Here is a 72,089-nt window from a genome sequence, read left to right as displayed (position 1 = left end):
ATTGGTACAGAAGAAGGATGGGACCTGGAGGCTCTATATTGACTATCAGGCGCTAAACAAGATCATTGTCCGGAATAGGTACCCAATCCCATGGATTAATGACCTTATGGACCAGCTCAAGGGCGCCAAATATTTTAGCAAGATTTACTTGAATTCAGGTTATCACCAGGTGCCTATCGAACCCTCCGATGTGTGGAAGACTGCCTTCAAGTCTAAGGCGGGCCTTTTCGAATGGTTGGTCATGCAATTCATATTGATGAACATCCTTGCAACCTTCATGAGACTGATGGACAAAATTTTATGACCCTTCACCAATGCATTTGTGGTGGTGTATTTAGATGACATCTTGATCTTCAATCAAAGTTGGGAAGAGCACCTCCACCATATTTAACAGGTCCTTCAAACCCTGCACCACCACAAGCTGTGTGCTAACTTGGATAAATGCACCTTTGGCCTGACCCAGGTTCAATATCTGGGGTACATCATTGATGAGAAGGGTGTACATGTGGACCCATCCAAGATACAAGCCATTCATGATTGGCTAGCCCTAACCACTCTAACAGAGCTCTGCAGCTTTTTGGGTCTTGCCAATTTCTATCGTAGGTTCGTGTTGGGGTTCTCTCATATCACTTGGCCTTTAAGTCAAGTCACCAAGGGTGGAGCTAAGGAAAAGTTTTTTTTGTCGGAAACCCAACAATAAACATTCTCTGAGTTGAATAATCGCCTCTGCTCTGCACCGGTGATCACATTACCAAACCTGCAACAACCTTTTGAGATTGAGTCAAATGCCTCTGAATATGCTATTGGTGCGGTTCTTGCTCAGCATGGGCATCCAATGGCTTATCATAGTGAGGCACTTTCAAACACAGTCTGAGAGTACCCAACTTACGAAAAATAAATGTATTCTATTGTGCAGGCATGCTGTCAATGGAAGAATTACATTCTAGGGAAGGAAACGGTCATCCACATAGACCACTGAACTCTACAGTTCATACAGTCACAAGGGAAGTTGCAAAATGATCTCCATAAAAAATGGTCCACCTATTTGCAACATTTCCATTTGAACATTAAGTATAAGAATGGTAGCATCAATAATGTTTCTGATTTCTTCAGCCAACCACCAGTCATGGTGCTAATCACTATGATTAACTCCTGTGGGCATGAGACACCGGGGTGGCTCCATATTTACAAGAGCAATCCACAATTCAGCAGTATATACTAGACGCTCATGGAAGGGAAGCAAGTTTCGAATTTTCACCTTCAGGATGCACTGTTGTGCCACCTGGGACGCATCTGTGTTCCTTCAAGTGAGCATGGCAAGATGATTTTGGAGGCGCACTACAGTCGGGTCCCTGGACACTTCGGAGTGGGGAAAATAGTGGCAACATTGCAGAAGTATTTTTATTGGTCGAAACTTCATCAGGATGTTAAGAAGTACATTAGATCCTTCACCGCCTGCACCATTGTCAAACCAACCATAAAGAAGCAAGGCTTATATACTCCTCTACCTACTCCTAGCCAGCCTTGGGAATCTATCTCCATTGATTACATTTCCGGCCTTCCTTCTACTAAGCACGATAACGATTGCATTTTCGTGGCCATCGACAGATTCTCTAAGATGGCCATCATGGTGGCCTGCAAGAAGAGTATCACAGCAAAGGCCACTGCTAAGATCTTCTTTGAGCGAGTATTAGTACACTTTGGGATCCCACAATTCATTTTCTTAGATCAGGATAGCATAATATTGAGTGCATTTTGGTCAAGTCTCTGGTCGATGCTGGATACAAAACTTACTAAGTCCACAACTTTCCATCCCGGAACTGATGGCCAAATAGAGGTTGTCAACAGGATGATCGTACAAATTCTGTGCATGTACAACTCGAAGTATCTAGGTATGTGTGATGAAAGTTTCCCCTATGTCCAACATAGCTATAACAGAGCTCTCCATAACTCAACAGGCCACAACCCCTTTTAGGTAGGGTTGGGATTTCAACCATTATGCGCCATTGATGTGGCCATACCATTTGCAGCCACTTAGGTAGATTCGGCTCACGTTCAGTCCAAATCTGAAAGGGCTAACAACTTCATTGAGCGCATTCAACACATTCGCCAGTAAGTCCATGATATATTGGACAAATCCAATGCTAAGTACAAGCAGCGCCATGATCAACATCGAGTGTCACACAAGTTCCATGTGGGCGACAAAGTTTGGCTACATTTGTAGAAGGAGCGCCTTGCTAGACCCCACTGCAAGCTTCATCCACTCCAATATGGGCCATACACCATCACCAAGGTGTTCGATGATAATTCCTTCGAGCTCAGCATCCCACTGTTCCTTGGTCTACACCCAGTGTTCATTGTAGATCGCCTTCAACCATACTTTCCACCATTGTTGGACACATCTGACATTGCAGAACAACTCACACCAACAGAGCTCAACCCTAACTATATGGAACAGACCACAACTTATCAGATCATGGACACACAAATCAATAACACTTGCCAACATAGGATACAACTATATCAAGTTGTCAAAGCAGGCCAACTCCTTCACCAGAGCAAGTGGTTCACCAAGGACCAGGTTCAAAAGAAATTTCCCCACCTCATGGAGGCTCTGCACGCAATGGGGACCATTTCTTTCTAAGGGGCAAGGAATTATCTAGGTGGATATTGGTGGCCACCCACCTATTTTACCTATACCCCCGGTGAGTTTCATTTGTTTCCTTGTTCATTTCAGCATTTATTATTTTTAGTAGTTTTTTCAGTCCTGAACTTCCGGAGCAGTTTTGAACCCCTAAACGACATTTTTTGGGGTCTGCAATAGTCCAATTGGTATGGTCATGGGCATGTGGTGAAACTTGTAGTGCTCAAAGATACCTTTCCAACAAGGTATCGTACACGACAAACAAAGATAATATGACCAAGTTATGACCCTAGGAAGTTGGCCACCCAACTAACCCCAATGGGGCCCACAAACTCTTGGTGTTACATCTCCTAGGGTTAGGGTTTTGGTTGTTTAGGCTTGTCTCATGTTTTCCAATAATAAATATGCCCTTGAGCCTCATTGTAACAAAGTTCAAAGGCATGTAGCCACCACATCTCTTCTCAGAGATAAGCTACCATCACCCGAGCTACCTTATTTCCATTTTGTTTGTAAGCATAGTTCAATATTTTTCTATTAATGAAATGAAGTGTTTTTCTACTGCATCTCTGTGTTTATGATTATATCTGTAAGTTGTTGCGTTCCTGTTTAATTTCGGATCAAACTAGGACAACAAGTTTACCAGTCTCGACAAGAAGTATGCTTTATTGTTTATAAGAGAAAAGTATTATATAGAAGATTCCATGAGGGCTAATGTATTGCTAGATGGGTGTGATGAGGAATATAAAAAACAACTCGAAGAGTTTCTATAGGAATACACAAGTGTGTTCCAAGAGCCTAAAGGGTTAGCACCAAAGAGGGAAGTGGAGCACAAGATCTAGTTGTTATTGGAATCTCCATTGCCAAACATTGGGCTATATAGGCAGTCCATTATAGAGGTGGGCAAGGTGAAGAAGAAACTGCAATAGCTACTAGAAGAGGGTGTCATTTGATCAAGTAACTAACGATGTGGGTCACCCATCATCATTGTGCCAAATAAGTATGAGACTTAACAAAGTGTTAAACAAAATTACGCTCAAGAAAAGGTACGCCCTTCCTAGGATAGATGATCTATTGGATCAATTGCAACAAGCCAAGTACTTCACCAAGCTGGATTTAAAGTCAAGATATCATTAGGTTTGAGATAAAGAAGAAGATACCTAGAAGACCACCTCTGAAACTAGGCAAGGTTTATATGAGTGGTTAGTCATTTCGTTTGGCATATGTAATGCACCGACTACATTCATGAGGCTAATGAATGATATACTTCACCCTTTTATAGATTCATTTTTTATTGTTTATTTGGATGATATATTGGTATACAATGCCACTTGGGAGGAGCACGCCTTTGATTTGATGTAGGTACTAAAGACATTGAAGAAGCACCAACTGGTGGAAAATCTAAAGAAGTGTAAGTTTGCACAACATTTTTTAGTGTATTTGAATGTGATAGGTGGAGGAGAGATGGAGATAGATCTTGCCAAGATGGAGGCCAACATGAAGTGGCTGATGCCTACTAATGTTTCTGAGTTCAAGAGTTCCTCTGGGGAATTATAGTACTTGAGGAAATTCATAGCCTTTTTTTCAACAATAGTAACACCACTCCATGCCATAATAATGAGTGGAAAGAGTTTCCAATGGGGAAAGGGTCAAAAAAAGGTGTTTGAGGAGCTAAAGAAGAAAATCAGTCAAGCACCAATTCTAGCATTACCAAACTTGCAATATCCCTTTGAAGTGAAGACATATGCAAGTGGGTATGCTATAGGAGTGGTCTTGATGTAGGGAGGAAGCCTAGTATGCTATCAGTCTGAAGTATTTCATGAGGTAGTTCTCAACTTCCCCACCTATGACAAGGAGATATATACCCTATTGAAAGATGTGAATAAGTGGAAACACTACTTAATTGGAAAGGAGATAGTAATCCACACATATCACTAGCCACTACAGTACCTTCAAACCCAAAGTAAGCTACAATAGACTAAGCATTACAAGTGGATGGGTTTTCTATAGTAGTTTCATTTAGTGATTAAGTACAAGAAGGGAAGCACAAACAAGTTGGCCAATATTCTTTTAATGTCACTCACATTAAATACCATGGCTTTGGTAACTCTATTTCACAAGGATACATTCACCCATGATGCATAAAAAGAGGTATATATAGAGTATGAGGACTTCAAGGAGGTGTTTCATTAGTTGCAAAACAAAAGTCGCGTGCACGATGGTGAAAACATAATTAACCACCATCTCTAGAATGAGTTACTCTATAAGCGATATAAGTTATGTGTTCTTAAAGGTGAGTGTCTGTAGTTGATCAAAGAGGCTCACACCTCCAAAGTTGTAGGGAATTTCAATGTAGGGAAGATGGTGGCTAACTTGCAAAGGTATGTGTAATGGCCTAGGATGCAAGAAGAGGTAGCTATGTTCATAAGAGCATGCATACTTTGTTGTAGCAATAAGACTTGTAATAGGAAATAGGGTTTATATCATCCCTCTCCTGCAACCACACATAATTGAGAAAACATTTCCATGGATTTTGTGGGGGGTTAACCAACAACTAGGAAAGGACATGACTACCTGCTCATGGTAGTTGAGATGTTCAACAAGATGTGTATTCTAATGCCATGTAGAAAGACCATTGGTGGGTAAGAAGCATCAAACTTATTCTTGGGATAGGTCTAGGTGCAATTTCCAATACCAAGGAGCATCATTTTAGACAGGGGCACAAGATTTCTTAGTGCATTTTGGACTACAATGTGGGAGATGATGGACACAAAGTTGAAGATGTATACAACATTTCATTGACAGACAAATGGGAAAGCAGAAGTAGTCAATAGGACTTTGGTGTGAATTTTGAGGGGTTATAATAAGAATCATCCAAAGACTGGCATGAAAATCTAGTATATATACAACACTAACATAGTAGTCCACACTTATACCAGTAAGTCCACATTTGAAACTTGTTTTGGATATTTTCCACCTTCACCTTTGGATATTGCATTTGGATAATGAGGAGGGGTGAGAGAGGATCTTATAGGGGATGCCTTAAGGGTAGAGATATTTGTTGAGAAGATCAAGAAAATCCATATACAGGTACAAGAGACATTGTAAAAGTCATAGTAAAAATACAAGACTAGGCATGATCAAGATGGAACAAAGAAGTCATTTAGATTGGGAAACAAAGTATGGTTACAATTGAACAAGGAGAGGCTATGGGGTCCTAGTAATAAAATCAAGGCTCGGTTAGAGAGAAGACATATATACTCAGTCTACTCCCATACATGTGCATTTACTCAATGTTGACTATAGAAATTTTGAAACTCTACGAGCCTTCTATGCTAGATAAAGAAGAGGAACATGTCCTAAATTCTATAGAGGATTTGGAAATAGATTCTTAGGAAGAGTTGAAAAAGGATTTATTTTTTCAAAATAGGTCCAGGACTAGAAGATATAGGTAGCATGACCTTTGGCAGGTTTGGTTAATAGAACAACTTCCAAGAAAGGATAAATGGTACACTAGGGAGAAGCTAGAGGATACTTTTCCTTACCTCATTCAGTAAAATATTTTGGGGAAAAAATTCTTCCCAAAACGAGGAGCTATGATATGGATTAGATCAATATAATTTTTTCATCCATCTTGATGCTTTTAGAGTGGAAAATTTGGAGGAATCAACTTGTTATTTTTACCAATGATCCCATTTTGGAAATTTTGGGTGAAAAAATTAGGAGCTATTTCAAGGCCTTAATGATACCTTTTTTGTAGTCTTAACCTAGATTCCATAATCTAGACATCGATACCTTTCCAACAATGCAATAATCACCTCAATCGAAGTTCATATGAGAAATTTATTCCCTCACATGTTTACCCTGTCGAAATTTCTCACCATAATTTAAGTGGATGCAATTTCAACCCCCATTACTCATGGAAAATGAGTTATCCATGTGATAACTATGAACAATACTATAGAAGGGTTGATTTGTAACTTATATTTAGGGTTCAATGGGTGAAATTTAACCCCTATTTTTCTATCAGGTTGTGTTATAACCAAGACACTAGGAAGAAAATGGGTCCCATTCTATTCGATTGCATTTTGGTCCATAGATGGGTGGAGTAGCTGAGAGTGGCTAGAGAGAGAGAAAATAAAGAGGGTTTGTGCACTGTATCAAACCACGGGCCACAAGTCTCACTACTTTGTATTTGCATTTATTTCCATTCAAAGAAAGAGAGACCAAAGTAACCTCACCTTCCAGCTGGGTTTTCTCCTGTAAGGGTTTTCTAGATCATTTCTTATGTTATTATGGTTGTAAGTGATTGTATTTTTCTATTTCTACATTTTATATATTACATGCATGAAAACAAAAACTTAATAAATCGAGAAGGCTAAGTAAAATAACTCTCATATTATAATTTTGATAAGATTCGTTGTGATGAATTGTCCAATGGAACACCCGTGGAAGTTTACAGATCAACAAACCATTTTCATATAATCCATAATATTATGTAATTCAAAATATTGCTCTACTTGGTGCACCAAGGTAAATACTTTTGTTTGATTAAGCTTCTTTAGTTCAACGTTGGGAAGGTTCACTCCTTGAGGAAACCATCCATGAGTAGCACCACAGTTGCGGTTAAATCAACTTGAGAAATTATTATTATTAACAATTTGGTCAACTTTAATATTACTTTTATTTTCATGAGTTCCTTTAGTCACAATATTAACTTTAAGGAGCCTCCCATTTATAACTTCTATAATATTTTGTTCCCTTACATCTATCTTTTATACCAACTATTTCATATTCTTATCCACTTCTTCCTTTTTTTATCCATGTCCCTTTTAACTGTTTCTTGCATCTGTGACAAATCAAACTTCATAGTATACTTATTTCTTTAACTTGACTCTCTAACTTCGGTAATTGGTAATTTGTGTCTTCCACTTCTTCATAAGTCATTGGTGAGCTTTCTAGATGATTAAGTGGTGAAGTATCTTTTGAAGCACCTCTAGGTGCCATGTGAGTGAATAATAATGCTCATTTATTTCTCTTTATCACAAATTTTGAATTACTAACAATAGATCTTTCAATCAAAAGTTATGACAATTGTAAGTTACTTATTGTCAAAACCCTAAATATGGAATTTTAGGCTATAGTACTCTGATATGTTTTCTTTGTAATTCCACGGGTCTAACCAAAATTTGATGTGTTAAGTGAAAGTTATGGTAACATTCTCAGAACTTGTTAATTTTGACCTCTTCCAAAAAGCAAACTTGTAAAGTGTGCCATATGTTCATTTTTTCAAAATTGATTAAATTTTTTTACTTGAGGTACTTTGATATGCCTCTTAGACCTCTAAAAATTTCACAATCTAAAGTTTTTAGAGAAAAAAATATAGTGAAAATTCCAAGATCACTCATTTGAAATTGATTTTAGGGTCATCCACAAACCCTAATGTCCACAAGGTTTATCTATGAAAGTATGGTGAACTAGGATCTAAAATTTTGACTAGATGTACCCTAATATAGTTCCTTAGTATGACCAAAATTTCACAGTCTACAACTTCTTCTAAAAAAATAATAGTGAAAATGCCAACATTACTTGTTTTAAACTGATATTAGGACCATTCACAGACTTTAACTTGCACAAGTTATATCTCTAAATGTATAGTTGATCTCTTCTAAAAATTCTCAAGATTTCACCATCTGAAGCTTCCCAGAAAAAGACTTATAGTGAAAATTCCACGACGAGTAGTTTGAAGCAACAAAACCTAAGGTTTTTATGCTTTGATACTAGAGTTATGAACCACTCACCTTAAAATTGAGAATAAGTCCATAATTACAATCCACTTTTAGGGGGAAACCTCCTTTTACAATGAATTCAATAAAGAAGACGAGTTAAGATGATCCTAAGGCTAAATTTTCTTGGTATATAATAATATTATATATACATATATATATATATATATATATATAGATACATATATATATATGTATATATATATATATATATGTATGTATATATATGTATATATATATATATATATATATATATATATATCGAGAGAGAGATATATATATATATATATATATATAATATATATATATATAGATACATATATATATATGTATATATATATATATATGATGTATATATATGTATATATATATATATATATATATATATATATATCGAGAGAGAGAGAGAGAGAGAGAGAGAGAGATTACAATGAAAGAGTACGATGAAAGGTTCTCGCTAACCTCTTAATATAACAAATAAACTAATAATAAATGCTTATTAGGGCCTTAATGTAGGGGCACACGAGCCTTATCAGATATGTGGTTTTGTTATCCTTTTAACTTAACATGTAGATTAAACCAAAAATTTACATGGCAGGCACATATGATCATGCTAATTGTAGGAGCTATAGTACATTCCAAAACTTCTTAATCTCACTGAATACAACCTATGAAATATGTGGTTGATATACTATCATATAGGTATGAAGAAAACATGATAGAGTGAGTTTGGCATGGTATTAATTGTCTAAAGAGAAAGCAAATACTTGGAACAAACTAGACTCCTCGTTGAAGATGAAAGTTTTGGAGCAACCATTATTAAAACATTTGGTGTAGTCTAGGGGGTTAGTTCAATTAGTTGTCACCAATGTTGTTGGGCACTTAACTAGTTCTATGCTAGTACTTGCTTGGTTCAAATCCCCTAGTTTAGATGCACCAATCTATGCCAAGATATTTACTACAAATTCCATCCATGAATGTGGGGAAGCTTTCCTTGGGTTTTTCCATGAGGTTTTCTGTGTAACAAATATAATAAATTGGCATGGAGAGCAAAATATAAAATGTTGTTCTTCCAATACAATGTGTTATTGAGATACAAAAGAACTTTGCTTTGTGTGTGGTTCATCATCAAACATAGCATATGATTGATGAGTAACCAATGGCCCACCTTGGCCATCTATTGTTTTCCTTTTCCTCAATGATAGAATAAGGAACATCATTAGTTAAAAGGAAAGAAGATTGCTCTATTCCAACAAAGTTATATAATGACTTTTACTTTAATGGTCATCATGTAAACACGATAAGGGCCTATGAATGTGGATGAATAACCAAAAAGATAAAAACAATTGTGTGAAAGGAACATAGGTTTCCAAGCAACACGCTATGGAGGTATGCTCTTAATGATTGAGGTTTATAAATATTAATAACTATCGAGAGGGACATGATCCAAATGGCTCTAGAGTAGATGCTAGTGCGAGGGCTTTTAGGGACAATAAAAAATATACATGCACAAACTATCTTAACATTACTATGTATCCCAAGTCATTGAGAGCATTGACCTCAAAAGGAATGAAAAATTACATAGCTCGCATTGCAAAAGGGATAATGACTACATTATTGCAAGGAAGTTCTTGAGTGAATGCAAGGATGACACTAAAGCAAAATAATAATTCACACAATTTTTTAAAAATGCCCAAACAATTATCCATAACTTAAAGAAACCCTAAGAATTTACAAATGGTTTAAAAAGGCAACAAAGGGGTTCTACATACCAAAAAATAAATAAGTAGTGAACATATAAAGGATGATAAACCATGCAACTAATCCTCCAGATTGTATATCAACCAGAAGAAGTTTAAATTGAGAGCACTATAAGTACAAATTGCACAAATTATCTTTGTGTTTCCATATTTATCACAATAAATATAAATTGAAAACTCTACAAGTATAAATTGTAAAAATTATCTTTATATTTTCATACTTACCATATCTTTTATCACTAAATAAACCAATCATCACAAAGTAAAGAAACCAAACAACCAATAACACTAAAATTGAAGAAAGAAATCTCACAATTCCTTTGATAATAACTTCAAAAGATATACTAAAATGCATGTTTTCAGTTATAAAAATCTACCATAAAAATGTATGGAAAAAACAATTAATTAATTAATTAATTAATATTATATATAGATAGATATATATACTCAATTTATTCAAGTTATGTTAAATTTTGTTATTTCACAACATAAAAAAGTTTTTTAATATTCTAATAATGAGAAACTGTAATATATAGGCTTATAGTAATGCATTATTGGCAATTTAATATAAAGCATTCAAAATTGCTCAATTTTTGATGAGCGTTTTACCAATAAACGCATTGGTATGTATTTTGACCAATTTTTTTCATAAAACCAATAATCTAAATATTTTGAAACTGGACAAAAATTCAAGAACAACCTTCGTGATAAAACTCCCATTTATTTAAAAAAAAAATAAAAAAATTACTAAGCTTCATCGATAAAACTCCACTGCAAAAATGAGATATTACAATACCCCTAACCACCTATTTATTTAAAAAAAAAAAAAATTAAAAAGTCCGCTAGGCTTCATCGATAAAATTCCCTTGAAAAAATGAGATATTATAATGTAATTGTTTTTAGTGTGATTTTTTTACTTTCCTTTCCCTGCTAGAATTTAGTGGAAAAATTGATTTGTGTTATTTAAACTAATTTTTTTACTATATAGATTCAGCACCCTGGAAAACCTTTAAGGCACTTCGATTATCCATCAAGCTTAGGATTTCAATAGATTCCTGCCAAATTTTAAATAAATTTGACCATAAAAACTGACATTAAAAGTTTCCAAAAAATCACACTATATACAACTATTATAATAGCCCTAAGCCAGTAAGGAATACCATCATAACCCTCACGTCACGGATCCCACCTAGTCACACATCCCAGGAGGGAATATTCGTAACGGTAGCGAAACCTATCTAAGCCTTGCGTCAGGGTAGACCCCACTTGGCCCCGCGTGTCATGGGTGAATATTCGACTACCGAAGGTCTGCTGCGAAATGGCGGAGGGTCAATGCGCGTCACGCGCTTACATCGTGAAAGACGGGACTTAGGTTCACAGCTACCGGTGCGTTGCCTTCATCGCGAACCATTCTTCCGGTTTCCATGTTTAAAACCTCGTTGGCGTTCTTGCTTTGTACTCATCGCACAACGCAGACCACTCCGATCATTTTTTTGGCGCAGAGAGCGATTAACAATTCGCAATTGCAGTTGCAGATTTCGATTCCCTTAAGCTCTGTCGTGATCCAGCCATGTCGTCCGAGTCGAATCACCAGGTTTGGCCAAGCTTAGCAATCGTTTTTTACATCTTCTGTTTATTTTTGATTGATTGCAGTGCCATGGCTTATGTGTTTTTGGCTTTGCAGAATGAAGATCAGACGCTTAAATACCTGGGATTTTTCCAGGTTTCCGCTCAGAAGGTAACCACCCGCCTCTCTGTTATCTACGATTATGCGAAAGAGAATTCAGGGCCTCTAAAACAGGGGGTGGATGCCATGGAGGGAATTGTGAAGCTTATGGTCGGGCCCGTTTACCGTAAGATCGAGGGAAAGCCCTTCGAAGTTCTGCGTCTCGCCGATAGAAAGGTATGCCGACCTGCCTTTATCAAGACCTGAATTTATTTGCATTTTACAGGGAAATTCTGAAGATACAGGGGTGGATTTGTAATCTTGCTTTACTTCGCCTGATCGGATCATTAAGTTTAATTTGATTGCATTCCTAAACCATAAGTAAAATCTACGGTGTAGTTTGATTTGTGCTTAATTAACCAGAAGAAAAATCTAGGGTTTAGTTTGATTTGTTCTTCATTGAAGCAGAGGAAGGAAAATATAGGGTTTCATTTGATTTATGTGTGTGAAGTAAAATTCAGTGTGTAGTTTGATTTGTCCTTTATTTAAACCAGAAGAAGACGAAATTAGGATTTAGGTTGATTTGTTCTTCATTAGACCACAAGATTAAAAATACAGGGTTTCATTTGATTGAAAAATATAGGGTTTCATTTGATTTGTTGTCTTTAATTCATAGCAGTATGTAATTTTTTTGTTATTTTACTTAAGGTGGATGATGCGATCGTTAAGCTTGACAGTCATGTGCCTCCATCACTCAAATCAAGGACTTGTGAACTCTACGGGGCAGTGAAAAAGGCACCCGGAGCTGCCAGGTCGGTTGTGACTGACATTCGGCAAGTCGGTGTATTGGAAAAGACAAAGGAAGTGGCAACGACTTTGTACGTCAAGTCTGAACCTGCAGCCAAGAACTTCTATAACAAGTATGAGCCTTTTGCAGTAGAATTGTCCCTCTCGGCCTGGTACAAGTTGCGTCAGGTTCCTGTTGTTCCCAAGTTGTGGAGGTGCTTATACCACCGAGTGCTTATTGTGTCGAGAAGTACAATTCTGGTGTTCAGTATTTATCTGATGGGGAGTACTGGGTCGCGGCTTACCTTCCTGTGGTTCCTGTGGAGAAGTTAAAAAATTCAATTCGCAAGGAATTGGGAACGAAGGAAAATGGATCCGAAATTAATGAAGCTGCAGAGATTATTCAGTAGATAACTCTACTGAAGAATGAAACTCTTCTGTTGCGATTACCTTTGTTTCCCACTGACTTGCCCAAATTTTGTGAGAGAATGGATTTGACGGTGATGTAAGCATTTAAATCAGGGTAAGTGATGTAAGCATTTAATCAGGGTAAGGTCTAATGGGTTAGGGTAAGGTCTATTGGGTTGGGGCATGGTTGGAATTTTGATTTTTTTTATTTGTCAGACATTTTTTTTTTATTCATTATGTTTTTATCTTTGACGTCAAAGAACATTATAATTAGCATTTGCACCAGATGTTGCAAAGAAAACGCCATAAGGCATAAAGTGCGGAAATCCATTATCCATGTAGTGTGTGCATTATTCAACAAGGTGGATTTCTCTAAATTTGTTGCAAACATTTATGTTGTTGCATTGCTAATTTATTTAGAATCTACTACTACCTCCTCTTCTTGGAATATTAAATTTCTTATCACCCCATGATGACAATCCCTCTAATTATTGGCATCACAATTTTTTCCACTTTAGTGGCTTTACCTTCAACCTAAAGAAACATGAATTTGAGTCACTCAATTAAAAAGAAATTGCTAAATTGCTATTTATCAGGTTTTGAGTAAAAACAATTAATAACTCATATTTACAACCTTTTAAGTCTTGTATTTATAACTCATATTTATAACCCTTTAAAATGAAACTAACTATCTATATTTTTATTAATAATAAAAAGAATCTTCTTTATAAAACTGACACTCACATGCTACTCCTATATATTTATCTTATATTTAATATTCAGTGTCCATCCATTGAATGACAAGATGAAAGCTCAACTTAATTGCACATTTCTGAACTCCTTTGTGGGAATTCATGTCCCATTAATTTAATGGCAAATTGAAGTTTCAAATACAGTGCACATTTTATACCAAATTCGGAGAGTTCATGAACAAACTTTCAAGGTTTTAATGGATCTAGGTCATTTGTATTTTCTCTCATGTTCTGGGTCGTTTGTATTTTCCCTGATGTTGACTATACTAGCAATTGTCCCAAAAGGTACAAACCTTAATGTCCTTTTAATGATCAAGCCTTATGTGAAAACAATCATATTGATCCACTAGTGTAAATTGATTTGTTACATTTGTCTTGGTCTATAATAGAGGTGTAACAAATATGCATTGAAATCCTAGAATTTTAAGCATATAACCCATTAAAACGTGACTTAAAAGTTTAATTGGTAATTATTTATTCAGTGATTTGTACATTGTTAATTGCAATTTCTCTTGAAAAACAATGTTTATATCAAAATTTTAAAAATTAACACTCACTTCTCTCGTAGTCTGGTGTTTCTTTATTTGATCGTGGTACTCAAGATTGCCTTTCTCCAAAGTATCAAATGTGAAGATGATATCTTATGTGTTTCCGCTTTCTCAGTAGGTTCATGTGATTATTATTATTTTTTGTGTTAATGCTTATGTTTTTTTTATGCCCATCCATTATTTATTATCTAAACATTGATGTTTGAAAATCCGTAAGTGACTAGTGTGGAAATTGCAAGGTATGTTGAGAATTTGGTTATCTAGTAAGCTTAGAGTCATTCTTGAGTCATTATCTTTACCATCTCAGGAAGAAGAAGAAGAAGAAAAGCCTATTGAATTGAAAAAGAACCCTAAAAAGTATTAGGATCCATGGGTCATTTTTTTGCATCATGTAGCAAGATAACACGGCTAATTGATTATGCCACATGAAGAATTAGCCTTTGCCAATATTTAGGCTTATAACTAGGTGATTTTTTCTACTAATATTCTTATACCAATTTACCATGATAATTCTCTTTTAAATTAAAACGTTGTTTGCAGGCTATCGTGGGAGCCGAGCGTTTGCTCCCTGAAAATATACCTTCAAGGTTCCTTAGGTGGATAGCAGAGCTACTATACTTGACATTGGCAGTATCCAGTAGTTTTTCTAGCCCAAAATCTGCTATGTATGGCTCCATGGCAAAGCCCAGAAGGATGTTACTTGGCTTAATATTTGCATGAACAAACTTCCTTTCATGTAAATAAGCTAGGCCTCTGGCTACTCCCTTTGAAATTTTAATCCTGGCCAACCATGGCAGATAAAAGGGAGAGTTTGATGACCATCCTACAAGATTAGAGAGATATAGTGTTAGTCAAAGGATTTGAAAAGGATAGGCCACTAAGAACCTTAGAAGTTGAACAAGATGATCAAGATTAGCATGCAACAAGAGGAGAATAACAATTCAAACCCTACATGATAATGGACTCCCTTTTGCAATGATTACAGAGAACTGGATTTGGTTATCCAGAATGTTGAAATTGAAAAGGAATTAATACTCTTTGATAAGCAAGGAAAGCATTATACTCGACCTCAAGGAACTCAGTGGGCAAAATTATCAATAACTAGTTATAACAAAATACAGAGAACCCAGTGAACAAAATGACAAATATCCAATTTAAATGAACTACAGAGAATGTGGCGATAAAAAAGATAAATATCCATCTTAAAGATAAAAGAGAAATGAAGTAAACTGCAACATATCCTTGAAACAAAACAAAAGGGTTGATATATATTCTAAAGAAGAGAAAACAGGGATAAACTCTGCAGAATCCAGTAATATGGTATAATGGACCTGTTCAATATATAACAGCAGAAACATTCCATAGAAAATGATATAAACACTGCAGCCAATTGTTCTCCAACTAAGTAAGAAGATGTTATGTAGAATAAGATACAAATACAAGCACAAGGTCACTTGTCTTATTTCATGGCCTTCCTAAGAAGGCTTATGAAGGAAGTTGTGTAGCATTCTCATGGTTTTGATAAATTATCATTTGTTGTTGAGATGAATATGTATATATAAATATTCTAACCTGAAAAAGGAGCAGTTTCTTCTTTGTATATGAAAACTATAGCTGAACCAATAAATCTAATTTTCAATATTGATTTGCATCAATTTCTTTTGGTCCAACCAGCAATTAAAATCCATCCCCTGCCACTGCAACAATAATACACCATATATCACCTTCCCATTAAAACTGAGAATGAGCTGCAAGTAAACTGTGAGAACGCGGATGCCTCATAAGCATGGAGTTAAGTTTGATCCCTGAGTTTTGCTACAATCCTCAACTGTAGAAATATTGAAATTTTTAAGAAGACTCTGGAGATTTCATAAGCAGCTGAGTTGACAACAGAGTTTGTCTGAGTCCCAATCATAGAGGTGTCTATATCAGTTATGTCAATGTCTAAGTAGAGCTGTTGAATACAAAATGTGGGTGTAAGTCCTCATCTCTGTCCAACTTATGTCAAAGCAAGGATGCTACATAGGAAGAAAGAATTGGTTAATCGGTTGTGAATGACGGCATTTTTTCTAGAAAATGCAATACCTCCTTCATTGATGGTCTCTTTTGAGGGGAAGAAGAAGCACAATTCGAGGCAATGCGAATCTACATTTTTGACAAAGAAAAATCAATAGAAGTCAAAAACAATTATGGATCCAGAATTGAATCTCAACACAGAGGTGTGCCTTACTGTCTAGCATGTATGAGTGGATATCACAATGAGACTTTTCAGAACATTAGATACCTCAGTGTCAGACAAGGGATGAACAAAGAGGAATCCCAGATAAAATGGAGACTTCTGACTTATTTTAAGTTTGATACATTATAGGTGCTAAATGCTTTTTCTAACCCTAGCGTCGCTTCTGATCCTAAAAGAATTCCACAATGTTCTGATTTTTATTGAGAGCTAGATTGTTATCAACTAACCTTGGTGGCATTTCATATTATAGTGAATTTTCATTTGCTATTATTCCAAATAGTCTGCAGGCTTATTCAGAAGTATCCCACTGGCTTGGTAATTGCTCAAGTCCCTGAAATTGAAGCCATCACCAGTGAGGCTGATTTCTCCATGCCTTTTAGAATGACCGTGTATGAAACTGTAGACCTTGAAAGTCTTTTCTATATTTTCTGAAGGATACAAACACCAGGAATAAGAAAATGAAGGAAAGTGAAAGTTGCAGGTTTTTTTTGGCAGAAGCATCATAGATGTGAACGAAGGTTGTTACATCAAAGAACTAAAGAGCGATTATACAAGATCCCCATCTCTACATAAGCAAGGAGAGCTAGAATATAGAGTTTGGTTCCAACTTCAAGAAATATAACTTTGAAAGTGAAAACGAGAAGTTTAGGAATAGGAATCAACTTTCTGTGAGGTGTCAAATTATTTGGGATTTTTTGAGTTTGTCAGGAAATCTAAAATAGAATTAATTTTCACTACCTATTTCTAATGTCAGACTCCCTCTGCCCAAGTCGAGGTGTGTCCACAGTCAGTGCAATTGCCTTAAAACCAGCCCTCTCCGCTCTTCTAACAAGTTGTGCAACAACATTCCTATTCTTGTAAACCTGCCATCAATGACATCTAAATTTTAACACCACTCATACATCCACATTTTGTAAACCCAACACAATATAACTGATCTTACCATTGGTTTAGGAGCCTATAATACAATTGGATGGATATGAACTCAATTACATCTCAGAAAACATGGGAAGACAATCATATGGGTGGAAATGATAAACTTACATAAAGTTGAAAAAAGCGAATGCCTGGTCCAGTTGAAGCAACCTCTTCAACACTTGATGTAGCCCATGAAGAAAGCGTCTACAACAAATATGTCCAAGCCTCAATTTTTATCAACACAACAAACTATTTCAAAATCCAAAATCATTATAATTTCTTAAATCCTTAATAGCTAGAAGGAAATTAAAACATTCAGAAGATCGATCCCACAAAGAGAAGACCGATGCCCAAACCATTATAGTTCCAGCAGCTCTTGCAGTAGCATACTCTCCTGTAAAAGATGATGGATTCACTTTCAAAAAATATATGCATCAAAATAGGATGTTAACTGTAATACAATAATCTAATGCATACCTTCGGGATGAGCCATCTTTTGCATGGCAGTGGGAGCAATCATAATAGGCATTGATATCTTGAATCCCAACACAGTGGTACTCAAATCCACCTTTGTTACATCAACCAATATACGGGGACGGAACCTGATACATACAACATCAACCAAAATATTTGTAATAATGTCAATTCCCCTGATGCTTGTAATGAAAGAGATGCCATAATGTTCAAAAGTTTGGCCCAAGACAAGGTGACTAAAATTGAAAATTAGAGCTATTCAATGTTTATCTAATCTGATTGCAGTCATAAAGATGGTGAAAAAATAGATACGGGAGCTGAAGGTACATCTTTTTCAAATGACTATGTATTAGCTGAAGGTACAGTAGCTAAATAGGGGAGATTGTGGAATCCATAAGAAACTCATAATATGCAAGCGATTGAAGGGCTATCTTTGTAAAAAAAATAAAAAACAACCATGTAGAAACGAATTGAACGAGATTTCCTGCAGATATACATGAAATGGAAAAAAGAGAACAAGAGAACCCACCATAATAGGCATTTGCCAAGCTTCCATGTGGAATGTAGTCATAAACCAACAACTTTTCCTCTATACCCCAATAGGAAGCTCGGAGGCGAACAATGTTGGGATGTTTAACCCTACCGATTGATTTAGCTTCTACTTCAAAATCCTTGATACTCTGAGACAAACTAAAATGGAAATACATACCCTGATGCCGAGCAACCATTTTGTAACAGATCGCAATTCCTGTAGCCATCCCGCGACAGACTCAAGTCCATAAGTGGACCTGTGACAGTCCAAGGCATCTAGTGGTGATAATCCAAGCCCTTTTAAGGCTGAGCGAGACCTCCTGGAATCATCTCATGGGTCCTGTAGCAGACTGGGTATGTTTTGAGGGTCAGAATATCATTTGCTACCTTATGATTGATATGAAGGGTTTCCTGAAGTCGATTTCCACAGATCTAGGGTCCTGGAATATAGTATCGCCGAACGAGGGCAAGTGCAAGGTCTCCACACGGAGAAGCACCTGGAAGTAGCATAGCGTCGAGCGAGGGCAAGCGTCGATCTGTTGGGTTGCATCGTATACCAGTCTAATCAATTGGATGGGTAAGATTATTTTCATCGTCTAACACTTAAATCAAAGGCTCAGAAATGTACACGTAACCCAAGAGGAAAGTTGATTTCAAAGGGAAATGCCTTACGGCGTAACTATAGATTGAAGTCCAAAGAATAGATCTAAGTTTGTAAAAACCTATCAATCTCAAGCTTTTAATCACTACTCTACAATATAAACATGAGAATAAAACATAGACACTTACCATATGTCAGGATAGGAATGAAATGTTGCAAAATCAAGTCCTCTTATTTGGTTATTGGTGATAAAATTTGTGCCCAAAGAAGCCTGTATTGATCTCTCTTTTGTATTCCTCCATAAAAACCTCCCAAACCAACCTCCAAAAGATGGCTTCCATCAATGGATTTGACATGTCTAGCCATCAACCTCTGATAAATGCTGCTAGGCTCAAATATATTCAGTGGACTATGGAGGTCCATTTAGTCTACCCTATGCTAAGTTGGAAAATTTTGAAGCACAAATATATTCAATGGACTATGGAGGTCCATTGTAATGTTATTAATATACCTCCAAAATAGATCTAACCATATTTTGACATGTTTAGTGGCACTTGATATATTTTAGAAAACTTATTAAAATATACATATTTTAATCCATAATTAAAAATATTTAACAAAAATGGGAATAAAAATTAACGGGAACCTTGTTAACCATTTCACTTGGCACCCTGTTTTTTTTGTATATATCAGTCCATCTATGTTTGCAACCATGGCTAATCACATTGGGAATGTTGAAGAACATAACAGTTATATTAAATACTACTCACTTGGTGATCTCGCCAAACTTAGAATGTGCAGGGGTTTATATTTTGATAGGGGGATGTATTTTGACAGTATATATAAAGGGGGATCTATTTTGCCTAACCAATATGGTAACACCCAGATCTGCCATGGAAGATACCCAAGTAGTGCAACTATTGATCTCCCACACAGTACAGAAAATGAGATCAGCACTCACTTTGGAAGATGCATGTATTATATTTGTATTGTTTCACAATTTTGATGTGATTTATATTTCATTGTTTTCTTATTTATCTCTTCCAATTTTAGACTACCTGGAAAACAATATCAAAGGATGGGTGATGATGCATATCAAGAGTGTTTGGTTGACATCGGCCATGGTAGCCAACATTAAGGTTTTCAGTAAGACATTCTCTATGATTGAAACTGATAGTAATAACATAATGAATTGCCAAAAATAATTGGTAACCAAGAGATCCCGACGCATATCCTTGTCGAGTGCTAAAGCACAATCATACATCAAAAACCTCGTAATTCTTTTGGGCGCTTAACACTTTGCAAGGGTAATGACTTAGATATTGACTTCTATCGAAATAGGAAGTGTATGTAGGAATAATGTATCTAGTTCTGAACATTGAAATTCAGTTCCATCTCGAGATTCTAAATGACCTTAAATGTCTCGATTGAGTTAGCATGAGTTATTATATGATATGCGCTAATTAAATTTGCAGAATTAATCCCTTCAAAGTGTCTTCCCCTTTTAGATCTGGTTAATGGTTTGGAAAATTTTTGGCAAATATTTTTTTTTCTTAATTTTGGAAAGAATTATTTTCACTCTATTGGTCTCCTTTCATTATAGAGTATTAAAAAGTATAATTTAATTATTTTTTTCTTAATTTTGAAAAGAATTATTTTCATTCGAGCATTAAGAAGTATAATTTAATGATTTTTTTCTTAATTTTGAAAAGAATTATTTTGACTCTATTCTCAATCTCTATTGTGACTGTACATATTTATATTATTTTCTATATCCCCTTTGACTATTCGCTTGTTCTATGGATGTATAAACCCCATCAAATCACCAAATCCCACATAGTTATTGCCATATCTCTGTCTTCTCCTATGAAAAAATATGTTGTTGTTTAAGGTGAAGTTCAGAACAGCAGACCCATCAAATTATGAATAATTTAAAAGACCAGCACCAAGAAAAACAATGTAAGATATATTTTATTGTAGATAGGACACATCAAAACCAATGAAAAGCATCAATCCACAGATCGCTTCAATTTTTTGAAAAAAACAAACAAGGAACAACCCCACATTCCAATTGCTAGTCAAAATTTCAGGGATTCAAATAAATGAACTTGTGAGAGAATGTGCAATCAAAGAAGTATTTAGAGTGCCAAACATTTATGTTCACTTTATATATTAAGTCCTCTGTGTTAAGATACCAGAAATGCCAGTTAAACTTCAAATGCAGAGTTAAGAGCAGTAAAAGAATAGGTTTTCAAGGCCAGACCATCCTATATACCATAGCAACATTTTGTTTTCAAGACCAAACCATCCCATATACCATAGCAGAAGGATCTTAAAATTATTTGTGTGCTGAGATATCTCTGTCCATCAACACCAAAATACCAAAATCGACCCCCTGATGGAAAGTACTGGCAAGCTAAACCATAATCACCAACATAGCATTTACCCACCTACAATTATTATCATCATAAAACACTCATGAAACAAGACTATGAAGCAAAGAATATGAGATTACCATGAGGGAAATCACCAACAACGCCACTGATCCCTTGAGGAAGACCACTATGCTAAACCCTCCCAAAGACTACTATGCTAAAATCTTAAGCCAATAATATTATCTGTTAGTTATTCTTGAAAGTATAATGGTCACTGATGTGCATAAAAAGGACAACAGTGAGCATTGAATTTTCAGATTACTACAGAGACCGATTGCAAAGAACCCCTTTGAAGTTTGGACTAAGCACCCACTATTGATCTCCCACACAGTACAGAAAATGAGATTAGCATTGACTTTGGAAGATGCATGTATTATATTCTTACTGTTTCACAATTTTGATGTGATTTACATTTCATTTTTTTCTTATTTGTCTGTTCCAATTTTAGACTACCTGAAAAACAATATCAAAGTATGGGTGATGATGGATATCAAGAGTGTTTTCTTGACATCGGCCACGGTAGCCACCGTTAAGGCTTTCAGGAAGAGATTCTCTATGATTGAAACTGATAGCAATCACAGAATGAATTGCCAAAATTAATTGGTAATCAAGAACTCCCCACACATATCCTTGCAGAGTGCTAAAGCTCAATCATACATCAAAAACCTCATAACTCTTATGGGTGTTTACAATTTTGCAAGGGTAATGGATCAGATATTGACTTCTATCGAAATAGGAAGTGTATGTAGGAATAGTGTATCTAGTTCTGAACATTGAAATTTAGTTCCATCTCGAGATTCTAAGTGCCCTTAAATGTATTGATTCAGTTAGCATGAGTTATTCTGTGATATGCGCTAATTAAATTTGCAGAATTAATCCCTTCAAAGTGTTTTCCCCTTTTAGATATGGTTAATTGTTTGAAAAGAATTATTTTCATTCGAGCATTAAGAAGTATAATTTAATGACGATTTTCACTCTATTCTCAAATCTCTACATTGAGTATACATGTTTATATTATTTTCTATATCCCCTTCGACCATTCGCTTGTTCTGCGTATGTTTAAACCCCATCAAATCACCAAATCCCACATACTTATTGCCATATCTCTGTCTTCTCCTATGAAAAAACATGTTGTTGTTTAAGGTGAAGTTCAGAACAGTAGACCCACCAAATGAATAATTTAAAAGACCAGCACCAATAAAAACAATGTAAGATATATTCTGTTCTAGATAGGACACATCAAAAACAATGAAAAGCATCAATCCACAACTCATTTCAATTTTTTGAAGAAAACAAACAAGGAACAACACCACATTCCAATTGCTGGTCAAAATTTCAGGCATTGAAGTAAATGAACTTGTGAGAGAATGTGCAATCGAAGAAGTATTTAGAGTACCAAACATTTATGTTCACTTTATATATTAAGTCCTCTGTGTTAAGATACCAGAAATTCCAGTTAAACTTCAAATGCAGAGTTAAGAGCAGTAAAGAAAATAGGTTTTCAAGACCAAACCATCCCATATACCATAGCAACATTTTGTTTTCAAGACCAAACCATCCCATATATCATAGCAGAAGGATCTTAACATTATTTTTATGCTAAGATATCTTTTTCCATCAACACCAAAATACCAAAATCGACCCCCCGATGGAAAGTACTAGAAAGCTAATCCATAATCACCAACATAGCATTTAACCACCTACAATTATTATCATCATAAAACACTCATGAAACAAGACTATGAAGCAAAGAATATGAGATTACCATGAGGGAAATCACCAACAACGCCATTGATCCCTTGTGGAAGACCACTATGCTAAACCCTCCCAAAGACTACTATGCTAAAATCTTAAGACCATATATTCTCTGTTAGTTATTCTTAAAAGTATAATGGTCAGTGATGTGCGTAAAAAGGACAACAGTGAGCATTGAATTTGCAGATTACTACAGAGGCCAATTGCAGAGAACCCCTCTGAAGTTTGTACTAAGCACCCGCTATTGATCTCCCACATAGTACAGAAAATGAGATCAACATTGACTTTGGAAGATGCATGTATTATATTCTTACTGTTTCACAATTTTGATGTGATTAATATTTCATTGTTTTCTTATTTATCTCTTCCAATTTTAGACTACCTGCAAAACAATATCAAAGGATGGGTGATGATGGATATCAAGAGTGTTTGGTTGACATCGGCCATGGTAGCTAGCATTAAGGTTTTTAGTAAGAGATTCTCTATGATTGAAACTGATAGCAATAGCAGAATGAATTGCCAAAAGTAATTGGTAATCAAGAGCTCCCCACACATATCCTTGTCGAGTGCTAAAGCATAATCATACATAAAAAACCTCGTAACTCTTCTGGGCATTTACCACTTTGCAAAGGTAATGGCTCAGATATTGACTTTTATCGACATAAGAAGTGTATGTAGGAATAGTGTATCTAGTTCTGAACATTGAAATTTAGTTCCATCTCGAGATTCTAAATGCCCTTAAATGTCTCGATTCAGTTAGCATGAGTTATTCTGTGATATGCACTAATTAAATTTGCAAAATTAATCCCTTCAAATGAATAGATAAAGAAATCAAAGTTGATAACCCTGACAGCTCTCTCAATTTCCCCTTTCAGAACTTCAAAGACAATATCTAGATATGTAGGCAGTGGATAGCCAGAGACCTGAGGGCCGAGGTGATATCAATGGAAAAAACGTCCTCCAAAAAAAAAAGCCCTTGTTTCCCTGAAAACAGCTATGCTCCTGCTAGAAATATATGTATCCAATTCTTCCCTTGAATCCAGGTGCATCCTGGTTCCTGGTTCCTTAATCACCCTAGAAACCAAAACAGGACGCAGAGCAGTAATTTCAAACATCATAATGCACTCTAAATTGAATAGAATGCAATTCTATTGTTTCTCGAGTCTCGACAAAGGACAAACGAATGCAAATTGCCAATTTGTTCTTGCTTGATAGGAAATATGGTCCATTGCAACCATGAAGAGTCTCCTCCTATTCTTGAATTTCTTGAATTACAGCGAGACAAAAAAACTATGGTTGTAGTAAGGGTTTACCTGGCTCCGTGCTGCCTGCAATCGAAGACGTGAAGTCCAAACCATTCGGAGGGATGGAAGACTGATTGTTTACTCATATGCCCCATGCTGAATTTCTTGAATTACAGCGAGATAGAAAAACTATTGTTGTGGCAAGTGTTTACCTAGTCCCGCGCTTCCTGTAATTGATGACGTGAACTCCAAACCATTCGGAGGGATGGAAGATCGACCGTTTACTCGTAGGCCGATTGTGAGCCTCGCTTGCCTGCAATAGAAGACGCAAAGTCGAAATTGTTCGCCAGTGACGGGTTAGGGTTTAATAATTATTTTTTCCAAACTACTTTTACATGATCGAACGACTAAGCACATTCCAATCATCTAACATATAACCTAACGGCGCAGGGCGATGACAGGTGGAAAAGAGGGAAGTTCATTTTAGAGGGAAACGCCTTACGGCGTAATTAAAAATTTTGCTCTTCACTTGAAGTATTGGGTTTTTATGTTTTCTTAAATTTCGTCTTTCAAGAGTAATGATTTGATAATAAATTATTCATCTATTAATAAAGATTTAATTAAAAATTACTATTCAACACATTTGTGGTAAAAAATTTCACATATTTATTATAAAGAAAAGATATCATAATATACATATAACTTATTAATTCTTGAATCTTGGTTTATATAACTGATTAATTCTTGAATCTTGGTTTTAAATTGCATGGAACACTCACATAAAATTTTGATAACTTGAAATCAAATATTTTTGACTTAAACATGCCATAGCATTTTGTATATATATGAGATATGATTAAAGAGATCTTATGGGACATATAAAATATTATGTTTAAAATTTTGTCTTTTCAAAAGTAATAATTTCATAATAAATTATTCATTTATTAATAAAGATTTAATTAAAAAATTACTATTCAATAACACATTTGTGGTAAAAAAATTCTCATATTTATCACAAGGAAAAGACAAAATGATCATAATATACATATAACTTATTGATTCTTGAATCTTGGTTTTAAATTGCATGGAACACTCACATAAAATTTTGATAACTTTGAAATCAAATGTCTTTGACTTAAACATGCCATAGCATTTTGCATATATATAAGATATGATTAAAGAGATCTTATGGGATATATAAAATAACCAACAAAGTTAAAATGAAATAGATGATTCATGTAAATTTATACCTCAAACTTTGCTTTCGAGATTATTTGCAAAGTATATAGGCCTAGCAAATATTAGGTAATTCTATATATTGGACAACAAATATAGTAAACCAAAGATAGTAGAGATAAGATCTTTAATATGTTTTTAAGAAAAATCCACTGATATATTATAAATTTTAACTATTTATTTATATATATCATTTTAGCTGGAAAAATGTAATTATATGTTGGATTTATTTTCCATAAATTTAGGGTTTTTTTTAAAGATGAAAAAAACATTGTTTTATATTATGTACCAATGCATATATTCAAAATGAGTCATAAGTACATTTAACTTTCATAATTCTTAATATTCTACCAACATACCAAGAAAATGATCTCATATCCTTCTATATTACAAAAGAGTGTTATCTACGTTGTCAAAACTGCCATAATTGAGATAGTGCCTTTCTATCATAATAGATTGTGTCAAAAAGAAAAAAACATAACCATATATGGGAGGAGAAAAGAGCCCTCACCCGATATTGTCTCCCTCTCCAAATAAGTATAATGTATGGTACCAAAATAATCAATAATCTCATGCTCTGACAACGAGTCTGCAACCTCATTCTTCTCACGGAATATGTGTCGGAAAGTGATCGTTGTAAAGGTACCACGGAGAAATTTGATCTAGGCGATCCAAGCAGAAAGATGTGGGGGGGAGAAATCTAGGTTTGACGATAAGCCATTGATGAGGATTTGTGAGTCCCCATAAATGAATAAAGTATCAATACACAACTCCCTGGAGATCCACAATAGGCCCCAGAGAGCCAAAGTTTTCGTCCTCATGTTGGTACCTGGTACACCATTCCAATGAAACTTGTAATGGCAAATTTTGTCCACCCGAAGCCAAACTTTGCAGCCACATTTGGAATTCTAAGTAGCATCGTCAAAGAAACCCGCACTGCGACCACATTTGGAATTCTAAGTAGCACCGTCAAAGAAACCCACGAGGAAATGTATTTAATTTGGAGCAAATCTGTGAGATCTATCATTAATTGTGCGAATGGGAACTCTGACATCATGTAGACTAAGAAGAACTTTGTGGATAATGAAATGAGTGTTGACCAGAATCCCTTCAAAGATAAGTTTGTTTCTAGCATGCCATATTTCCCAGGTGGTGAGAAAGGGAACAACCTTTACCTTTGTGTTGCGCTGCAACCACCATAAATAACAATTGACCATGTTTCCAAAGTCCCTAAAAGGAAGGTTTAGTGCAGTACATATGCGACTCCAGACACAAGATGAAATTGTACTTTCTAAGAACAAATGAAGGTAATTTTCAAATGAAGTCCTACACAAGGGTCATCTCCCCGATCCCATCAAACCCCTCTTGCATAAATTCTCCCATGTAAGGTTTTTATTTCTTCATTGTGAGCTAGTTAAAAAGTATGATTTTAATGGGGATGTCGATTTTCCAGACTAGTAAAAACCAGCAAGGCTGGTGTAGATTATGGAGAGAGTGTATGAGATACTTGTAATTTTCCGCCACCTCGATCAGATTTGTGCATAGCTTCCCTGCCCAGGTGAAAGAGTCCCCAACATCATATCTGTAAAGTCCGAAGAGCCTTAGTATTAGTATATATTCCTCCCACTCAGCTGCGAATATGCCAATCAGTCCTAACGTCTCTGTACGTTTCCGAACTAGAGAGCAACTCTTCCATCCAACTATGACCTGTTCTAATATGAAGATTCCTCTTAGGTGAAGGCGTTAAATCAAGTTACCTGTCATATTCTATGTAGCCTCCACTTCCTTGATGTTATCCATCTCGATGAGGATTCAATTCCCTCTGCCAAAAGTCCAGCAAATTCTCTGAAAGAACATGTCTCTCACCTTTTGGAAACATCTTTATATGTAGGAATCTGTGTTGCTTCCAATTAGTCCCAATCTGATCCAATCCTCTATCCTCCTATTTTGTAAGTACTTTGTAGCAACAATATCTCTCCATATATCATCTTTGAAGAATCCACGCCACGTTGATTTAATGATGAGAGTCTGCCCGAATAAACTGATGTCTAAGATGCCCCAACCTCGCAGATCCTTAAGAATATTTATATTATCTCATTTGGTCAGGTGGCATTTGTGGAGGTCCTCCCTTCCATACCAAATAAACTGTGCCATTATTTTTTTGATCTTGTTGACGATAATCGCAAGATGTACAAGTGTGCCCAATATACCGCTAGTTTTTGAAGTACAACTTGAACCAAAATATATCTATGCCCAGCGACAGACTTCTATGTGCCCAACCATTAATCTGCCTCGTGTATTTTTCTAATAGCCACAACCAATATGAAACTTTATACTTGTTTGGCTTGATCCAAAACCCCAAGTATGTGAGGCCTTCACATAAAGGCAGTGTTTTGAAGTTGAACATTCTCTCAGTATCATTAATCTACCCAAGGTCTCCTGCTAAATATATTACAAAATATTTTCCTTCATACCAGAGGCATCCCCAAAATGCTACAGAATGTTATGGAACAACCTCCATTGTGGGTGAGAAATCATTCCAAAAGCTAGTGTGTAATCTACAAAGAAATTATGTGAGATCTTGATACCAGCCACTAGTCTTATTCCATTAAAAGGCCCTCTGAAACTGCCCCCTTTAACTTTAGGCTAAGGTAGTCCATCATCAATATGAACATTAAAGGAGAAAGCGAACAACCCTGTCGAAGTCCCCTGCCAATAGTGAAGAATTTTGAGGGGTAGCCATTGATCAGTACCGCAAAATGTGTCATTGAGACACATGCCATTATCCATTATACAATAGAACAAGATAGGTCAATCTTAGTAAGAATAAGTCGAAGGAAGGTCCAATCAACACAATCATATGCTTTCCAGAGATCCACTTTCATCACAATTTCCTTCATCTTCATGGTATGTATCGAACGGATTACCTCCTGAGTAGTGGCAACAACATCATGTATCAGTCTGTTATGGAGGAAACCTGATTGTTCCCTTGAGATGTGGCTTGAGAGGGTTCCATTGATGCGTTCCACAATTAATTTGGAGATGAGCTTATAAGTAATGTTGCATAGCGAAATGGGACTATAGTTAAGTAATGTGGAAGTGGCAGATGCTTTAGGAATCAGTGCAAGGAAAGTGGATTTTACAGCTCTTGTTACACACCCCTGAGACCATGATTCTTCTACCATGTTTACCAAGTCCTCCATGACCAAATCAAAGAAATGAAGGAAAAAATCGACTATCCACCCATCTGGACCTGGGCTTTTATCCTTTGCAAATGTTTTTAGCACCTATAGAATTCCATCTGATGTAACTGATCTATATATTTCTGCGTTCAACTCCTCATTGAGTACATGTGGGTAATCATTCAAACCCGAAATCTGATCCTCAATATAATTTCCAGGTCGTTTATGAAAGAAAGAAAGTCCGGAAGTTTTGTACTGCTTCACAGTGAATCTCCTTGGTTGTATATGCTACAATTTCATCTAGTCTTTGAATTTTCCAAATGGTATTCTCATTTTTTCTTGGGTTTGCATATTGAAGAAAATATTTAGTGTTTTTGTCGCCTTCCTGCAACCGAAGGGCTCTCCTCTTTAATCGTTAGGTTGCCTCCTAAATGTGGAGGATCTGTCACTTCCTGCACTCCAGGGTTTTGAGAATGTCCCAAATGTTTCCAAATGTATTACCCCTCTCCACCAAATTGTAAAGTTTCTAAATTTCCATCGTAATATCCTTCAATTCCCTAGATTCTATTAAATTTGAATTGTATGCCCAGACGAGGGTGCTCCTGTCTCCACTGTAACACAATCGACATATGGTCAGAGATGAAAGATTTTTCTACCCATGATCGCAAATAACCTAGACTCTCCAGCAAGTTTTCATGTACTAAGAATCGATCTATTCTTTTACCAATGTGGTCGTCACCCACACAACCGTTGTGCTAGGTTGGAGTCGGAGAAGAGATATGATATCCAGTAAATGGTTGGACTCAAATAGCTGGCAAAGATGGTTAGCGAGGGGATCCACCCTACATCTGACACCCCAACATTCATCCCCAGATAAAACTGCATTGAAGTCACCTGCCAGCATTAGAGACCCAATTTTGAGTATATCACAGTCATCCATGCGCTTCCAGAATGAATATTTGTCATTATAAGGTGCATATATACTAAGGAAGTGTAGTCTAGTTGGATAACCTTGAATATAACCAGTCAGAAGAATACCACTAAAAAAATTATAAGTAGTAATAGTGGCCCATCTACGATCCTAGAGTGCGGCCATACCACCAGATAAACCAAAAGAATTAACAACAACCATATGCCAATCTGGGAAATTTTATAGAAATATTTGTAAACTTTATAAGCAATGATCATCATCTCTTGTAAAAGAATCAGAAAGGGGCGAGTAGAATTGAAGAGTTGTTTGAGGGAAAGGATTTTGAAGTGGTCCCCCAGGCCACACAAGTTCAGTGAGAGGTAATTCATCGCACAGGCATGTCATTGGGCGAGGTTGCTCTAAGGGCCCGAGTGAATGCATAGGTGATAGGAGTGTCACGAAGTCCATCAGAATCCCAAAGGTTAGGGATCTGAGGTTTGTGCTTCCCCTTTTTTCGAATAGTGACATTACGAGTAGAATTTGGGCTGATAGAGATAGGAGAGGGGTGAGAGGGGCCCTTATGCTGAGATAGCTGCACCAAGTCAAGAGTCGGATTGGCCATGAGAAAATCCAAGTTTCTACCTACAGAATTGTGGGGGGAAAGGTTAGCCAATGTTTGCGACTGAGAGGGAGATCGGGGAGAAGTGGAAATCAGGGTAGGATGGGACAGACTTACAACGAGAGGGGGAGAATGTGACCACAAAGGGTTTTTAGGTGGGGGGGCCAACAGGTCATGGGTCGGTGTAGTAACCTATTGATTTAGGGAAGGCGTATGATACAAATGAATGGGAGAGGGAGAAGAGGGTTTCTGACAAAGATTGTCAAGTGATAGAACAAAGTGAGGGGGAGGATGAGGGGAAACAGAAGGGGAGAAGGAAGGAATATCAATGAATGTAGGAGATTTCCCAGAGAAATATTCGGTACCTGATTTATTTGAGCTACCATGTGCAGCGTCCACCTTGTGTTTCTGGTGCCCACCGCCTCATCTCCTTTGTATTTCGTTGTATTTAAACCTTCTTGGGCAATGTTCTAGAAGGTGTCCCTTGTGGTGGTATAACAAACATCTAAAAGGAATACACCAGTAATCCAGGCACTGATGGTGAATAGAAACATCCCAAGTCAAATCAATCTGTTCTGGAAGTCCACCAAAGAAACCCATTTCCATGAGGATCTAGGCAACCCATTTATCACTGGAATCCATACATTTTGCATCAGAATATACAAATCGGCCTATAAAGTTTCCAATCTCCATGAAAATCCTATGAGTCTAAAATTCCAGAAGGAGGTACGGTATTTTTACCTAGACAAAGTTATTCCTCGGTGTGTCTCGAAGGGGATTAAACCCCACATACCAGTTATAAATGTGGAGGAAACTATGTCTGCGAACCCAGGGGATGTTTCTAATATGGTACAAGTCCTCCTAGTGCAAGAAATGAAAGTTTAACCATTCATTCATAAGCATACTCACCTTTGGCAGATACTCGAGAATGGAGGTCCAGGTTTTGTTAACCCACAACTGCATGTCATGTTCGTTCATATCAACAAAACAACACCTTCCACCCAGAGCTCTTTTATGCAAGCTACTTACACGATCCCACATAACATCATAGCCAAAATTGAGGATTTTTGTGCTAGAGGAGGGATTGATGGGTTTTCCATGCACACACAAACCATGTCGATTACCACCTCGATGAGATGTGTGATCAGAAGACCCGGATGTTGCATGTGTGCCACCTGAAATGGGTGCACCAGAAGTAGGATGGTTTGAGAGACCAATGTTTAAGTGGCATGGAATCGAGGAGTGATGTGGGAGGTGTGTGCTTTACACTGCAAGAATATCATGTAAGAATGCCTCCTGTGTCTACACATCAACGTCCAGTGAAGCAACGAAATTAGCAAGGTAGGTCGTGTGACATAGAGAGTGTAATGATAAAAGAGGATGTCACGACAATAAAGGGGAAATCCAACTGTATAACAGTGTATAAGTGATCAGGGTAGGTATGAGGTCTTGGGAACAAGGGAGGATGGAGATAATGTTATCGGGAGAGCAGTCCGAGTACAGCAGGAGCGGAGTCTAATCGCGATCTCGAGAAGATGGACTTGACAGTGGAAGGTAAATTCCACTCCTGACCGATGTGGAATAGGGAATAAAAACTTCGTCGTTTCCAAAAATGGACCCAAAGCATGCATGTATATTGTCAATCGGCAATAAATGGAAGACGACACCGACACCATAACCCAATGTGGTAATATACCATAAACCACCAAAAAACCAAGGGTGGAAGAATAAAATAAACCAACGTACCAATCTAGTAATAATATCTCACCCACTACATAATAAAAATGCTAGTGTTCAATAATTGCACCACCTTCGAAGCAAGAGATATTAATCCTGTCACATCGAAATCAAGAGATATCAAATCCACCCAAAATCGTTTGTTGGAGTGAATAATGCCCTGTATTCAAATGATCGAGGAGTCATTAAAATTATCCCAGAAAATAGTGATTTCCATCAGCTTGTTGAAATTCTAATAAGCGCCACCCCGACTAAGTCCAGATCAAGCAAGAAGTATCATACTAGGCGGAAATGGTGAAGAGATAATGGACTTGTAAGTCACAAGATATAAAAATATTCACAACAACAACATCACCAACACCCCCGACACTTGCACCACTTATGCCAACATCTAAAAACAAGCTCTTTGCATGGTCATGAAATGTAAAAAGAACCTAACCATTTCTTCCACAGGAAATATAGCTTCGACTGGTTCGGGGGAATCTCAAGGTCAATGTCTTCTACTGGTTTTATAATCTTTAGAAAACAATTCCACTCGAACATATGGCCTCTAACGTCTATAGTCGAGTTGTTCTATAAAAATAAGATATAATATGTATAGAGCTGCAAAAAGGAGGAAAACAATTTGTAATATCTCCAAAAAGGGGTGATGAAACATCCCACTTAGACGAGTGGAAGTCAATTGTCCGAAGAAATACCAACAAAGACAAGCAATATCCTTAAAATCTATAGCAAGCTATAAGACCCCAATAATGACTTTAGTATCAAGACCTGACTCTGATGAATGACCATTGATATAGGTGGATATTGGTGGCCACCCACCTATCCCACCTAAACCCCCCAGTCATTTTCATTTGTTTCCTTGTTCATTTCACCATTTACTATTTTTAGTAGTTTTTCGGGTCTTGAACTTTTGGAGCAGTTTTGACCCCCTAAACGACTTTTTTTGGGGTCCACGACAGATACAAGCCTGCAGCGAAACTTGTAGTACTTGGAGAGACTTTTCCAACAAGGTATTGTGCATGCCAAATGAAGATAATATGACCAAGTTACGACCCCAGGAAGTTGGTTGCCCAATTAACCCCAACGGGGCCCACAAACTCTTGGTGTTACATCTCCTGGGGTTAGGATTTTGGTTGTTTAGGGTTTTCTCATGTTTTCCAATAATAAATAGGCCCTTGAGCCTCATTGTAACACAGTTCAGAAGCATGTAGCCGCCACATCTCTTCTTAGAGATAAACTACCATCACCCGAGCTATTTTATTTCCATTCTATTTGTAAGCATAGTTCAATATTTTTCTATTAATGAAATGAAGTGTTTTTCTGCTGCATCTTTGTGTTTATGATTATATCTGTAATGTATTGCGTTCTTGTTTAAGTTCGTGCCAAGAACCCTGCAGAAACCAAAATTTAAAGTTAATTTTACAAAAAAAAATAAAAAACAAAGTAATATATATTTATACTATTTGATTAAGATTAAAATATAAATAGGTTAGAGAAATAATTTAATATATTCATTTAATTTTAAGTTATTTATAATTTGTATAATTAATATATAAAATTTTAATTTATATTTTATAAAAAATTAAAAACTAAATTAATATATATTTAAAATGATTGAAATTGGCTTAGTCAGATGTATTTTAAATAATGATACAGGTTTAAACGGGTTTAATTAATTATTTAAAATTTAAAAATATTTATAAAGTTGGGAAATTCTCTCTTGTAACTTTAGTAAGTTGAGCCGGAATCTCAACATTTTAATTAGATTGATTGTTTTTGGCTACTTTTAATCTATATCATAATAATAAACATATGGTTGGTTGATTTTTTATAAATCATCACAAATAGTGTGTGTGATTGTTATTTTTCTAATATTATTTTTAGATTTTTATAATAAAATTTTGAAAAATATATTTTATGTTTTAGATTTGAAAAATATATTTTATGTTTTAGATTTGAATTATTTAAATGGAAAGCTATAAAATCTAAAAAGTATGACAATGTTGTTGGGATTTGGGTGGCACATGAGTATGTCTTTTATGCAATTTCTTTTTTATATTGAAGAAGCCTTGCTTGGCTCTTTCTTTAGTTAAAAATCCTTGAAACTCTCTTCTGTATTTTTAAAAAACCTCACACCTGAGGGTATATACATCACCAACTACTAAACAAAATTAAATAACTTGTTATCAAGCACTATTAATATCATTTCTTGCATCTATATTCTTGAAATTGAATAAAGCAATGAAGAATTAGGTAAATCGGAATATACACACATCTTGGGTGGTTCCGGCCAAAAATGAAATTGACAGATGCTTTAAAAATATTTCCCAATCATCCCAAGAAAGCTGAAGAGAATCAACTATATTCAATGAGAATTATCTTTCAATTATTTGTTTTTAATCACCTAGGCATTCATGTCTCTTATGGACGATCTATTATGATAACACATAAATATAAGTTGGGTATGAACATTATGAGCTAGGCATTGCTTGTGAGAATTGAACCTCGATGGAGCTAGAATAGGGCCCTACTTTCACTAACCTGGCTCCATCATTTACAAGTGTTTCATCAAAAATGTTTTAAAAACTCAAACAACAAAGAGGTCATCGATCTTAGTTGGAATATTGGAATTGATTGAATGTTTGTAAACCCTTTACTGTTGCTCCTCCATTCAATCTATTTATAGTCAGAATCGAACAAAATACTCCTTGTTTGCAGCAATGGAAAAGAAAATTGCACCAACTTTCAACCTGTGTTCTACTCATTAATCAATTAGTGGAGAAACCCTCAACCCAAATCCTTTCCGTAATGAATTGCTAATGAAATGGTGACAAATGTTTTATAAATAAGCAATTTCTAACTGGCCTATAGAACAAACAACAAAGAGTTCATTAAACTTACGTGGAAAATTGGAATTGTTTGAATGAATGTAAACCCAAACCCTTTACTACTGTGGTATTTCTCCTCTCTTCATTCTATCTATAGTTGGAATCGACCAAAATACTCCTGGTTAGCAGCATTGCGAAAAGAAAATTGCACCAGCATTGCGAAAACAAAATTGCCCCAACTTCAAATTATGGGAAATACCTATCCAACACGCAGAAGTGTATTGTCAATCTTCCCCAACCTACGACTAGATTCTTCAAGTCGTTGTAAGGGTTGGTTACTCATTTCCAACCAGGTTCTCATATGGATGCTTTAAAATGTTATTCAAAAGGTCAATGGATGCTTTAAAATGTTATTCAAAAGGTTTCCCTAATGGCTTAGACATAGATTGAAATAGAGTGAGTCACTTCAAAAGGTATGATACTTCACCTCAAAGTAGAGTGATCTCTCTTTTTAAATGGATATGAGTTTTAGATTCGTTGGATGGAAGGGAGGCTTGGGTAAGACATTGTGACATGTTGAGGGCCAGGGAAAAAAATATAAAAAGGGCAAGGATCATTCCTTATTTCCTTGCTCCCAAAAAAAAATGGTATGGCTGGTTAGGCATTATTGGATGGCTCTGGGTTCTGGTCATGCAACTTTATGTCACCATTAAGAAGGCTTGATGCGACCCCTCTGCTCTCCTGCCGAGGCACAAGAAAGAAAATGACGTCATATAATAAGAGTATTTACGTTATATAATGGGGGGTTGGCTTCTTTTTCAAAGTATAGAGCATATTAGCCCATACTTTTGTTGTTCTAAACTATTGGCCTTTGAACAACATGGTCACATTCTAGTTCTTACATTTTCATTTAAGAATTACGAAATTGTTGGAACACATTTTTATCCCCTTTTTTATGTTGGTTAATGATAAGAGCTTGAGCAACAATTCACTTAGATAAGTCTACAATTAATAGAGATAAGATTACAGTTAAGAATTTATAATCAGTGTAGATTCTTCTTAACTTCGGATCTATCAAGCATCAAGAGGGATCTATCATGCATTAAGAGATTTGATCCCTCTCAATGCTCAGTAGATCTAGAATTAAGATGAATCTAGAGTTGTTTAATTATTAATAATTAATCATTACAATTATTTATTTTATTTTAAATTCAATTTAATTTTTATTTTTATGTAATTGGACTAAGTCATAATGTTTTAATTAATAAATAGTTGTTTTGTTTTGTTGTTATGTAATTTGATTGATTTAAAATGTTTACATAACATAACAAGACAAGACATTACATCTCTTCCATAGGGGGTTGGAAAGCGTCTCTCGTCACAACAATAAATCAAGTAATCATAGTGAGGGTAAGATTATTGATATTTTATAATGCTTTTAATGAAAACTAAACATGCATATTCATTTTCTTTTTTATTATAGTCGACATTTCTTTTCTATTTCAAGAATATTTTATTTTTATTTTAAGAAGTACACTTGTCAATTCCACATTGAGCACAAACATAATCACACATCGCCCTCATACTAGATTGTAGAATGTGCCTCTTGGCACAAACAATTGTTTAGAATTATAAGTAATTTTAATCTTATGTGGTGTTGAGAGACATAAAATTTTAGAAGTTTCTTATGATGATTTTTAGTCTCGGGCCTTTTAAATTCAAAGGTGGTGAAAACATCTCAATGTCAGTAAAATGAATAAAAATATTTACAACATCTGTGTCAAAGAATCTAAGATGATAAATTTATATATTAAGATTAGTTTTAATTTTTTTCATGAAACAATTAATATTAAATTTTTTTCTTATTATTATTAATTTGTTCAATTTCAATACCACCTTCATGAAAATTAGTTCTTATTATCATTAATTTATTCAATTTGGTTACTACCTTTATTTTCATGTCTTCTTTTAATCACAATATCAATTTTGAGCCACCCATTTACAATTTCTATAATCTTTTGTTCCATTCCATCTATCTTTTGTTCCAACTATTTCATCTTCTTATCTATTTCTTCCATATTTTTATCCATATCCCATTTAAATGATTCTTGCATTTGTGACAAATCATACTTCATAGTATTAATTATTTCCTTGACTCTCCAACTTGGATAAATGGTATTGCACGTCTTCCATTTCTTCATCAATCATCGCTAAGTTTCCTAGATGTTTAAGTGGTGAAGTAACTTTTGAAGAACCCTTAGGAGCCATGTGGGTAAAATATAATGCTCCTTTATTTCCTCTTTATTACAAATTTTGAATCACCAAAAGTAGATATTTCAATCAAAAGTTATTATAATTGTAAGTTACTTACCTTTCAAAACCCTAATTAGTAGACTATTTAGATGACTAGCCTTTGTCCTGAAATATCTTTGAAATTTGATCTTAATAAATATGAATTTATTTATTTTTTCAAAGGAACAAATAAATTTTTATTAATAAAAACATCTAGTTCCAAGGCCAGTACCTATACATAAGTCTTCATGTTCAAGGATTAAGCTACATTCAAAAAGCTAGACTATAGCTAACCTATTTTTATGGCTACTTTTACCCATATTTCCAAAAATATTCCTACTGTAGTCCTTACAATTTTTGCCTAATAAAAACTTATATCGACATAACATCAAAAAACTTCAATTGATGAATATTATCTATCATTGGACATCCAGCCTTTTGCTGACATATTTCAGAATTAAGTGCGTTGGTCTCCTTTTGTTAATTCTCACATTGATCCATGTTGACTCTTTCTTTTTGAGGTGCACATTGGTCCCATCTTCCTCTCTGATAGGTTGAACACCATTGTTGGATCCTCCTTTGCTTTATGTCACCTTGCTTTCCAAAATTTTCAACTGAGAGTGAACCTCTGCCTAAAATATCTCCAATTTACTTTGCAATGCCACAAATTTGGTATTGTAATACTCCATTTTTTAGATATGGTCAAAATAGACGGAATCTACCCATGGTATTCCCCTTCAATTTTCAAGGGAAACTAATAAAATAAAGCTTTTAGAGAGTTTACCAATCCTATAAAAGGGGATAAGAGCTAGGCGTTGTGATCATCCAGAGTTATCTATCTATTTGTCTTGTGGAGAACTTGGCGAGGGAAGTTCTAGTCTGATCCTGGGACGAAAACCACACAAAGATTGTGTTGGTGTATCCATCCAGGATTCATAAGTGGGCTTCATTGTCTTCATTTTATTGTGTCAAGTAGTTGATTCGAATTGGATCATTATATTATTTTTCATCCATCTTGATGCATTTGGAGTGGAAAAGTGGAGGAATCATCTCACGATATCGTTTTTACTAGTGGGACCCAGTTTGGCGAAACGGGGTCTGAAACCTTCTGGGAGCGTTTTGAGGCATCAAATGACGCTTTTTGGGGGTACAAAACTTTGCCACAAAATTGCTGCAACTTTTCATGTTATTCTACACAAAGAGAACTTTCCTACGATGTAAGAATCACATCAATCGAAGTCCGTATGCAAAATTTATGCCACTCAGAAGTTGAACTTCCTGTTTTCACACCTATAGTTCGGGAGGATGCCACATAGCCCCCATTATTCATGGAAAATGGGCTAGCCATGTGTTTGTGATGTAAAATACTCTAGAAGAGTCTATTTTGTAACTCTAGTTAAGAGTTGATGTAGTCAAACTTGACCACTAGTAGGCTATCAGCCTGTGTTATAACCAGGCCACTAGGAGGAAGTGACATTCCATTATTTCGAGAGAATTTTGTTCCATAGTTGACAAAATATAGCTAGGAAAGATAGGAGGTAGAGTACACAGAATGGATCTATGCACTATAGCAGCCCACGAGCCACAACCATTACTTCTTTATATCAACAGCCATATTTCTAAACAGAGAAAGAGAGCGAAGCAACCTCACCTTCCAACTATGTTTTCTCCCGAAAGGGTTCCCTAGAGAGAATATATTGTGTATTATGTGTGTGTGAGTTTATTTTGTCATTCTCTACTTTTCTGTTTGATTTAGTTTTACATGCATGCACTAATTATAGTTAATTTTAGTAATCTAGAAATTAAATAAAATTGTAATAGTGTAGAATCTCAGATTTTTAATATACTATTATCAAATCTATTGTGACGAACTATCCAATGGAATATCCATGACAATTTACTGATCATTTGGTATCAAAGAGGGTTTCTTTAGATATTTTGGGGAGATTGCAAGGATCTAGAATGGCGAAGCTGAAAATCGTAAAACCCTAATCATGGGCGATGAATCTGTAAATGAACCTTGTGATCCTGCAGAGGTGAGGTTTTCATGGCTCGAAGAACAAGTCGCTGATATAAATGGCAATGTCAACCTCTTGATGGTAGCCCTAAGAAATAAGCTGGGGATATTTGGAGAAGAAGGGGGTTCAAATGCAGAGGAAAAATCAGAAGGGTGATCGGGAGATCACGAAGACACAAATAACCAGCTGAAGAAAGAACTCGGAAAATATCAATCGAGTTCGATTGTCGTGAACCAATCCATGTTTAAAGTGGAAGAAAAAATTGATATCAAGCCATACCATGGCAAGATCGATGCTTTGAAGCTGAACCACTAGTTGCAGCAACTCGAAGTTTATTTCATTTTCCATGTCACTGAGGAAGGGCAGAAGATCTCATTCGCGCGACTGAAATTGGAGGGCCTTGCATTGACTTGGTGGGAGAGCCACACGGAAACCCTGAGGTTGGAGGGAGAACCTTGAGTGACCAAGTGGGAGGATTTAAAAACTCTCATTAAGTCATAGTTTTATCCCATTGGGTATGTGGAAGACCAGTGGATCTCGTGGCATTACTTCAAGCAAAATCTGGGCCAAAGCGTGCAGGAGTACACCACAGCATTTAGAAAGATGGTTATAATGTTAGGTATCTCTCCAAAGAACCCAAATGTACTCCTCAAGTATTTGGGGGGTTTGCATTGCCATCTACGTGAACAAGTGATGTTGTTCAAGTCCAAAACAGTAGACGAGGCTTGTGTACAGGCACAGTACCTGGAGAACATTTGTCTAAAAAGAGCACAATCAAGTGGATCGAAGCAAAAGGAGAAACAAAATGCTTCTAAGGATGGGAAGAAGAAGAAAAAAGGGGGAAAAGATAAAAAGATGACAGCTACAACACAACAGTGCAAAGATCCTAGCAGTCACTACAACATTGATGGCCATACAAAGAAGAAGTGTTGGAAGTTGCATCCAGAGCTAAACCCAAAGAACAAGAAGAAAGATAATAAGAAGAAGAATCTCATGGCCACTTATTCGAGTAAAAAATTTGAAATCAACTCGGATGTGGATGAGAATATCGTTTCTACATCAGTGCAGAAGGAGGTGAATTTGAGTATCCTTTAGCAACAGGAAGAGAAAAAAATAACCAAATTATTCCATGTAAAGATACAGGTCAAGAAGACAAATATTGATGCTCTGTTTGACTAAAGATCATGGGAAAATCTCATTGCAGTAGATCTAGAAAAGAAGTTGTGGCTGGAAGTTCGGGATCATCCAAACCCATATCCACTAGGATGGGTACATAATGATGCAGATCTGAAGGTAACAAAACAATGTAAATTAGATTTTCCATCAGTGCTGATTTTATTGATGAAGTAGATTAGGATGTGGTTCCCCTTGATGTATGTGGAGTTGTGTTTGGAAGTCCATACATGTACATGCATGATGTAATATTCAAGAGAAGAGCTAACCAATACCACCTCATCAAGGATGGAAAATCATTCATCATCAACGCGCACAAAGGCAAGTAAAAAATTTCACTAGTAAGTTCCGACCAAGCCAGGAAATTGATTAGTTCTAGCAAGAATTATGTTTTATTGTTTTTAAGAGAAAATTAGTCTGTAGAGGAGTCAATAAGAGGTAAGGCATCCCTAGAGGGGTGTACTAAGAAACAAAAAAAACAATTGGAGGAGTTGTTACAAGCATACAAGTATGTGTTCCAAGGGCCTAAAGGGATACTACCTAAGAGAGAAGTGGAGCACGAGATCCAGCTATTGCCAAATATTGGGTTGTATAGGCAGTCCGTTATAGAAGCAAGTGAGGTGAAGAAACAATTGTAGCAGTTGTTGGAACACTGTGTCATTCAACCAAGTACATCACCATGTGGGTCACCCATCATCATTGTGCTAAAGAAGGATGGGACTTGGCGGGTGTGTATAGATTACAAGGCATTGAATAAAATCACGCTTAAGAATAGATACCCCCTGCCTAGGATAGATGATCTACTAGATCAGTTGCAGCAAGAAAATTATTTCACCAAGCTGGACTTGAAGTCTGGATATCACCAGGTTCGAGTCGAAGAAGAAGATACATGGAAGATCACCTTCAAAACCAGGCAAGGTATGTATGAGTGGTTAGTTATGCCATTTGGCCTATGTAATGCACCAGCCACATTTATGAGATTAATGAATGATGTACTACGCCCTTTTATAGATTCATTTGTTATTGTATATTTGGATGATATACTAGTATATAGTTCTACCTAGGAGGAGCATATTTCACATTTGGCGCAGGTACTAGAAACACTGAAGAAGCACCAGCTATTAGCAAATGTCAAGAAGTGTGAGTTTGCACAACAATCCTTGGTGCAGTTGGGGTATGTGATTGGTGGAGGAGAATTGAAGATAGATCCTTCCAAGATGGAGGCCATCATGAAATGGTCGGTGCCTACTAATGTTATTGAGGTTAGGAGTTTCGTTGGAGTAGCACAGTACCTGAGAAAATTCATAGCCTCGTTTTCAGTGGTAGCAGCACCGCTCCACGCCATAACAACAAGTGGCAAGAGTTTCTAGTGGGGAAAAGGGCAAGATAAGGCTTTCGATGAGTTAAAGAAGAAGATTTGTGAAACACTAGTTCTAGCATTACCAAACTTGCAACGACCCTTTGAAGTGGAGACATATGCGAGTGGGTATGCTATGGGAGTTGTCTTGATGCAAGGAGGAAGGCTTGTTTACTACCATTATGAAGTATTTGATGGGGTAGTTATTAACTACCCTACCTACGATAAGGAGATATATACCATGGTGCATGTTATGAAGAAGTGGAAGCACTATTTGATGGGAAAGGAGACAATAATCCACATGGATCACGAGTTGTTACAATACCTGCAGGCCCAGAATAAGCTACAATAAACTAGACATTACAAGTGGATGGGGTTTTTATAGTAGTTTCATTTGGTGATCAAGTATAAGAAGGGAAACACAAACAAGTTGGTTGATATTCTTTCAAGGCCACCCACATCAAAGATTACAACTTTTGGGACTCTTATGCACATGGAGCCATTCACCCATGATGCATATAGAGAGGCATATTTAGAAGATGAGGACTTTAAGGAGGTGTATCAGCGGTTGCAGAGTCAGAGTCATGTGCACGATGGAGACAACATTGTTAACTACCATCTCCAAGATGGGTTACTCTATAGGCTGGATAAGCTATGTGTTCCTAAAGGTGAGCGTTTGCAGCTGATTAGAGAGGCTCACACCTCCAAGGTTGTAGGGAACTTTGGTGTAGGGAAGACCATGACTAACTTGTAGAGGTATGTGTATTGGCCCAAAATACAAGAACAAGTAGCTATGTTCATAAGAGGATGCATGCTTTGTTGTACTAGCAAGCCTATCAATAGGAAACAAGGTCTGTATCATCCCTTACCTGTACCTACTCGTTCTTGGGAAAGAATTTTCATGGACTTTGTGGGAGGTTTATCGACAACTAGGAAGTTGACAGGTTCAGCAAGATGCGTGTTCTGATTGTTGGGTTGTGTTATATTCTTTCCATGACTAGCTCCCCTAGTTAACTGGGGGGTTAGAGAGGGGTGGTTAGCCCCCCTCTATGGGGTCTGGGGCAGTGCTCTGGGGAAATTTTTTGGGAACCTATATTAGGTGGGCAAACCTACCTATGGTTTTGTGCATGGTTTTTGCACATGGTTTTGGGCGCGATGGTTTTCGGTCCATGGTATTGGATGCTTTGGCATGTATATATATGTATTGTAACATTGAAAGGAATATAATGAAAAATCAAGCTGGTAGTCTCAATTTTTGGATCTAGGGGAAAATCTCAGTGTATATGTGTTTTATGTGTTATGCTCTCGCTATTTTTTATTTTCTGTGTTTTAGAATTCGTATGCAGGTAATTTATGTACGGGGTTAAAACCTACATTTGGTATCAGAGTTGTTTTGAATTCAAGGGAATGTCTTTATTGCTGAGGGGTTTTGCTCGGGCCTGTGGTAGACCCTGTTTAGTGGGATATCTGTGAGATCGATTATGGTGGTGAAATAAGAAGGCGAGCAGTGGAAAGATAAAGATCAATAAATTTAATGGTTAGAGTTTTGAGTTATGGAAACTCAAGATGGAGGATCTATTGGTAGGTAAACATCAATGGATCGTGGTAGATCTAGGTACTAAACCAATGGGAGTGTCCGATGAAGAATGGAAGAAGTTGGATTGGAAGGCAAAGAGCACAATACGATTATGTGTCTCAGACTCAGTATTGCTGAATGTATCAAGGTAAGCTATGGCTAAGGCTTTGTAGGACAAGTTAGGGACTTTGTACCAATCTAAGTCTCTGGTGAATAAACTGTTCCTACAGAAAAATTTGTATAACCTGAGGATGAAAGATGGAGACTTGGTGACAGAGCATCTGAATGCATTTAATATTGTGGTAAGGCAGTTATTATCTGTTGATATTAAAATTTCAGATGAAGATAAGTGCATCAGTTTGTTGTGTTCTCTACTAGATTCATGGGATAGTCTGGTTATTGCAATAGGTAGCAATGAAATTGCCTTGTAGTTTGATGAAATAGTCTCATCCTTGCTGACAGAGGAGATGAGACAGAAAAATATGGAGAGACTGAATGGTGATTCCTTGTCTGTATGATGACAGTCCTAGATCAGAAACAAAATAAGTCATCGAGTGGGAGATCTATATCTAGAGGGAGATATAAATCTCCAGGAAAACCTGTAAAGGTGTGTTGGAAATGCAGAAAGGAAGAGCACTACAAAAGGGACTGTAAATCTAAAGCTCCTGACAAAGGAAAGGGATATGATGATGCTCCTTTTGCAGAGGCAAAAACCACCTTAGATGAAGGTAGGGATGTGTACTTGGCTTCTTCAAGTACACATGTAGATCATGAGGCATGGTTGATTGATTCAAGTGCATCCTTTCACTTCACTCCCCATAGAAAGTGGTTCTGCGAGTATGAGAAATATGACGGTGGTGACGTCTTCTTGGGGGATGATAGGAAGGCTAAAATCGTTGATCGTGAAAAAGTTAAGTTGAAATTGCATGGTGGAAGGATTAGAACACTTCTGGGTGTTCTGCATATTCCTACATTAGCCAGAAATCTAATTTCTGTAAGAAAGATGGATGATGCAGGAGTAAAAACAGTGTTCGAGAAGGATACCTGCAAGATGGTTCGGGAAGCACTGGTATTGATGTGGGTAGTTCAGATTCGAACTTTATACAAGCTGCAAGGTAACACTGTTGTTGATGGGTGCAATAGTTCTGTGGTTCCTGAAAGTGGAGTAGAAAATCTAGTGGTCTCTGGAGAAAAGACCATGTTATGGCATCAAAGGCTTAGACATATTGGAGAGAAGGGCCTTCGAATACTTCATGGTAAAGGTATGGTAGAAGGTATGAATAATAGCTCTCTGGATTTTGATTTCTGTGAAAATTGTGTATATGAGAAATAGAATCAGGTGAGTTTCCCCTCTGGTGGTAAGAGGGCGAAACAAATATTAGAGCTTGTGCACAGTGATGTGTTTGGACCTGTGAAGGTTCCATCACTGGGTAATTCTGTGTACTATGTATCATTTATAGATGACTTCTCAAGGAATACATGGATATATTTCCTTAATAAGAAATCTGAAGTCTTTGACAGGTTTAAAGAATTTAAGGCTCTGGTGGAAAACCAGACAGAGAAGAAGATAAAGGTGTTGAGGACAGATAATGGTGGAGAGTTTTGCAAGAAGGAATTTTAAGAATTTTGTAAGAAGTGTGGTATAGCACAACAGAAGAATACTCCATACACACCTGAGAAAAATGGAGTTGCAGAAAGAAAGAACAAGTCGTTCATGGAAAGGGAAAGAAGCATGCTCAGTGGTGTCGGGTTAGGATAGGAATTCTGGGCAGAGGCTGTGGAGACTGCATGTTACCTTGTCAACAGATCACCTTCATCAACGTTAGAGGATAAGACTTCGCAAGAGGTATGGACTGATAAGAAACCCTCTCTTTCACATCTGAGGGTATTTGGATGTGATGCATATGTACATGTTCCAAAGGATAAAAGAATAAATTTGGATAGTAAATTTGAAAAGTGCATCTTTATTGGGTATAAGAATGGTTTAAAGGGTTATAAACTTTGGAACCCAATAACAAGGAAGGTTGTGTATAGCCGAGATGTGGTGTTTAGAGAGGTGAAAGATGTTATTAAACATGAATTCCAACCAAAGGAACCTGAGAAGATAGAGTTTGAGCTAAAGGAGAAAGAATCAGACTCTACAATAGAAGAGGAATTCGAAGATGAAGAGCCACAAACTACGGCTGTGAGAAGATCCATTCGAGAAAGAAGGCAGCCATAAAGGTATAGTCCATCTGCTTTTTGTTCAAATTTTGCTTTATCTATTACTGATGATGATCCCAAAATTGTGAAGGAAGCAGTAGATTCATAGGATGGAAAACTCTAGAAAGAGGCCATGGTTGATGAAATGGCATCTTTGCACAAAAATGAGGCTTGGCATCTGGTGGAGTTGCCCACTGAAAGGAAACCCATTGGCAGCAAATGGGTGTTCAAGAAGAAGACAAATGCAGAAGGAAAGGTGGAGAAATACAAATCTCAGTTGGTAGCAAAAGGTTATTGTGTAGTCTAAAATGCAAATGCAAATTAGAGTTTAATTTAATGTCAACCCGGGAAGGTAAACTTAGAAGTGCTTATCTAAAATATATAGATCTAGAAAGATTCCTAGTAACTAATCAAGCCTAGATCTAACAATTGTTTGAGATCTATGATTCTCTTATAAGGATACTTTCTACAAGATCTCTTCCAACATTAGAACATCTAATAAGAAATTAACAACTGAAATGAAATAAACCTAGATCTAATAATTGTATGAGATCTTACAGTTCTCTTACAAGAACACCTTCAAATAAGATCCTTCCAATATTAGAACATCTAATAAGAAATTAAAGGCTGAAATCAAACAAAAACATAAAGTAAATTATAAACAAATAAGCATGCAAGTGAGGCCATGGGGGCCCTCCATAACTCCACCAGCACACCACTTCAATGGAGACTCAGATGTATAAGAAAAATTGAAGTATGATCCTTTATTTCAAAATCTAAGATTACAAAAACTTCCAGATTACAAATGGAGGAGATTGTACTCCTATTTATATAATGGGATGAGTAACAAACTCATAATGATCATCCACTAATCTACTTTCCCATTATTACAAAATATGATCCCACAAATCTCTCAAGCATTTTTAACTCTTTCCCATTATTACAAAATATGATCCCTTTGAATCCTCCATAAATCTCTCACATATCTTGAATAAGATATGCCAACCAAATCCTCCATGATCTTCTCCTTAGGAGTTGGATAAGATATGCCAACCAAATCCTCCATGATTTTCTCCTTAGGAATAGGATAAGATATGCCAACCAAATCCTCCATGATTTTCTCCTTAGGAATAGGCTTGCATAATTATCTCCTTAATATGGTGGAGATATTAATTCTTCACATATTTCCTACACATCACAAAACTCACATATTCTTGAGATATATATAAAAATATGTATATTTTCTAATAATTAATCATAAATTCACTTGTAATACAAAAATGAATAAAATGGAAAATAAGAAGGTGAAACCCAAATGTATGTATGAAGATGATATGATAAAAGGTTAATGGGATGATGAAATGTAAGGAATAGTGAAGAAAAAGGTGGATGAAAATATGACATTTATGAGTCCCAACATCCTCCCCAACTGAACTTGTTGCATGTCCTCATGCAACCATGCATGGGTCTCTTTAAGAACATTTGGCATCTTGAACAACTTTGGCTTTACATGATGATGTCTTTAATAATGAATGTTTCCAGGATATGTGAAAGACATGAGTAACAACTTACATTTTCTTATGGTTGGTTCTTGTGTGACAACCATGAATACAAAGAATGTTGGTTCTTGTGTTAACAACATTCATTTCATTTTCTATTCTCTTTTCTTCAATAATAATGTAAACACTCACTGGAAATCATAAGCTATCAATGTGCATAAGAAAGCCCTTTTGTAATATTAATGAAGCATGCCAATATTACGTATGAAGCAAAGTGCAACAAAATATCATTGGAAAATAAATGTTGGTGAATGGTAAATGAGAAAATTTGGAGTGATAGTGGTAAAGAAATGGAATCATGCAAGTGAATATGTAGTGTGGTGAAGAAATGGAATCATGGAAGTGAATATAGTTCTCCCCCCCTCAAATGAATTGGTTGCATGTCCTCATGCAACTTGACATGGCTCATGAAAGGAAATGTAGCATGGTGAGGGAATTTTCCAAAATATTCAAGTTAGCATATAAGGAATTGCATGATTAAAGATTAGAAAACAACATACCTCTACTTACCCAAGAATGATGAATTATGTAATAGGAATGTAGCTGCTGCTGTTGTTGGATCAGGAAAATGTGACTGATGTTGTTGTAACTGGATCCTGGGAAATGAAGGAATCTGAACTGTTGATGCTGAATCATGGAAAAGATAAATGCTGAAAGTGGAACTGTGGTACTCTCATAGATCAGAATTCATGCTGCTGTAACTGCTGAGGGAGTCGTGAAAAAGTGTATAGTCTTCACCCGCTACTAAACTTCTTGGTACAATTCTAATCATGCGAAAGAATGTGTCGATGTCGAGCATGAATAGAAATCATTGGATTACCGGCCATTGATGTATGTCGTTAACCAATGCGAGGCAACTCACCATTGATGTCAACGAGTGCCAAGGTACACGAGTACATCTTATGAAGTGCGAATGGATGTGTTGAGGTCGAGCCACTTGCAAGATCTGAAGATCAAGGGACATTGATGTATTCCCATGATCGTCAGCAAGAGAACTTGCCATTAAGGCATGCAAGCCTCTAGGTACTCAAAAGGAACTCTACTCTATTTCCTAGATAAGGTGCTGATGTCGATGGGGCAAGACTCGTTGAAAGGTGGGCCTTAAGGAATCCCACATTAGTCAACGCGAGTTTGTACAAAAAGATTTGGTAGGACTATAAATGGAAAGAACTCACGGACAAGTAGTGTGGATCAGCATGGCAAGGAAAACAAGGCAATGTAATCATGGAAAGGGAATGACTTCGAGTGTCCAAAAATGAATGTAAGGAAATGCATGGTGTATGAAGATGAACTCTTGCTATGAAAAATGGATATGGAAGTGTCATGCTTTATGGATTTACAATTGGTGGAATTCAAAATTTGCTTCAAAAAGGGAGGTGCAAGGTAGTGGTTGTGGAGTTGGATTTGTCTTTAGAATTTTTCATGAATTGTAGTATTTGGAAGACCAATTGTCATCACAATGTAATCTCCTTATGATCACTTGATTATCCTGTAACCTGTAAAAAAAACTTGGCAGAAAGAAAACATAAGTGTGTTCAAGAAGAAATGGCCATTTTCTTCATGATTCTTACGCAAAAATTTCGCACCAAATAAAACATATTAAAGACAATCAAAGTGTTGAAATTGACTTAATCATGATATTAAAATCAATCCATTCTTAAAAATAACCATGAAAAGTAATACTCCCTGTTTGTGTCAGATGAAATATACTCGGCAAAAAGATTGGCATTAGAAAGATCTGTTGTGGTCTGCATATTACTATGTGATATAAAAGCATTCAACAAAAATATGTTATGCCAACTTGAAGCTATTGAAACAAGATAATCATCATTTATAGAATCCTCCAAATGTTTGATAAATCGATCCTCAAAATTTGTTTCCAAGTGTTCCATTTTTTTATTTTCAAACCTGCATGAATTTTGTGAAATTTTATTTTTTTATTTTTTATTTATTTATTTTTTATAAAAAAAACAAAACAATGAAAGTCAAATTTTTTTTTTTTAATAACAATATTAAAAAAATCATTTTTTTTTAAATAAAGAAATTAATTAAAAACTAATATAGAAAATTTCTAAAAATAAATTAACACTAAAATGGATTTTTTTTTTTCAATATCCTAAAAAACACACAAAATCCTCTAGAATCAATGAAAAATCGGGCTTTTATGTAACTTTGAATTCCTCTGCATATTAATTGTAAAAAGCGTTTTTTCTTCATGTAGTTACCAAAATAGGGTCCCGAAGAACCATGATTTCCTCTTAGAACGTTAGGAATTTAAGCAAACGATTTCTGGGTTATATAACTCATTCTATTATGGAAAAAACCCATGTCTTCATTTGTCTAGATTTTCCCTGGTTTGATCACAAACTGCTTTTCAAAACTGACGTTTTTAAGGGGTTGCGTTTTGAAGATGATCTTTTTCTCATTCACAAAATTCTTTATTGTCGCATTGCAGATTAGTTCTCTAGCAAGAGTATTTTTATTGGAATAAATCAATAGATTTTCTGATCTTCCAGATCGCACGAAGCGCAGGAAGAGAGCATACTAATCTCTTGATTTATTTTTATTTATGCAGGTTAGCGTGGATGGATAAAACACAATTAAGATCTGCGACAAAACCTTGCATTATCTACACTCTTTCTGCAATGTCACGGGGGAATTTAGACTCTCGGAAGACAAATCTTTCCAATAATCAGGCTCCTGGCTCACCCGTGATACATAAACAAGACATAGAAATGCAAAGATGTGCCACTGAATTTATTCATGATGATTTATTTTTTTGAAAACAAAACTAAAAACTTCTAATAATAACGACTTCTAATGACTTCTAATGAGATATCATTTTTATTTTTCTAATCTATTATACATTAACTTAAAAGATGTTTTATTTTCTAAGTAAAAGCATGCTTCCAGTGAAGCCATCTACGGACTAAAAATTTGAACATGCTCACATCAAGATTTAAAATTTTTACATTATGTTTTGCAAGTATGTGAGAATCTTGTTTTAGAGTTGGCTCAAGGTTATTGTCCTTGCTCTCCAGGAAGTACCTGTTCAACATTGTCAAAGCCCTCATCCGTAGATGGATTAGTGAGAAATGGGGGGTTTAAAATAAAAACTGAATTTAAATTCTCTATGTGCGAAAATGAAAAAAAAAGAATGCTCCAAACTTTGAACTCCTTTACGAACTTGCTGTCACCAAGTTCTACAAATTAGTCCATAAAAACAAATGCATGAAATAATTACTAAATCCTTCTAGTTGCACTTCCCCAGCAACGGCGCCAAAATGTGTAGTCTAAAATGCGGATGCAAATTAGAGTTTAATTTAATGTCAACCCGGGAAGGTAAACTTAGAAGTGCTTATCTAAAATATATAGATCTAGAAAGATTCCTAATAACTAATCAAGCCTAGATCTAACAATTGTTTGAGATCTATGATTCTCTTACAAGAATACTTTCTACAAGATCTCTTCCAACATTAGAAAATCTAATAAGAAATTAACAGCTGAAATGAAATAAACCTAGATCTAATAATTGTATGAGATCTTACAGTTCTCTTACAAGAACACCTTCAAATAAGATCCTTCCAATATTAGAACATCTAATAAGAAATTAAAGGCTGAAATCAAACAAAAACATAAAGTAAATTATAAACAAATAAGCATGCAAGTGAGGCCATGGGGGCCCTCCATAACTCCACTAGCACACCACTTCAATGGAGACTCAGATGTAGAAGAAAAATTGAAGTATGATCCTTTATTTCAAAATCTAAGATTACAAAAACTTCCAGATTACAAATGAAGGAGATTGTACTCCTATTTATACAATGGGATGAGTAACAAACTCATAATGATCATCCACTAATCTACTTTCCCATTAATAGAAAATATGATCCCACAAATCTCTTAAGCATTTTTAACTACTTTCCCATTATTACAAAATATGATCCCTTTGAAACCTCCATAAATCTCTCACATATCTTGGATAAGATATGCCAACCAAATCCTCCATGCTCTTCTCCTTAGGAATTGGATAAGATATGCCGACCAAATCCTCCATGATTTTCTCCTTAGGAATAGGATAAGATATGCCAACCAAATCCTCCATGATTTTCTCCTTAGGAATAGGCTTGCATAATTATCTCCTTAATATGGTGGAGGAGATATTAATTCTTCACATATTTCCTACACATCACAAAACTCACATATTCTTGAGATATATATAAAAATATGTATATTTTCTAATAATTAATCATAAATTCACTTGTAATACAAAAATGAATAAAATGGAAAATAAGAAGGTGAAACCCAAATGTATGTATGAAGATGATATGATAAAAGGTTAATGGGATGATGAAATGTAAGGAATAGTGAAGAAAAAGGTGGATGAAAATATGACATTTATGAGTCCCAACAGTTATTCCCAAGTGCTATGAATTGATTTGGTGATATTTTTTCTCCTATTCCCAAGGTAGCTTCTATTAGATTATTGTTATTTGTTGTTGTTTCTTTTTATTTTGAGGTAGAACAGATGGATGTGAAGACAACATTTCTTCACGGGGATCTGGAAGAAGAGATCTACATGAAGCAACCTGAAGGTTTTGTGGTGAAGGGTAAGAAAGAACTGGTATGCAAGTTAAAGAAGTCTTTGTATGGGTTAAAACAGTCACCAAGGATGTGGTAGCAGAAATTTGATACATTTATACAGGGACTTGGCTTCACCAGAAGCAAAGCAGATCACTGTGTGTATTTTAAAATAATTGGTGACCGTGTTATTTATCTAGTCTTGTATGTGGATGATATGTTTTTGGTTGGAAATGACAAAGAAATTATCTAGGATTTGAAGACCCAATTGTCCTCCAAATTCGACATGAAAGATCTTGGTGCTGCAAACTATATTTTGGGCATGGAAATTAAAAGAGATCGGGTAAAGAAGAAGCTTTGGTTAAACCAGAGGAAGTATGTCAAGACAATACTGCAAAGGTTTAATATGCAGGATAGTAAACATGTGAAGGTTCCTATTCTTGTAGGTATGAAGTTATCTACTGAACAGTGTCCCAAGACACAAGAAGAGGAAGAGGACATGTCTCGTGTTCCATATGCAAGTGCAGTCAATATCCTGATGTATGTGATGGTATGTACTAGACCAGACATTGCACATGCAGTGGGAGTATTGAGTAGGTTTATGTCAAAACCAGGGAAGGAGCATTGGACAACAGTGAAGCGGGTCTTCAGGTATTTGCGTGGCACTAGTGATTATGGTTTGTGCTACCAAGGAAAACCAGGATGGGACAGAGTTTAGGATATTCGTGGCTTTGTCGATGCAGACTGGGCTGGAGATCTGGATCAGAGAAGATCTACAAGTGGGTATGTGTTTAACCTATTTGAAGGTGCATTCAGTTGGATGAGTAAGAAACAATATGTAGTGGCATTATCAACTACAGAGGCAGAATACATGGCAGCCATTCATGCAAGCAAGGAAGCAGTCTGGTTGCAGAGATTGTGTTCAAGTATGGGGTTAGTATAGGGAGCTATAAGAATGGACTGTGATAGCCAAAGTGCAATTTTCTTGTCAAAGAACCCTGCTTACCATTCAAAGACAAAGAAAATTGATGTTTAGTATCACTTTGTGAGGGATATGATAGAAGACAAAAATCTGTTGCTGGTAAAGGTGGACACTTTGAAGAATACTGCAGATGCATTGATAAAATTTGTGAGCTCTGAGAAGTTCTCTTGGTGTAGAGAAACAATGGGCATTGTAAGTCTGGATAAATGACTAAGCTCTCCTGTGGCTCCCTATGGAAAGAAAACAACAAGTGGGAGAATGTTGGGTTGTGTTAAATTCTTTCCACGACTAGCTCCCCTAGTTAACTGAGGGGTTAGAGGGAGGGCGGAGCCCCCCTTCATTGTGCCGATTACACAGTGGGGGGTCACAAGGGGTTTGAGTGGGGCGGTTAGCCCCCCTCTATGGGGTCCCATGCACCGCCCCGGGGAAATTTTTCTAGGACCCTATATTAGGTGGGTGAACCTACTTATGGTTTTGTGCATGGTTTTCGCACATGGTTTTGGGCGCGATGGTTTTCAGTCCATGGTATTGGATGCTTTAGAATGTATATATATGTATTGTAACATTGAAAGGAATATAATGAAAAATCAAGCTGGTAGTCCCAGTTTTGGGATCCAGGGGAAAATATCTATGTATGTGTTTTATGTGTTATGCTCTCGCTATTGTTTACTTTATGTGTTTTAGAATTCGTATGCAGGTAATTTCTGTACGGGGTTAAAACCTACACTGATGCCATGTAAAAATACCATCAATGGACAAGAAGCAGTAAACTTGTTCTTTGGATAGGTCTAGGTACACTTTGGGATACCAAGGAGCATCATTTTAGACAGGGATACAAGATTTCTCAGTGCATTCTGGACTACAATGTGGGAGAAGATGGACACGAAGTTGAAGAGATCTACAACATTCCATCCAAAGACAGATGGGCAGACATAAGTAGTCATCAGGACTTTGGTGCAGCTTCTGAGGGGTTACAACCAGAAGCATACAAAGACCTAGGTTGAAAATCTGGTATATATACGACATTCTTATAATAGAGCGATCCACACTTCTACAGGAAATTCCCCATTTGAATTTTTTTTTGGATATTTTCCACCTTCACCTTTGGATATTGCATATGGGCAGCAAGGAGGAGTGAAGGAAGACAATACGGGAGATGCTTTGAGGGCTGAAAGTTTTATATAGAATATCAGGTAGAACCATCTTCAAGTACATGAAACACTGTAGAAGTCGTAGGTGAAGTATAAGGCCAAACATGATCAACACAGAACAGAGAAATCATTCAAGGTGGGAGACAAGTATGGCTACAGTTGAATAAGGAGAGGCTGCATGGGCCTGGTAAGAAAATCAAGGCTCTAAGGTATGGTCCCTTTGAGATACTGGAAAAGGTGGGTGATAATGCCTATCGACTCATTTTACCACCATATATGTGCATTTACTCAGTTGTAAATGTAGAGAATTTGAAACTCTATGAGCCTTCCATGCTAGATGAGGAAGAGGAACACGTCCTACCTTCTATGGAGGATTTGGCACCAGACGCTCAGGTAGAGTTGACAGAAGATATCCTTTTGTATAAGAGGTCCAAAACTACAAGACAAGGGTAACAAGATCTTTGGTAGATTGGGTTGAAGGGACAACTTCTAGGCAAAGCTAAATGGTATGCCAGAGAGAAGGTGGAGGAAAAATTTCCTCACCTCATTCAGTAAAATATTTTGGGTACCAAAAACCTCCCAAAATGGGGAGGTGTGATATGAATTTGATCATTATATTTTTTTTCATCCATCGCGATGCATTTGGAGTGGAAAAAGTGGAGGAATCAACTCACGGGACTGTTTTTACCAGCAGGACCCAGTTTGGCGAAACAGGGTCTGAAACTTTTTGGGAGCGTTTTGAGAAATCAAATGACATTTTTTTGGGGGGTAAAACTTTTTTGCTAAAGAACCAAATCTTTTTATTCTATTCTACACACAGAGAAATTTCCAATGGTGCAAGAATCGTGTTAATCGGTGTCCGTATGAAAAAGTTATGCTACTCAGAAGTTGACCTTCCTGCTTTCACACCTATAGTTCGGGAGGATGCCGTGTCAACCCCTATTATTCATGGAAAATGGGCTAGCCACATGTTTTTGATGTAAAATTCTCTAGAAGAGTCTATTTTGTAACTCTAGTTAAGAGTTTATGTAGTCAAATTTGACCACTAGTAGGCTATCAGGCTGTGTTATAACCAGGCCACTGGGAGGAAGAGGCATTCCATTCTTTCAAGAGAATTGTGTTCCATAGTTGAGAAAAGATAACTAGGAGATATAGGAGGTAGAGCACAAAAAGAGGATGTGTTTAATGTAGTAGCACACGAGACACAAACATTACTTCATTGTATCTGCAACCATATTTCCACACAGAGAAAGAGAGCGAAGCGGCCTCACCTTCCAGCTGGATTTTCTCCCGAAAGGGTTTCCCAGAGAGCATATCTTGTGTATTATGTGTGTGAGAGATTATTTTGTCGTTCTCTACTTTCATGCTTGATTTACTTTTACATGCATGCACTAATTACAGTTAATTTCACTGATCTAGAAATTAAATAAAATTGTAATAGTGTAGAATCTCAAATTTTTAATATAATATTATGAGATCTGTTGTGATGAACTGTCCAGTGGAATATCCACGAAAGTTTATGGATCAGCAGTCGTGCATGCCATCTGCAGGAGTTCCAATCTTTTTATATGGGCATGTGTTATTTTCTTTAGCTAATAATATCAATAAAGGGATGCATTTCAGATCCTATTTATGTTATTGTTTCTCGCTGAAAGTATTCTTTATTTAGAACACTAAATGTGCCAGATCTGTTAATTATTTCGTTGTTTTGGATCTTATAGTGGTATTAGATTTGTGCATCCTACCAGCTTGAGGGTTTATTATAGATCAAATTCAAGGAAGATTGTGATCCAGGGTTTCAAGAGAAATTAGTTTTCAGTGATTTCACCCTAGCTAGTGTAGAAATTTCACCTGTAGATCAAACTCGTAATGCAATGTACTAAAGCAAAACACATGAGCTACTTCTACAAATAATTAAGCAGAAGAAAAATCGATTTCATGAGCAACATCAACCATAAACACATATAACTGATCAAGAGAAATAATCACACATAACATAGATATATCACTGGGGAAAGCACTAGCATAAAACCCCAAACACTGTATTATCAATAAAGTGGAAATCCTCTTCTATTTACAAAAAATATTAGCTCAAGAGCTATCCTGTACTTCCTGCAATCAAAAGATGAATATCATAGACTCACTATGCCTCAATATGTAGGCCTCAAGTCCACCAATCCCCTATTTCCTTGCACGATTTTGATTGGGGTCCAATTCATAATATGTGAGCATTGGCCCCAAATCATACCTGCTGTCAACCAAAGGTCCAACTACACAATCCTTGAGGACACTAGTTCCTCCTGCATGCAAGGAATATTTCATGGGAAGATCCAAGCATCTGATAGTACATTGTCCCTCATCTGATCTCAACTGGGTCTCTAACAGAACTGACATGCAACAGTTATCCATGAGTGAATCCTTAGCTATCTAAAATAATAGTTGTCACATGCATTCAAGCATTAACAAACTATATTTTATTATTTTAACAACTTGTTAAAATAATCTAACTGGACTTGACTAGTTAGAACTAAGTCAACTGATTCTCTCATTATAGAACTCATACTTAGTTCCTCAATCAGCGGGACAACTAATTTGCATGTTCTCACAAAGACTTCAAGTTTAATTTTTCCAACTAATTACCTCATAGCGATTATTAGTTAATATTTTAAACTATTGTTAAGACAAAATTCGATTTTACTTCCTATAGATAGACCAAGGACTGCTATAAATAGGAAGGGACCCAGAAATGCTATTTTTAGAACTTCCTATTTTTAGTAGTTTCACCTCTCACCCAAGGTGGCCAATGACCTCACTGGCCAAACTAATATTTTTAGACATTCTATTTTTATCAAATTCTAAATTTAGCATTTTTTGTTGCCCACTTTTCAACACTCCCTCTCAACAAGAAAGGGATTATCAACAACCCCGATCCTGTCTCTGTGGAACTCAAACTTGCCTTTTGACAATGCCTTAGTCAAAATATTTGCATCTTGTTCCTCGGTCAAAATGTACTGCAACATCATGATCCTCTTGACCACACAATCCCGTAGATTATGATAGCGGATATCTATATGCTTGGACCTGTCATGAAACACTAGATTCTCAGAGAGTTTAATGCAACTCTAATTATCACAATATATCACTGTAGGATCCATCATCTGACCAAACAATTCCACTATAATCTTCTGCATCCAGATGGCTTCACATGCAGCCTAAGTAGCTACCATGTACTCTGCCTCCGCTATGCTAAGTGCAACTGATCTCCGTTTCCGGCTATACCAAGAAACTGCAGCTAACCCAAGGTTGAAGATTCCTCCAGAAGTGCTCTTCCTATCTGATGGACTACCTGCCCAATTTGCATCTGTGTAGCTTTGGATCTTCACTCCCTCTGTCCACCTGTACCATAATCCATACTGTATAGTGCCTCTAAGATATCTCAACACATTCTTTGCCACCTTCCAAAATAACTTGGTTGGTTGAACCATAGCTTAACTCAGCTAGTTCACTGCAAAGCACAAATTCGGTCGTGTGTTCACCAAATACACGAGTGAACCCACAAGCTGCCTATAGATAGTAGCAGCTACTACCTCACCTGAAGTAGCACCTCCTTCCTCTAGTTACCTACTAGAGGAGTCTCCATGGGCTTGCACATATCCATGTGGAAGCACCTCAGTATCTCATTGGCATACTTGCCCTGAGACACAAATACTTCCCCATCTTTCTGCCACACCTCCATTCCTAGAAAGTAGTGCATAAGACCCATGTCCTTCATTTCAAACTCTCTTGCAAGATCCACCTTGAAAGACTTGATCAACTAATCATCACCTGTCAAAATTAGATCATCTACATAAAGTACAATAATCAATAGCTTACCATCTACAATGATGTGGTAGAGGTTCGCATCCGCTTCACTCTTGGTGAAGCCCAACCCGGTGAAATAGTTGTCGATCCTGGTATACCAAGCACGGGGTGCTTGCTTCAGCCCATACAATGCTCGCTTGAGCCGACACACATGTGACTCACGATTGAAGGTCTCAAATCTCTCTTGCTGCTCTATGTATACCTCTTCCTTTATCTCCCCATTGAGGAATGATGTCTTCACATCCATCTGATGGATTTGCCAACCCATCTGTGCTGATAGTGCTAGAATCGCTCTAATCAATGAGTACCTTGCAACAGGAGCAAAGGTCTCATCATAGTCAATCGCTTCTACCTGTGAGAAACCACGGGCAACAAACCTTTCCTTGTGTTTCTCAATACTACCATCCGCTGCCTACTTTACCTTGTAAAGCCATTGGGAAGTAACCACTGACTTGTCCCCCAGTCTAGGAACAACATCCCATACATTGTTCTGCATGATAGAATCATACTCCTCTACCATCGCATCCACCCAAACTGGCTGCTACACTGCCTCCTCAAAAGAAGAAGGCACGGTCGCTACACACTCCCCAACCAGGGCCATGTAGCCAATGTATCTATCAGGAGATCTCCTCTATCTGCACAGAGAGGATGGCTACCCCACATTCTCTCTCACATCCTGCATCAATCTGTAAGCTTCCCGAGAGCGTTTCCACCCTTCTCTAGAAGACTCTGCAGTAGTGGTGATCTCCACAATTGGAATCTCTGCATGCGGCTGATCCGCATCATCAGGAGGCTCCTCCTCCTTAAGAACTAACAGTTCCTCATCATAAACCATGCAACTTGAGCTCCCTCTCAAGTGATGCTCGCATGGCTCGCTGCTCATCAAACTTCAGATCCCTGCGCACTACGGTCCTGTGACTGGCAGGAAGAAACACACGATAGTTGTGAGGTGTATCCATGTACCCCACAAGTATTCCCAACTCAGCTGTTGGGTCTAGCTTCTTCCGAGCATCTTTGGTCACATGACAGAAGACTGGTGATCCAAAGATGCGGAAGTGACTCACATTTGGTCTCTTCCCCGAAAAAGCCTCCATAGGTGTCTTCATCCCCAAAATACGAAGAGGACTTCTGTTCTGAAGATATAATGTTGTATTGCATGCCTCAACCCATAGATGAAGTGGTAGGCCTCGGTCATGCAACATCGATTGAGTTGCTCCCAGAATAGATCTGTTCTTCCTTTCAGCCACCCCATTCTGTTGTGGGTTATGAGGTGCCATGAGTTCCCGTTTAAATCCTTCTGAAGCATAGAAGTCCTTAATCTGCTGGGAAATATACTCTCCACCGTTATCACTTCGCAAGGTCTTTACTTTCATCCCTGATTCTTTCTCTTCCAAAGCTTTGAACTCACAAAACTTCAAGAAGGTTTGATCCTTCTTTTTCATGAAGTAGATCCAACATCTACAAGAAAAATCATCAACAAAAATAACATAATACCTTTTCTTTCTGATGGAGGCTGTAGAGAAGGGCCCGCATACATCTGAATGAACTCACTCCATAACTGCTCCTGCTCTACCATCCTGATCATGAAAAGAAGATTTTGCATACTTACCTAAAGTGCAACCTTTGCATGTGCTCACTTTCTCCAGCTTGCACTTAGGTAATCCAGTAGAAATTTTCTGCATGATCTTCAAGGCCCCATGATGCAAGTGGCCCAGTCTCCTATGCCATAACTCGCTAATATCTTGGCCATGCATCACCTCTGCTTTGGAACTCAAAGCAGCACAGTCTTCTACCTGTAACTTATAGATATTCTTCACTCGAATCCCTATCTGTTTGGTCTATCCAGTGCCTATATGCCTTAGGAAAACCCTTCCCAACCTAAAGACTACATCATAGCCTTTATCCTCAAGCATAAAAATAGACACAAGATTCCTTTTCAGCCTTGGTACATACATAACATTAGAAAGAGAGAGGGGAGAACCATGCTCCCTCTGAAACACAACCGTACCTTCACCTGAGACACGGTACTTTCCGTCATCGCCCATCTCGATCTGTATCTGGAGGTCCTTCTCCTCCAAAGTGTTGAAAATAGTCTTGTCACCTGACATGTGGAAAGAAGCTCCACTGTCCAAGTACCAAACACATCCCATGTTGGATGAAACCATGCATGCAATAAGTGAGAAATCCATCTCAAATTGTGAAGCTAGAGCATCACCATCAGATCCCTTGGAGGAACCTTTCTTGGACTTATTCCTCTTTGGGCAACTAGTAGCATAGTGACCCAACTCATGACAATGAAAGAATCTCACCTTCGACTTGTCAAACTTCTTCCCTCCTTAAGAAGACTTGGATTGGGACACCTTCCCTTTCCCTTTCTTAGCTTTAGATGCTAAAGCCAAGTTCTCTTCATCATCATTCTTTGATGAAGAAGCTCCATCTTTGGTGTTCTGTCTGATCTCCTCCTGCATCAAATCTGACCATAGTCATTCCCAATCTGGCAGTTTTTACCTTCCATTCATTGAGTCCTGGTAGCTATGTCAACTCTTAGGAAGGCCAAGGAGTACTAGACTCACCATATCATCATCAGCAGTAGTGACCCCTACGCTTGCAAGCTCATCTCTGCAGTTGGTTAGCTTGTACATGAATGTAGTGATCGTATCGCCCTTCTCACACTTGATCTTTCAAAGCTTGTCCTTTAGTGCCGACTTCCTCTAATCACTGTTATTCTGATATAAATCTTTCAATGTTTTCCACATTGCAAACGGAGTCTCCTTCCCATGGAGGCTCGAGACTATGTGATCTCGAACCCCCTCTGGGATGATTCTCCTAGCTCTAGCCACGTTCTTCTTCCAGTCTACAGCCTGAGTAGCATCAGTAGGCTTGAGGACATCTTGATCAATGAAGTCCTTAATGCCATTATCTTCCAATACTGCCTCCATGCGATCCTTCCAAGCTATGTAGTTTGAGCTGCCATCAAGGGAATACTCAAGCCTCAACCCAGTGAATGCCATCTGGATGAAATCTGAATTGTGATGAGAACTAGATATCTATATCCCGAATAATAAACTTCAACTTTCTTTCTCTTGCTTGTATATTGTTCCTTGCTTGATTATCTATGCTCTGATACCATGTAGAAATTTCACTTGTAGATCAAACTAGTAATGCAATGTACTAAAGAAAAACACATGAGCTACTTCTACAAATCATTAAGCAGAAGCAAAATCGATTTCATGAGAAACATCAATCATAAACACATCTAACTGATCAAGAGAAATAATCACACATAACACAGATATATCACTGGGGAAAGCACCAGCATAAAACCCCCAACACTGTATTATCAATAAAGTGGAAATCCTCTTTTGTTTACAGAAAATATCAGCTCAAGAGCTATCCTGTACTTCCTGCAATCAAAAGATGAAGCTCATAGACTCACTATGCCTCAATATGTAGGCCTTAAGTCCACCAATCCCCTATTTCCTTGCGCAATTTTGATTGGGGTCAAATTCATAATACGTGAGCATTGGCCCCAAATCATATATGTTGTCAGCCATAGGTCCAACTATGCAATCCTTGAGGACACTAGTTCCTCTTGCATGCAAGGAATATTCCATGGGAAGATCCAAGCATCTGATAGTACACTGTCCCTCATTCGATCTCAACTGGGTCTCTGATAGAACTAACATGCAACAGTTATCCATGAGTGAACCCTCAGTTATCTAAAATAATAGTTGTCACATGCATGCAAGCATTAACAAACTATATTTTATTATTTTAACAACTTGTTAAAATAATCTAACTGGACTTGACTAGTTAGAACTAAGTCAACTGATTCTCTCATTATAGAACTCATACTTAATTCCTCAATCAGTGGAGAGAATAAAGGATAAATTCCTCAATCATTGGGACAACTAATTTTCATGTTCTCACAAAGACTTCAAGTTTAATTTTTCCAACTAATTACCTCATGGAGATTAATCCATTAATATTTTAAACTGCTGTTAAGACCAAATTCGATTTTACTTCCTATAGATAGACCAGGGACTGCTATAAATAGGAAGGGACCCAGAAATGCTATTTTTAGAACTTTCTATTTTTAGCAGTTTCACCTCTCACCCAAGGTGGCCAATGACCTCACTGGCCAAACTGCTATTTTTATACATGCTATTTTTAGACATTCTATTTTTAGCACATTCTAAATTTATCATTTCTTGTTGCCCACTTTTCAACACTCCCTCTCAACAAGAAAGGGATTATCAACAACCCCGATCCTATCTCTGTGGAACTCAAACTTGCCTTTTGACAATGCCTTTGTCAAAATATCTACATCTTGTTCCTCGGTCGAAATGTACTGCAACATCATGATCCTCTTGACCACAATCCCGTAGATGATGATAGCGGATATCTATATGCTTGGACCTGTCATGAAACAATGGATTCTCAGAGAGTTTAATGCAACTCTAATTATCACAATATATCACTGTAGGATCCATCATCTGACCAAACAATCCCACTAGAATCTTCCGCATCTAGATGGCCTCACATGCAGCCTGACTAGCTGCCATGTACTCTGCCTCCACTGTGCTAAGTGCAACTGATCTTTGTTTCCGACTATACCAAGAAACTACAGCTGACCCAAGGTTGAAGATTCCTCTAGAAGTGCTCTTCCTATCTGATGGACTACCTACCCAATCTGCATCTGTGAAGCCTTGGAGCTTCACTCCCTCTGTCCGCCTGTACCATAATCCATACTGTGTAGTGCCTCTGAGATATCTCAGCACATGCTTTGCCGCCTTCCAAAATAACTTGGTTGGCTGAACCATAGCTTGACTCAGCTGGTTCACTGCAAAGCAAAAATTTGATCGTGTGTTCACCAAATACATGAATGAACCCACAAGCTGCCTATAGACAGTAGCAGCTACTACCTCACCTGAAGTAGCATCCTCCTTCCTCTAGTTACCTGCTAGAGGAGTCTCCATGGGCTTGCACATATCCATGTGGAAGCGCCTCAGTATCTCATTGGCATACTTGCCCTGAGACACAAATACTTCCCCATCTCTCTGCCACACCTCCATGCCTAGAAAGTAGTGCATGAGGCCCATGTCCTTCATCTCAAACTCTCTTGCAAGATCCGCCTTGCAAGACTTGATCAACTGATCATCACCTGTCAAAATTAGATCATCTACATAAAGTACAATAATCAATAGCTTACCATCTACAATGATGTGGTAGAGGTTCGCATCCGCTTCACTCTTGGTGAAGCCCAACCCAGTGAAATAGCTGTCGATCCTGGTATACCAAGCACGAGGTGCTTGCTTCAGCCCATACAATGCTCGCTTGAGCCGACACACATGTGACTCATGATCAAAGGTCTCAAATCCCTCTTGTTGCTCTATGTATACCTCTTCCTCAATCTCCCCATTAAGGAATGCTATCTTCACATCCATCTGATGGATCTGCCAACCCATCTATGCTGATAGTGCTAGAATCGATCTAATCGATCAGTACTTTGCAACAGGAGCAAAGGTCTCATCATAGTCAATCCCCTCAACCTGTGAGAAACCACGGGCAACAAACCATGCCTTGTTTTTCTCAATACTACCATTAGCTGCCTACTTTACCTTGTAAAGCCATCGGGAAGTAACCACTGACTTGTCCCCCGGTCTAGGAACAACATCCCATACACTGTTCCGCATGATAGAATCATACTCCTCTACCATCGCATCCACCCAAACTAGCTACTACACTGCCTCCTCAAAAGAAGAAGGCTCGGTTGCTACACACTCCCCAACCAGGGCCATGTAGCCAGTGTATCTATCAGGAGATCTCCTCTATTTGTGCTGAGAGGATGGCTGCCCCACATTCTCTCTCGCATCTTGCATCAATCTGTCAGCTTCCCGAGAGTGTTTTCGCCCTTCTTTGGAAGACTATCCAGTAGTGGTGATCTCCACAATTGGAATCTCTGCATGCGGCTGCTCCGCATCATCAGGAGGCTCCTCCTCCTTAAGAACTAACAGTTCCTCATCATAAACCATGTAACTTGAACTCCCTCTCAAGTGATGCTCGCATGGCTCGCTGCTCATCAAACTTCAGATCCCTGCGCACTACGGTCTTGTGACTGGCAAGTAGAAACACACGATAGTTGTGAGTTGTATCCATGTACACCACAAGTATTCCCAACTCAGTTGTTGGGTCTAGCTTCTTCCAAGCATCTTTGGTCACATGATAGAAGACTGGTTATCCAAAGATGCGGAAGTGACTCACATTTGGTCTCTTCCCCGAAAAAGCCTCCATAGGTGTCTTCATCCCCAAAATACGATGAGGACTTCTGTTCTGAAGATATACTGTTGTATTGCATGCCTCAACCCATAGATGAAGTGGTAGGCCTTGGTCATGCAACATCGATTGAGTTGCGCCCACAATAGATCTGTTCTTCCTTTCAGCCACCCCATTCTGTTGTGGGTTATGAGGTGCCGTGAGTTCCCGTTTAATTCCTTCTGAAGCACAGAAGTCCTTAATATGCTGGGAAATATACTCTCCACCATTATCATTTCGCAAGGCCTTTACTTTCATCCCTGATTCTTTCTCTTCCAAAGCTTTGAACTCACAAAACTTCAAGAAGGTTTGATCCTTCTTTTTCATGAAGTAGATCCAACATCTACAAGAAAAATCATCAACAAAAATAACATAATACCTTTGCTTTCCGATGGAGGCTGTAGAGAAGGGCCCGCATACATTTGAATGAACTCGCTCTAGAACTTCTCCTACTCTACCATCCCGATCATGAAAAGAAGATTTTGCATACTTACCCAAAGTGCAACCTTTACATATGCTCACTTGCTCCAGCTTGCACTTGGGTAATCCGATAGAAATTTGCTACATGATCTTCAAGGCCCCATGATGCAAGTGGCCCAGTCTCCTATGCCATAACTCGCCAATATCTTGGCCATGCATCACCTCTTCTTTGGAACTCAAAGCAGCACAATCTTCTACCTGTAACTTATAGAGATTCTTCACTCGAATCCCTATCTGTTTGGTCTGTCCAGTGCCTATATGCCTTAGGAAAACCTTTCCCAAACTAAAGACTACATCATAGCCTTTATCCTCAAGCATAGCAATAGACACAAGATTCTTTTTTATCCCTGGTACATACATAACATTAGAAAGAGAGAGGGGAGAACCATGCTCCCTTTGAAACACAACCGTACCTTCACCTGAGACACGGTACTTTCCGTCATCGCCCATCTCAATCTGTATCTAGAGATCCTTCTCCTCCAAAGTGCTGAAATAGTTTTGTCACCTGACATGTGGAAAGAAGCTCTGTCCAAGTACCAAACACATCCGATGTTGGATGAAACCATGCATGCAATAAATGAGAAATCCATCTCAAATTATGAAGCTAAAGCATCACCATCAGATTCCTTGGAGGAACCTTTCTTGGACTTCTTCATCTTTAGGCAACTAGTAGCATAGTGACCCAACTCATGACAATGAAAGCATCTCAACTTTGACTTGTCAAACTTCTTCCCTCCTTGAGAAGACTTGGATTGGGATGCCTTCCCTTTCCCTTTCTTAGCTTTAGATGCTAAAGCCAAGTTCTCTTCATCATCATTCTTTGATGAAGAAGCTCCATCTCTGGTGTTCGGTCTGATCTCCTCCTGCATCAAATCCGACCACAGTCGTTCCCAATCTGGCAGTTTGTCCCTTCCATTCATTGAGTTCTGGTAGCTATGCCAGCTCTTAGGAAGGCCAAGGAGTGATAGACTCACCATATCATCTTCAGTAGTAGTGACCCCTACACTTGCAAGCTCATCTCTGTAGTTGGTGAGCTTGTTCAAGAATGTAGTGATTGTATCGCCCTTCTCAAACTTGATCTTTCAAAGCTTGTCCTTCAGTGCCATCTTCCTCTGATCACTGCTATTCTGATGTAAATATTTCAATGTTTTCCACATTGCAAATGGAGTCTCCTTCCCATGGAGGCTCGAGACTATGTGATCTCAAACTCCCTCTAGGATGATTCTCCTAGCTCTAGCCACGTTCTTCTTCTAGTCTACAGCGTGAGTAGCATCAGTAGGCTTGGGGAAATCTTGATCAATGAAGTCCTTAATGCCATTATCTTTCAATACTACCTCCATGCGATCCTTCCAAGCTATGTAGTTTAAGTTGCCATCAAGGGCATACTCAAGCCTCAACCCAAGGAAGGCCATCTGGATGAAATCTGAATTATGATGAGAACTAGATTTGTATATCCCAAATAATAAACTTCGACTTTCTTTCTCTTGCTTGTATATTTTTCCTTTCTTGATTATCTGTGCTCTGATACCATATAGAAATTTCACCTGTAGATCAAACTGGTAATGCATTGTACTAAAGCAAAACACATGAGCTACTTCTACAAATCATTAAGTGAAAGCAAAATCGATTTCATGAGCAACATCAACCATAAACACATATAACTGATCAAGAGAAATAATCACACATAAAACAGATATATCACTGGGGAAAGCACCAACATAAAACCCCCAACACTGTATTATCAATCAAGTCGAAATCATCTTCTGTTTACAAAAAATATCAGCTCAAGAGCTATCCTGTACTTCCTGCAATCAAAAGATGAAGATCATAGACTCACTATGCCTCAATATGTAGGCCTCAAGTCCACCAATCCCCTATTTCCTTGCGCAATTTTGATTGGGGTCAAATTCATAATATGTGAGCATTGGCCCCAAATCATACCTGATGTCACCCATAGGTCCAACTATGCAATCCTTGAGGACACTAGTTCCTCCTGCATGCAAGGAATATTCCATGGGAAGATCCAAGCATCTAATAGTACATTGTCCCTTATCTGATCTCAACTGGGTCTCTGACAGAACTGACATGCAACAGTTATCCATGAGTGAATCCTCAGTTATCTAAAATAATAGTTGTCACATGCATGCAAGCATTAACAAACTATATTTTATTATTTTAACAACTTGTTAAAATAATCTAACTGGACTTGAATAGTTAGAACTAAGTCAACTGATTCTCTCATTATAGAACTCATACTTAATTCCTCAATCAGTGGAGAGAATAAAGGATAAATTCCTCAATCAGTGGGACGACTAATTTGCATGTTCTCACAAAGACTTCAAGTTTAATTTTTCCAACTAATTACCTCATGGAGATTAATTAGTTAATATTTTAAACTGCTGTTAAGACCAAATTCGATTTTACTTCCTATAGATAGACCAGGGACTGCTATAAATAGGAAGGGACCCAGAAATTCTATTTTTAGACCTTTCTATTTTTAGCAGTTTCACCTCTCACCCAAGGTGGCCAATGACCTCACTAGCCAAACTGTTATTTTTAGACATGCTATTTTTAGACATTCTATTTTTAGCACATTCTAAATTTAGCATTTCTTGTTGCCCACTTTTCAACACTCCCTCTCAACAAGAAAGGGATTATCAGCAACCCCGATCCTATCTCTGTGGAACTCAAACTTGCCTTTTGACAATGCCTTTGTCGAAATATCTACATCATGTGCCTCGGTCGAAATGTGCTACAACATCATGATCCTCTTGACCACACAATCTCGTAGATGATGATAGCGGATATCTATATGCTTGGACCTGTCATGAAACACTGGGTTCTCAGAGAGTTTAATGCAACTCTGATTATCACAATATATTACTGTAGGATCCATCATCTAACCAAACAATCCCACTAGAATCTTCCGCATCTAGATGGCCTCACATGCAGCTTGACTAGCTACCATGTACTCTACCTCCGTTGTGCTAAGTGCAACTGATCTCTATTTCCGGCTATACCAAGAAACTACAGCTGACCCAAGGTTGAATATTCCTCCAGAAGTGCTCTTCTTGTCTGATGGACTACCTACTTTAAAGTTACATAGTTGGATTTTCACTGTGCGTCTTCTGTTAAATCAAGGATCTTACATGCTATTCAGAGCATCAAAGGCATCACATGAGTGGGTCATCTCTTGTCAAATGACTTGTCATTTACAACGAATGTGTTGCAACAGGTGATCGATTCTCATGGAGCGGATGCCATCAAACAAAAGAATGAAGAATGGGAGCAGAATCTGAAGCTTTATGGATTCAACAACGCAGCAATAAATTGTTTTACAGTTGGAAGTTCCCCTTGATTTGAAGAGACTGATTTTGGATGGGGAGAGCCTGTAAGAATGAAGAGTGGATACAATAACAAATTTGATGGTATGGTTTATCTTTATCCCGGCCAGGCAGGCAGAGGCAGTGTGGACGTGGAGATTACTCTTCTGCCTCACACAATGGGTTTGTTGGAGTCTGATCCTCAATTTTTCCTAACAAACTAAGATTGCAAGTATATCCTTCAATGATTTCAACTTTTGAGATCAAGTGTTTCAAATATTTTTTCCTATGTAGTTAAGGTTGGAATAATGGAGAAATCTTCTCCAATAATTAGAACCAGTATGTATGGTTGAATTGTTTTCCTTGTTTAGACTTTGTGGTTGGATGTTAGGACGTTTTTCAACAACACTATAATCCTATATATGTAATAGTTTGTTGGCTTGATGAATGCAATAGTGTGTTGTGGCGCAAAGAACTACGTCCTTCTTTAGAGAAAAGGTGGGGGGGAGAAGAAGAGGAGGAGGGAAGAAAGCCAGGGAGAGAGAAGATGTCATCATTTTACTTTTGGACTCACCTCAAGAATCTACATAATAATGCATTAGTTAATCCTCCAAGCTGCAATACTTCGGTGGTTAAAAAATGGAAACAACTTCGAGATCAGAAGCAAAAACAGAACAACAGACCTTTCTCTCGGAAGATCCATGCTATCCTTCAACAATTAAGGGATAGCTGGAAGGGACATGTAAAATGTAAGTGTCTCTTTGAACTTGGATCCAAAATGTAGAGAACAAATTCAAAAGATGTCCTCCTATTATTAGACAAATTATACATAGCTTTATGTCTCATAGAGTAATCAGACTGGAAAGGGTCAAGTTGGGCCTTGAAGCCATCTATGTTTACTTTGATATAACCTAGGTTCTTGGAGCATTCTTGTGAAAAGGTCAAACTCACTGTCACCGCTTGCCTCAATAAAATCTTAGCCTTAACAATGCCGCTACTACCCTACAATGATGACATCATGAGGGTGATTTTTTGAGAAATGGTAGGAGCCCTCCAAAGATTGGACAATATCACCCTTCTTACTTTCTTTCAGAGGTGAAAAGTTTTAGAATGCACGGAAAAATCCATATTTGTTATACTTATGCTGGATCTAGAATGTGATGACTTAATTCTTCAGATGCTCCAATTCTTTTGCACCAACATTACAACATCTCATCCAAAATTTGTCAAAACAGACATGCAAAATATCATGTCCCTAATCTTAGGAGAAGATAAGGCCATCTGCAAACATTTGAGGTCCAAATTGTTGGCTATTTGGAGGAAGGAGCTAATTGTATCACCTGTTGCCTATGAACTAGTTGAGGGGTTGGTCAAATAGAACATCAAACTACCTAAAAGGAAGTTGATCAAGGAGGAAATAATAAGGATTTGTGGAGACAACAAGAATGAACTAAGGAGGAAAAACCTATGCTTTGTATGCAAGGGATCTTGGGCACTTAATCATTCATGTCCATGTGACAGGATGGAGGAAACAAGGGCAAAACCAGAGGAAATTCCTTCAGACCATAAGGCTTCATATGAAGAATCCGAGAAGTCAAGTACAGATGGTGAAAATCAGCACAATGTTATTCGGAAAGACTTGCAGGACAAGCCGAGGATAATAAATCAACTTGACGAAGTACATGGGGAAAGGAAGGAGGTAATTCTTCTTAACAATATGGTAGAATCTTGTAGAACTGAGTCCATAGATCTCCAGGAGGACATACATGAAGAGTATGAGAAATCAAGTGTAAATAAGAGACCACTAGTGAATCCATGTCTGACACCAAAGAGGATGGACAAATTTGTCCCCACAAGTGGAGAAGGTTAGGAAGAAGTCATTCAAGGAGACTTAAATGAGGAGCTAGTGATGGTAAAACAGTATTATGAGCATGATCGTAAGGAGCAACATGAAAAATATAGTATGTAGGATGCACCATTTCTAGAGATTCAGACGAAGGTTCAAGATGGAGCTATAATAGTTGAGCATCTGGTGCAGACAGAAACAAAAGAATTCAGCAAGGCACTAAAATTGCCAGTAAAGGACTTTCAGGAAAAGATCATGCATTTCAAGATAGATCTTATGATGTTGAAGTAGATAGTTTGGATAGTCTGAGACACTATCTTACAGGAGAATGGTAAAATTGAGGAGCTCACAGGGGTATGTCTAGAGTGTTGGTCCTCGATTTTGATCAATTTTGCTTAATAAAAATCCACTTAACTTCCATAATATTCCACTTTATATCATCCATATATTCCTCAATTTGACCTTATTATGCATATTTAGGTAAATAAATTATGTTTTTCAATTTTTAGATATTTTTGTAAAAATTTGGTTTTAAGAGCATTTTTTGACAGAACTGGAAATTCTTGTAATAACTCCGTTGAAGTGATATATGCATGACACCTGGGCTTGAGATGGATACATCTTTGGAAGGATTAGGAACCAATAATGGATGAACAACTATTGGCTTGGTCAAAATGAGAAAATACAGGCCCGATCAAAGCTGGTCAAACATGACCTGTCACCCATAAATCCCTATTAAAAAGGGGCAATTTTAGGATTTTTTGGGAATTTTTCCAGATCTGTTGTAACTAATGGATGGCTTCAACCTGATGAAGTAGGATAACATTAATTATGGTTGTTTCAGACTTTTTAGCTTATTTGGTTATCATTTTTCCTATTTAAGAAGAGACATTCATAGTTAGAAGTATGTAGACAAACTTATTATTTTTGAGATAATTGAAGACAAAACTTTTGCTTCATGATTTCTTTGTGTTTACTGGAGTGAATGAGTTGTTGTAGCTGAGCATTTTAGCAGTGTACCAGCAAGGTTGGAGGACCACCATCCAAGCTAAGTACACTTTGTTGTATGATGTCTATATTTGTGCATATGCTAGCTTGATTTTCCATGTTCATAATATTCATTTTCTATAAATAATAATATGAATTTATTTTATGAAATGTGTTAAGTGAATATTGCTTATTTTAGTGATTAGCTTGAATGTGGAAGGACAACCAAGTCTCCCTGAGGGAGCCTCTTCTCTGTGAGCTAAAACTAACACTGAACGAGATTCACTTCTTTTAAGTTTTCTTAGATTAAGTTTTTATGCTTTCATTACATTATTTCTTGCTTACTTAGATATTGGCAATGATATTATAGAATTGTTGAGGGAGGACAACCATGTCTCTTTGAGAGAGCCTCTTCCTTGTTTTTCTAAACTAGCCTAATTTCATTGACCAATAATGTATGCTTTTATGGAATAGAATTAGATAGTTTTTGCTTCATTTGTGAGAAGTGATTTATAATATGTATTTCATTCTTAGAATGATTTATATTTGTAATATGCACTTCTATTTTCATAACTGCTTCCTACATTAGTTTTTATCCAAAAGTTCATAAATTATGGTTTGCTTCTAAGATTACCAACCTGGATTGATAGTAAAATACATATCTTAATTTACACAATAAATTGAGTTGACATTTTTGGCACCTTTGTTGGGGAAGCATATTCTGGATATAACTAATTAGGAAGAAAAAAACCAATAAAAAAAAAACATAGATAGGATTTTTCATTATGGTCATTTATGCCTAGGTATAGAGATGAAAAGGGTAGATACATAAAACAAGACCCCTCAATTACTAAACCATTGGTAGAAGCAGGACTACCTCTATTTGAATTAACTACACCAATTGCTGGAAAACCAACCTGGGAAGAGTTAAAGGGAGAAAAACGTTCAGGACAAAAGTTAACTCTTGTAGAAAGACAAACTTTGTTAGCCTATGACATGAAAAGAAGACAAAAGCAAACAGAAATACCTTCCATAGGAAAACAAAAAGAAACAAGAAAACAAATTGATCAGCCCATTCTTGAACAAATAGATCAACCTATTTTGGAAAAAAAAGAACAAGTTGAATCTCAAATTGCTATTGAAACAGTTGAAACTACTGAATTAGATATGGCAGAACAAGGGCAAGGATCTACCATCCTCACTCCTGAACAAAGGTTATAATATGAGAAACAACAAAATGAATGGAAAAGGAGAAGAGAAGAAGAAGCTAGAAGAGAAGCAGAAAGGAAAAGAGAGGAAGATCTCAAAAGAGAATATGATAATACAA

General features: G+C 37.1%; 1 protein-coding gene and 1 pseudogene across 2 annotated transcripts; one reads left to right on the top strand and one right to left on the bottom strand.

Annotated features, from left to right (window-relative positions):
• The first annotated feature begins 11,626 nt into the window (after positions 1 to 11,626).
• On the top strand, positions 11,627 to 13,424 carry LOC149232095 (stress-related protein-like; annotated as a pseudogene). Its single transcript, XR_016248120.1, has 3 exons — positions 11,627 to 11,781; positions 11,872 to 12,090; positions 12,562 to 13,424. The product of XR_016248120.1 is annotated as a stress-related protein-like (transcript).
• A 3,150-nt stretch (positions 13,425 to 16,574) lies between these two features.
• Positions 16,575 to 24,924, bottom strand: LOC149232094 (glycolate oxidase 1-like). Its single transcript, XM_089376425.1, has 5 exons — positions 24,614 to 24,924; positions 17,982 to 18,106; positions 17,861 to 17,898; positions 17,631 to 17,708; positions 16,575 to 17,449 (listed from the first exon to the last, which is right to left on the bottom strand). The coding sequence occupies exons 1-5, from the start codon at positions 24,697 to 24,699 to the stop codon at positions 17,321 to 17,323; spliced, it is 456 nt and encodes a 151-aa protein (XP_089232551.1). The 5' UTR covers positions 24,700 to 24,924; the 3' UTR covers positions 16,575 to 17,320.
• Positions 24,925 to 72,089: the final 47,165 nt, after the last annotated feature.

Source organism: Pinus tabuliformis, chromosome J (assembly GCF_031772625.1).
Source record: "Pinus tabuliformis cultivar Carrire ecotype Pingquan chromosome J, CPIR1, whole genome shotgun sequence".
In the NCBI taxonomy this organism is placed as follows: domain Eukaryota; kingdom Viridiplantae; phylum Streptophyta; class Pinopsida; order Pinales; family Pinaceae; genus Pinus; species Pinus tabuliformis.
The sequence above is the reverse complement of the archived record's forward strand: the minus strand, read 5'-3'. Positions and strand labels throughout refer to the sequence as shown.

What these genes read in the sequence shown, in the direction of transcription:
- LOC149232094 (XM_089376425.1), bottom strand. Translation starts at nt 24,699, where the DNA reads ATGGGGCATATGAGTAAACAATCAGTCTTCCATCCCTCCGAATGGTTT. An exon ending in TGCAGGCAGCACGGAGCCAG is followed by an intron (nt 18,107 to 24,613) that starts GTAAACCCTTAC and finishes TGTATGTATCAG; the next exon opens with GTTCCGTCCCCGTATATTGG. An exon ending in AAAGATGGCTCATCCCGAAG is followed by an intron (nt 17,899 to 17,981) that starts GTATGCATTAGA and finishes CATCTTTTACAG; the next exon opens with GAGAGTATGCTACTGCAAGA.